The sequence below is a fragment of the Argopecten irradians genome, chromosome 2, assembly GCF_041381155.1.
Source record: "Argopecten irradians isolate NY chromosome 2, Ai_NY, whole genome shotgun sequence".
In the NCBI taxonomy this organism is placed as follows: domain Eukaryota; kingdom Metazoa; phylum Mollusca; class Bivalvia; order Pectinida; family Pectinidae; genus Argopecten; species Argopecten irradians.
In genome coordinates, this window is record NC_091135.1 from 29,844,384 (window position 1) to 29,916,472 (window position 72,089).

At 35.7% G+C, this 72,089-nt stretch overlaps 1 protein-coding gene across 1 annotated transcript; it reads right to left on the minus strand.

Moving 5' to 3' along the window:
- Positions 1–29,806: 29,806 nt before the first annotated feature.
- LOC138316584 (uncharacterized) lies at positions 29,807–31,099 on the minus strand. Its single transcript, XM_069258264.1, has one exon. It carries the CDS (start codon positions 31,097–31,099, stop codon positions 29,807–29,809), a length of 1,293 nt encoding a protein of 430 aa, XP_069114365.1.
- Between the last annotated feature and the right edge of the window lie 40,990 nt (positions 31,100–72,089).

A 72,089-nucleotide genomic window follows, 5' to 3' on the forward strand; every position in this document is an offset into this window, starting at 1 on the left:
AGAGGGCCTCTATACACGACGATAACTGATGGTAGAACCTTAACAAAACCGAAGGAATACAACTCAATTTGGGAAATCCGGTAATGGGATTAGGTTTCACGAAACAGGATTTATATCCGTCAATTAAAGTCAAAGACCAAATTCCCTGTGAGACGTTTAGTATATTTAGAAGAAAGGGACAGAAACGGGCGGCCAGTACATGGTATTATTGGTTTCTCTACACAACATGTCAACCTTGCTCTACGAACCGACTCTTATTTCTATCGAATCCCTCCGGTGTCTGTAGAAATATACCGTTGATAAATTAATTCCTCGTCAGCCTGAATCTCCGATCGATATGGGACTTTTATTTAAAGGATTCGGTAAGTTAATTGAGTGACAAATTGTAAGAAGATTGCCGCATGTCAGTTGGTTTGTATCATGGCGTCCGAGAAAAGTGATTATTTATTCGTGACTTTAGTTGTGGTTTGATTGAAAGTGTGATGGTATAACATTAGGTCATATCTTGCTAGACTTATATGTGGCATTGATTACCATAGAATTCTAATCAGTATAACTTTTATTTCTTTTCTTTTAATTACCTCAAATGTTCGTCTTTAACTAGTTCACGTGTTTCGTTTCGATTGAAAAAAACTTTTATTGGTATCGTCCTTTCAAAATATGTCCCTTTCTAATGTGAAACCGCCCCGTCTGTTTCATTTGTGGCAAATATGGACGTATTTTGTCAGGTTCCGGAATATATCCTCTCATGGTAGTGAAATATATAGACTGGCATATCAACGAGGCCTGCATTTTCGGTCACATATTACTTCTGCAACACAAGGTTAGCTGATCATCAGACTACTAACAAAATAAATTGAGACCTAAAGTTGAAAATTATTTTTTCCGCATAATTCTAAAATGCTAAAATAATTAGTTCAAGTATAGTAAAACCAACATGTCGTGTAGTAAACAAAGATTAACGAGAGAGAATGGAGCATTCAGACCACTGGGTCAAATCCGCGACCTTGGTCAGACTACTGTAATCTTCTGCTTGGTTTGACTGATTATATTTACGTCCTATTAACTGTCAGTATCATTTAAGGACGGCGTCCTGTGTATGTGTATAAGTGAAGTGCGAGGTGCGTGTATTGGAAGATATGCTATATTCGTTGCTTCATGTAAAGTGGATCCCTTGTCCCTTTTATAGTGCTATATACCTGAAGCATGTCGCCGAAGACACCAAGCAGTACACCTCACCGAACAATATTGTACTGACAACGAGCAAATCACTCCCTTAATACTGAGCGCTTAATAGGAGCCGCAACTACAACTTTTATAGACTCTGGTGTGTTTGCCTATTTGACAGAACCCAGAGTCTACCTCACAGGTGCCTCGCAGGCATAATTCTAAAATCCTACCTCAGTGAAAGCGCTCCTAGAAATTAAGCTCATAAAACAAGTCTTAATAATTTAAAATCCTACTTTAAACATTTGAAAACAGCATATTCTTCGTGGACAAATGATACCATTCATTGAGTATGACCTTATTTATGCACGTAACCTAACCAATCTGACCATAGGATGTAATCATCTTAAGTAGCTCATGTCAGGATCCTTATGCAGTACTAGACATCAATTTCAAATCTTTGAAAAATCCTAGTTTTCAGTAAAAATATTAAAGTTTTAATGCTAAAATAGAATAAATGCTTAACTAGGTCACTGTAACCTACTTCTTGAATTTTACAAACCCAATATTTACAGACAAAATCTGCAGAAAATGTTATCTCTATTCTCATTTTTAATTAATTAGGACTTAAAAAATGAAAATGTGAACATTCCTTTTTCGATCTTTCAAATTACCTTGAGGGCAGAAAAAGTCGAATATTATGAATAGCATACAATATGCAGCTGACCCCAATGTATCTCCATGTAAAACATTTTGCTTATCACTGAGTGGCCGTAAAACGGCCCAAAATGATACCCCTCCTTTGCTAAAAAAAACAATTTTGAGCTTAAAAATCCCATTTGTTTTTTTCATTTCCTGCTTTGAAATCACTATATATATTGGAGCATTTGGTGCTGTGATGTATTTGTTGTTCCATTGTGATATTTTGATACCTTATTTGTCTAATTCTGTTGTAAAATGTCAATATTATGACTAATTTCCACTTTTTACTGAAATTCGAGATGGTGGCCTTCTTGATGACGACATAACCGGAAGTTCTTTCAAACTTATGTAATATTAACATTTAGATTTATGATAAGTGGGTCATAAGGGTTCAGAAAAATATTGGTTCGGAGGTTTTGATGGAGGGAAGGGGGTACATTCATGGCCTAATAGGGCTAAACGGAAGAACAGCTTATCGATGTCCAGAAGAAAGCGTTTGCAGTGATAATGTATCCTTTGCACAAAAAACGTTCAGTTCAAGCAATGCAGGTACTTCGAAACTTGCAATATTTAGCACTGTTTCGTGGAAAATCAAATCTGCTTTTTAACTTTCATCAGGCCACTTATTGTTCAGAAAAAAAACCTTCCACCCGGGCTGACATGTATCATTCTTTGCCTTGAATGTAACGCGTTAGTTGCAGCCCCAATGCAGAATTTCGTAAAATGCGACTAGTTTTGGAAATTAATTCGTTCTTTTTCTCAAGTCCCCTGGGTCATATCTCCTGTGCGAGACATACACACATCATATCCCATACAAGTAGTGATTTTGCTCCTGCCTAACGTTCAGCAGAAAATGAGTGAGACAACTGACAACCCATGGTCAGTGTATTCGGTGGCTTCGGTAGTATATGTTAGTAGGATTCCAGTACAAAAGGGGCAATAGTTCCAATATTACAAAAACATATCAAGAAAATACTGCAGTCTCCCGACCTATATAACCATCCACGCAAGCCATGCATTACACAAAGGGGAAGGCATCGTAAAAATATCCTAGCTGTTAAGCAACCAAATCGACCAAGTTTTGCTGATGTCCCAATGCTGCAAGCAATGATTAGGATACCAGCATAAATTTACTGCACCCCTGACATATCAAAATAATTTTGCTTTGAAGTCTTGAGTAATCTGACATAAAGTTTTGTAAGGCCTACAACATGTAACTACAACAAGCTATATTGTGAAGAATCTCACTTCAAATTTATTGCGAAAATTCAGCGGAGGTCGCCTTTTTGTCCCGTCATCCTCTACATACATGAATATCTGTGTATAAAAATGAAACTCAGCGACCTTCCTCTAGTACTTTAGCTATTTCTTGATATCTTTCTTTGAATACATATTTATCCCGCCTCAGACAAGAATCTTGTATTCCTATTGGTTAAAATGACGTCACATGATATCCAATATATAGTCGTATTAGGTTAGTAGAAATCGTATTAGGTTTGGACGATAGAGTTATCGTTCTTTGCCCCTAACGTCATTAGCAACAAGAAAACGTCAAGTAATGCTTCGCGATGACGGCACTCAACGAGATGGAGACAAAATGTTTGAACGATAGCGCTGATGACCACTTTTAAAGCAAACCGAAATCGGCAACACTTATTTAGGATTATTTAAAAGAAATGGACCATGACAACACATTCGAGTCTTCAATGAGGTGATAATTGTTAAGTTTTGAATCGTTTTGGTTTCCATACTCAGTACATGATGCATTTTGCAGTTACTTCTTTGAAAGGGTCTTGGACGGGATTAATTCGTTACACAGTTTGTAAGTGACCTAATACGGAAAAATATTGGGTTTAAAATAAACACGTATCAGGCTCGGCTTCGCCTCGCCCGATACAAGTTTATTTTAGACTCAATATTTTTCCGTATTAGGTCACTAACAAACTGTGTAACTAATAATATTGGTAACACATTGTCGAGACAAGTCATAGAAAATGTTGAATATTATTAATATCATACTAATATACAGCAGTAGGGTTTTTAAAATGTATTCAAGAATTATTGTTGTCCCTATTGTGTTTCTTTCACATAAGATTTATCTCCCCTGACAATTATTTTTTTAATTAAAATTTAAATGCTTAATGATATAAATAATATTTTTATTCATTTATACTAATTTGAACGGATGTGAATGGGAGAGTGATGTAAGTTTGTCTCAAAATAAAATGATGAAATATGGAAAATGGTTTGATAGGCCTTCTGCGAAAGGAAATTGTATTGTTTTTCACATGTTATATTGAATAAAATGTTAAAGAAATTCAGCAAATGACACTCGCTCCAGGTTATATTGCACTACTGTCATTTGCAAAACTATCAATTGGATAATGTGATAAAATACTGATGTACCCCGTCGTGATCTGGTGGATGAGTATTCAATGTATAATCAGTTTTGCAAGTGAAATTGTGAAATTAAAAGATACACAATGAGTTGAATACTGTTTAGCGACGCACTACAAAGTCATAACGCTTCCTGAAAACATGGAATATAGACATAATTGCAAATGTATAATGCAAATTCACAATATATAACAATGTAACCAAGCTGTTTTGTACACTCAAGATATTGATTGAGACATGATGGTTTTCTCTTGGGGCTACCTATATTCGAATGAAGATGACGTTCTACTCGGATCAGCTGTGTGCTTCTTTTCGTGATTTTAAAATTACATTTATGTGCCGTAAGTGGTCGAAAAAATTAACATGCTATTCTTTCTTCACTTATCTATTGAAAGCCGTCAGTTTTGATAACTAAGCTGTGAATATAATTCAAATAAACAGACAAACATGATTGCTGTCTTGTAAACATTATATACAAGACAAAATTTAAACACGGTAAAATTGCTTTTTATGCCTCATGTATGTATAGATGAAACATACCTGCAGAAATCACATAACATAACACAATAACATACTACATTGTAAAAAAAATGTTAAATAAATTGTAGACCACAATTTGGCTTCGTGGTCCGATTGTATGTACACTTTTCAGTGCACTGTATATTTAGATATAACGATTTTTGGCATTTTCAGCACTTATTCGTACTTGTAATATTAAAACCTGAGCATTGAAAATATTGTAATTTTCAAAAGCTCTTCTTGATTCGTACGTATGGACATTACGGCACATATAAACTGAACGCATTACAGACTACCTTACGATCCTGTGTGTTCGATCAGATTAAAATCAGTTGCTTGTTTCTCCGCTACAAATGTAGCCTCGCACGAAGTAATCGGGTTGAAATGTAGCGTAGCTGGAAGTAAGCGGAGAAACAAGCAGCTGATTTTAATTACATTGAATTTTCTTGATCCTCTACGGGCTGTGTAATATATTGTGATCGAAAAAGGGTTTGCAGAGATGTATAAGTTTGCCTTTTTGTATTGTTTGATATTTTATGTACAGGTTGTGAATGTATGACTGAATGTTGTGGTTGGATTTTAAATTGCCTAAAGTGAAGAGAGAAATAACAGCAATAATTCTAAGAAACAAGTTGAGAGTTACAAGAGCTTGGGTGGTATGTTCTAAGAACTTGATAGCTAAAAAGACTGATGCAAATTATGTATGGATAGTCTAATGCGCGATCCCTGTTAACGATATCAAACATACCCAACTCCTTGACATGATAATATTGATAATATTGGTATGGGTTCATTAACGTTATCTATTGCAGATACTGATATTACAGATATTCATATATCTAATGAAAATAGTCGATTAACATGCATATACATGTTTATTTGCATAGCAGGATTTTATATTATTATTTTAAATTGGTATATAAACAAATGTGTATATTAAAGATATATTGCTAGCATATTAACAAAACTCATTCGACTATTTCTTTTGAATTTAAATATGAGCGACAAATAGACCCTACACACAGATATGGAAGAAACGTTAACAATGCCTAACCGCCAACAGGGCATATACGATATCATTTGAACAATAACTGATATTTACTCGTATGTGCATGTGTCTAATTTACACAAAAATAGATATGAAATAATGTTTGTTTGTTTGTTGTTTTTTTTGCTATTCGTGCTTGCGCTATCAGTTCTTTATTCCATATAGGGCATAGTGCTAAGGATTTTTTAGGGGGGGGGGGGGGGCAATTAGTAATTTATAAAATCTTTATCTTGAAATAAAATAAGAAGCTCAAACTTTCCAATTATGGTAATGATGTAAAGTAAGCAACTTTTGTAACTGAAGTAAAATACTTATTCGTCTGCTTGTGGTTTTGATAGAGAAATATAATTCGCCACGGTGTATCATCTTTAACTAAGGCCAAGTCAGAAGTGTCGTGTCGGTAAGAGGATCAAATAGGTGGTCTACTCTATGTTGACAGGTCTACTGTAGAATTTGATTTGCATACAGTGGACGATGGTTGTGTCAATACGCATTACAGCAGACAGTAGACAGTGAAATCCACTTACAATACAATGTCTACAAATGTCAACAAAAACTCTCGTTAACTCTCAATTTTTTCTCTTACATCTGGCGTTTATGACTCCTTTTTGGTAGTCAACTTGGTAGCCATTTATCCCCTCATGCTTTATGCCCAATAACAAGTCTGTAGGCCTTCCAGATTTTGACAAGAACTCATTAAAAAATAAGACAATTTGGCTGATATGACCTTGAATGAAGGACAAAATCAAAATATTAACAGATTTAGCATACCATTATCTAAGCACACTGTAGACCCATAATCAAGTCTTCAGATTTTCCAGAAATTGACAAGAGGCTGTTGAAAGGTTTTAGGTGTTTTGGCACCTGTGACCGTGAATGAAGGTCAAGGTCATTTATATAAACAAACTTGGTAGCCCGTTATCTCAGTATACTGTGGGTCTAATATTAGTCTGTAGGCCTTTCAGAACTTAATATCAGATTACTCAATAACCGACTGTAATAGGGTTTAACCCCTTCCTCCTTTTAAGTTTCTTACTTATAATATGAACTATTATGAACTATTCTTTCCTGACACGTGTTTTACTTTTACACTCGTTCAGTTCAGACACAAACCACGAATAGTATCCCGTAATCAATTTGAAGCTTACTTCATCGTTATGGATGGTAATGGTGGGTATTGAGAAATATATTTGACGTGGAATACCCAATAATCCACCAACAGAAAAAAACAGCAACTAAAAAAAACAAACTAATCAACCCATGCAGTGTTATCTGTAAGTCAATATGAGAAATTAGAACACTACAGAAATGGTACACGGGATTGAAAAAGGTGCAATACAAAATATTCATCAAGTGATTAGGAGCAGCCAAACTATACACATATTGGGATGAGTTTATCATAAGAATACAACGAGACAAATACAGTCGGAATAGCATGCGAACCGCCATTAGGTTTCTGTGAGATAGTCTAAACACCGTGTTGACACTGTTTGAATAAATAGACAAATAACGAGAAAAAAAAATTATCAGATTAATATAATCTTACATGGGTCTGTGAAGTGTACAGGGATATCTCAACCCGAGTGAAAGATTTTGGCCGGTCAACCCGAGGCTTGCCGAGGGTTGACGGCCAAAATCTTTCACGAGGGTTGAGATATCCCTGTCCACTACACAGACCATTGTTTGATTCTTTTTCTCCCATACGTAGTAGAAAAAAATGATGAAATTCCACTTGATTTCCAGCTTTTTCATCGCACCATCGCAGGAACGTCGTTATGCGTCAAAATTGATCACGTCATTTACAATGCGCGCCGCAGTTGCGCCGCATGTATTGATAACGTCACGTTATTGTCTATCGCGTGTGAGCTGTCTTACACCCCCTGTGTAAGATAGAGATATATTTTCCCAAGCAACCACGGGATATCCCTGTGAAGTATGGGAGAAATAGCCGTCTTACTTGTGGCGATCACGACATAAGTTTCCAACTTCTGAATAAGAATACCATAACTGTGTTGTAAGGTTTATATAGGGAGGCATAATTGAAGATTGTTTGTAAGATGATTGGAGGTAATGGAAACTTCCCATATCAGAGTCACTAGTGCAATATAGGAGAAGATGTCAAAGAGTAAATAAAAGATTGATTTTGATACACTTAATGAGATTTTGATGTAGTTTCAGAAGAAGCCTACAAATGTATATATTTGCTACACTCTCTAACCTTCGCTGTGAATGAAACCCTATAAAAATGTTCTTCTTCAAATTGGAAGAAAACAAATAAATGACATTGTGAACAATCTACACAATATGCTTTATTCCATGAACTGCCCCAAGCTCCTGCTTATCACCCGCGGACTATACGATATTTTGGTATGCGGTCTATTTACCTATGCGGACTATCTGCCATGGAACTTAAAAGCCACAAGATACCCAGGTACATATCTGTGGTACCCTCTTATGATACCAAACTTTTTTTTCACATCAGCTCATTTCCTAGCAGTTGAAACCTATAAGCAAACATATTATAGACTAATGGTAACTTTACATGACTTTAAATAAATCTATGCCCCCTTTCCAAATGAAATATCTATAACATATTGACTCACGTTTCATTATTAATACATTTACGTATTATATACTATGCTTTACTTTCAAACTACACGTAATCAGCTATCCTTTACACTTCTTAGTTCAAAGTGGGGTTGCGGTAAAGCAATACATTAGGAAACAGAATGATGCGAACAAATAAGAACCACCATCAGGTCTTAACTTGAGTTATGTTTGTTGGGGACGCGGGTACCATTATTGTACACCACCTGCATAGCACAGCCAATACTTTATAGATTCGGAATCAGCGGTGCGCTGAGTTGCCGGGATGAAACGTAGTTATGCATGTACCAATGTGATATTTAGGGGTAATTATATGACAATTTGATATCGCAGCATCTTTTATTAGTGCGCGACTGGCATATCAGCCTTGGGGTCGTAGACACTGACAGACAGGTATAGAACTGGAATAAAATCAAAGTAAGAATAATTTGTAATCTCTCAATGATTGTATTGCGGTCACCAAAATGAACTCTGGGAGAGACTAATTTGGTAGAAGAATATTGTGATGTCAATTGAAAAAGGAAAACGAATCGAAAACTGAAAAGTAGGCTAAAATTGTATGCGAGAAACCATGAAACCATGATAAATTGGAGTTTATTCCTTGATTTGCTGAGAAAGACGCATTTTGCTTGCTTCAATTCAAGTGCTTACAAAAGTAGTTGTATGGTCTATGACTTACCATAAAAATAATTAAAGTGCTTTATATATTTTTTCGCCTCTTTAAGTTTTAAACTTTCCATATTTACCGACTTTTGCAAAATTATCAGATGATTAAAAGATATTGAATTTTGATTGGGTTTTGCGTTTCCGATATTATGTGAACATGACGTTGATATGTGGCCGCTTTTAAAATGTACGTCATTCCTTCCCTCTATGTTGGTGTTTGTATGGATCAGAAGCATCATATGTTTGTATTAATTTTCAAACGTTTTATGTTTTGCATTTATTTGTTAAAGAAAATTTACAAGAAAAACGTCTTTAAGGTATGAATATCAATATCACATGATGCTTGCATTGATTAACCATAATCACACACAATGGTTTTATAGTGGACAAGATCAAGTTTCTCGGTGTACATTACGATCACATTGTGACAGACTATCAACGTATACATGTATATGTCGTTTTCGATTTCGAATATTATACGCAGGGTACTTATACCCAAGTGGAAACAAATATCATACCAAAACATTTAGTTTTAAGCAGTTTACAGATGCTACACCGAATGGAAATTTGTATCTTTTAAAAATATTACAAAAAGTTTTTACTTTACACAATTACCATCATTGAAAAGTTTGAGCTTCTTATTTTACTTCAATATAAAAGTATTTAACAATTGCATCAAGAAAAAATGATAACAAATCTGAGGGTCTGACAATTAAAGGAAAACAAATTATTTCTTATGTGTTAAATATACATAAATATACAAGATTAAACACAAGTTCTTGTCCAAATGATACCTAATAGTTATGCTCTGTTGGCGGTGGTGCATCATCTTCGCTGTTAATTCAGATGTCTAACTAAATATGGTACTTACATGCAGTTGGTTTCAATAGTAGCTGTATGTTACATTCTAGTTACAGTATCACGTGTTATGATGCTGCAACGATGATATTAATAAAACAATTCTTTTAACGTATCAGAATTTTTAGTATCAATATTCATAGAATTAAATATCTATTATTAGAGAACATCGCAACGTCATTTTTGTTCGAGGGCACAACGGATGTTTCCAATCGAACCGTTGTATAACTACTGTATTTGAAACAGCTTCATCTAAACTATCGAACGACTTACTCATTCACAATTCGTCTCCACATCTAACTCTTTTATTTTTGGATATTTAGATTTCCTTATGAGACAGTCTTCATGAATGTTAGAAAAGATTGTTCCATTTCGATCGGTGAATGGTGACGAAATAGGGATAAATTGCCTGGCGTTATTGATTTTAGGTACAAACTAAGAAATTACTAACAACAATGTATGTACATGCTACTGCGAATCTTGCTTTAGGCAGCTTTTTTCCTGATCAATTACTATTATTTTGCTAGGTGAATATTGCATCAGAGAAGAATCACATCTCTGAATCGGCAAGATTAAAGCTGAAATAATTATATGCATTTTTACCACGCATAAAGAAAAATATGAAAATAAAATTCCATGGAAGCCGGATAAGCTGTCTGCAAATTGAATACACAGAAACGAATTTGAACTTTGGTTAAAAGTTCTTTCGAAAAGGGATATATACACTCAATCATTATACCTTAATCTAATGATCCACTTAACATACAAACAAATCGTCGCGTTTTCCTCCCAAACATGTCATATTCCAGCAGTTCGTAAACCTCTACTTAATTATTGCCAGGAATTGTTTGTACGATGTTACAATGCAAATTAAATGAGCAAAATGTATTTGAAATCTTAGCCATCTAAGTGATTTACATCGGCCAGAACGAAGAACGTACCAATTGTGGTGTTAAAGTCTTGATTCGAAGAAATTAACATTTCTAACTGAAATAATCTTACCCATACCCAATGTTGGTCTGTTCTTTATGCTATTGTGATTTTGATTTAACTGCATTGACTTTAAATACTCTTAAGAGGAAAATTCAGCAGTTGTAACTAAGTTAGAGAGAATAAGAGGTGATATCAATGATACCGTAGCACATGAGTCCTATCTTGGGAATATTGATTGATAGAGTCATTTATTGCATCAGTATGATAGCATCAAAAGGTTTAGCCTCCCTTAACATCATACATAACTCGGAGGCACAGATGAGGTCAGCTTCTTCCCCGATAGTTTTGAATCACACATTTTTATAAAATTTTATATGATTGATCTAAGAATTCATAATTTAAATGCATACATTTAAATCAAAGCATATATTAATACATTACAATACCACTAGAAGGTCGGGACAGTGGTTATAATATCAAAAAGCACTTGACTGGTCTCTTGCAATTAAAGTGTTCCATGCGGGTTCCTATTACCACTAGCTCATCTCCTCCAAGTTTCGATTTCGAATACGACGTTGACGGTTACCAGATATTGACCGTAAGTTGGTACTATTTTTCAGGGTGTGGAGTGATTTGAAGTGTTGGAGTCTTGAACAAACTCTTGAAAGGACAGAATAAAGGATATTGTTTCTTATATCAAGAAAATTATAACAAAATTCTATGTTTAAAACAAAATTGATCCGTAACATTTATATGTTAATTATTAAACATTAGCATAACGCATGACTCCTTTATTACCTCAGCAGGTCAGCAGGCTGTCTTTGATAGAGTGGATAGAACACATAAATGTCGCATGTTAATAGCGGAGATATGAATATAAAGTAATATTGAATTATAATATGATAGACCATGATAGATATGTTAGAACACACAATGTATGCTACACACCAATGCATGTCAAAAATATGACAATATGACAAATATATTTTGATCAATTTTACCAATATTTCAATTATCTTAAAAAGCTGTCTTTTTCTTACCTCTTGAGTTCTGATTATGGTATTATTACACCAAATATGGGGATATAGCACAAACATTAGAGTGCACTCTCGTCTCTTATTTACCCACTGTACACTCTGTTAACGCGTCATATCCCTTTGTGTTGTTAACTATGATATAAGGACCAGATAATACCTGACACTAGGTATTAACACGGGGAGAAAACAATAGGTTCTACCACAGGAAGATAATCTTAAGCTCTAAACTGTCTTCTTGGGAGATCTGTGGTCCTATAATTCTCCAGAATTGCAGACAAATTGAATAACGCACGTTAGCATATATGATTAATTTTCCTACAATCCTAGGATAATTATAGGACCATAAATCCCCAAAGAATGCAGTTAAATCCTTATTTTTCGTTAGTCTGACCACTATAATAACAAATACAGTTTTTTTATAGCAACCCATGAGTGTCTCGTTTTGATGAGCCTCTTCACGTAAGTTAATGCCTATGTAATAGCATTCGTGTAGTTCGAAAATTAAATTTTAGTCAACGTATTGTAGGGAAACAAAGCAAACTGTTGTGATTGCAATTGGTTAGCTGTGATGTGGAGAAGAAATGGTGTTTTGGTTTGTATACCAATCAGGTAACTGTTTCAGTCCTGTAAGGGGCACTATGATTTAGCAGAAGGATGTTGGGTCGGTATTCAGAGATTCAGAAAAAAAACAGTATACATAAATAGTACCTCAAGTAGGGCTGTGACAGAACAACAAGGCATACAAGTTACATTACGTTAACGTTGGTCAGTGAAAGAACAACATGACATAGACATTGAGGGTAACGAGATTACCACTGATGATTAATTGAGGCAGCGGTACATTGAGGGTAACGAGATTACCACTGATGATTAATTGAGGCAGCGGTACATTGAGGGTAACGAGATTACCACTGATGATTAATTGAGGCAGCGGTACATTGAGGGTAACGAGATTACCACTGATGATTAATTGAGGCAGCGGTACATTGAGGGTAACGAGATTACCACTGATGATTAATTGAGGCAGCGGTACATTGAGGGTAACGAGATTACCACTGATGATTAATTGAGGCAGCGGTACATTGAGGGTAACGAGATTACCACTGATGATTAATTGAGGCAGCGGTACATTGAGGGTAACGAGATTACCACTGATGATTAATTGAGGCAGCGGTACATTGAGGGTAACGAGATTACCACTGATGATTAATTGAGGCAGCGGTACATTGAGGGTAACGAGATTACCACTGATGATTAATTGAGGCAGCGGTACATTGAGGGTAACGAGATTACCACTGATGATTAATTGAGGCAGCGGTACATTGAGGGTAACGAGATTACCACTGATGATTAATTGAGGCAGCGGTACATTGAGGGTAACGAGATTACCACTGATGATTAATTGAGGCAGCGGTACATTGAGGGTAACGAGATTACCACTGATGATTAATTGAGGCAGCGGTACATTGAGGGTAACGAGATTACCACTGATGATTAATTTGAGGCAGCGGTACATTGAGGGTAACGAGATTACCACTGATGATTAATTGAGGCAGCGGTACATTGAGGATACTATAAACCTGGACTAATGATTCAAACTATCGGTAGTCTGAAAATTAGTGTTTCCAATTCTGTGTGAAATTACCACGTACATAGGCCAGATAAATGGATTTATTTAACATATTCTCATCATACATCATCTGTATATCATCATTTCTTTCTAGGAGAAAATGTTATCAAATTAGAAAACAGAATGGTCTACAGTCTGGGTTAAATAGACGTCTTCCCACATCCGAGTTTTCGAGATTACCATAACAAAGACAAGACGCAATGTAAAATAGATATCAAATGACCATTTGCTTATTTGGAATCTCCCAATAATGGCTGTTATGTCAGTAATGGGACAGGCTGGTATTAAAACCCTATTCCGTATGACTTGGCTTGCAGACGAATGAGTTTGTAATGGCAAGGACAGGCCATGTTTACTTGACTTTCGTAGAGAAAAATAATCATAGGCTTAACGCGAGGATCAATCTAGGTCGTTAATCTACCATATCGCTGCCTACATGGTTTAACCAAATACTTGTAACCAATAATGTTAGCAAGGTTTCCGATTTTAATCAATCTTCAGTAACACAATGGTCACTCTGTAAGCCGACATCGTTTTGACGAGGATTTCTCCCCTGACCCTGGGTCTGAGGAGGCTATATAAGGAAAGTGTCACCTTGGGGATGATCGAGGATGTCATCAGCTTATCTGTAGGACGTATCCCAAGACTTGCTGTGTGAATTGGAATGGACAGTCTGTCATCAACAATTTGTACAGAAAGATCACGTCGTCATTTCCAACTTACATTACAAGCAGATCACTTTATAAACATATCCTAAAATTTTGTTATAAGAGTCCACGTTCTACTAGAAGCTAGGTTTGATTTCTTTAGACTATGGTATTAGGACAGGTCTATCGATGTTTTGGAAATCTTGCGAGTGACGCAGTTCTGTTTCATTCACTTTGTTCTCTAAATTTGATGCCTTATAAACAACATCTTAGTTTTAGAGAAATGATTTCAAATATTAATGGGGAAAAATATTTTTAAAAAAATCTTATAAAAATCGAATGTTGTTTATCTTAGCAAATAGATGGAATTTAAGGTATATGTATTACCAATTAGTCTGAAAGTTTTTACTTCTCTTGAGTCATAAATCTACAATCCACTGCTAAGGAAGCTACCTTCTTTAGGAGTTTATAGTCCTATAAGCCGCTCCAAGCTTTACAGACACATTGAATAACGAGCGCTAGCGCGTCATGATTAATTTGTCTGCAATCTCTGCAATCCCGGGAAAAATGATAGAAATTGATCCACCAAGACGACATTTTAATGCTTATATTTCCTTTCTTATCCAATCTGTAATGTACACTGTTATCGCTATTACGAAACCAAATTTTCCGCTGCTCACTAGTGGAGCCTCTTTTTCCAACGTCAAAAGTAGCCCGACGTTATTTGCGGTAAAAATAAGTCCTTGGAAATAAATATCAAGTCATCAGTATACTTCCAATATTTTAATCAATATGTTCAATATTTAGGATATTTATCCTTTTTAAATCATAACAGCAAATATTGAATAACACACACAAATTGGGTGTTTTCATCCTGATAACACGTAAGTACGTATACGCTAAAAGTTTTATGGTCTGTGACTTGTTGTAATTTTGGCATAGAAAAATTATTAAGAGTGTACTACACATCCCCCCCCGCCTCTCTAAGTTTTAAACTTTCGATATTAACCGACTTTTGTAAAGCCCGTATTCGCAAAGTTATTAAACAATTAAATTAAAATATTGAGTTTAACATAGCTCGGAAGTATCGATCATATATATCCTAACTGTTCCGATCTATTCAGATCTGTAGATCTATTCAGATCTGCACGGGTATTGCCGATATTGACCACACGATACGGCTCGGGAGGTCCGATCTATACGGGTATCGACGATGTCGGTCACGTGATGAAACTCAGTTTTCCGATATTACCCAAAAGTTTGAAACATGGCGTTGACTGTGGTGGTTCTTTCAAAACGTGTGATATTTCATGCGACATTTACCGTTATGTCAATAGTATTTTGGTGCTTTCATGGATCTGAACCATCATATATAAGCATCCATGTTCACACATTGAATGTTATATGAGAGTTTGTGATGGTGAGAATTACAAGAAATACAACTTTAAGATGCGATGATTTGGTTATATGCTATTTAACTTGAAAATAATATATCTCAATGATTATTCACATTCGCTGATTGGTCAAAAGAAATCACATGTAAGGGTAACAAAACATCGTGTATCCACCGTTATATTTATAAATATGATACAATATAAAAATAACATATATTAATACGTTTACCCTATGCGGAGCCCTCTTATGTTAAGCAAGAGTTGTCGTTCGTGTAGCAGAAGTCCGAGGTATACCGATAACAAACAGAATGGATGACAGGCGACTCTTCCGTCTGTCTTTGAACGGGAAATAAGTAATATTCTTATGATAAAAGACACAAATATATGTAACACAATTACAAGCGATGTGATGTTTAATTGATTAACATGCTACAGGGGGTTGATTTTCGCAGAAAAATACGGTAGGTCTAACTTCTGATCTGACGGTTCAACGTATTTAACAATGCACAGAAAGTAACTGTTCACAATAACAATTAATTGGAAATAATAATCTGTAAAGGTATGCCAAAATATAATTGTTATTGTAAATATGCATGATTGATGTAGTCCATGAAATCCAGCTTTTACATATTTTACATAAATGTATTTCCAAACTGAATATTATATTTTCGTGTATTATTTAGTAATAAGCATAGTGTCCTATACGACATTAGTTATTTTAGATATTGACTAAATATATGTACTTAAGATCTGACCTTGAGACGACAAACTTCCCGATATTTCCACAGCCGACACTCACCAATAAGGTGTTTTATAAATTGGAGAAGCATTGCTATAAAATTTGAAAAAAGATCCATAAGCTCTTTTATTTTTTTAACCAAAACTTACAAAATCTATCATTTCACAACATATTTTTAGTTGGTAAATTTGGCAGTTGTCAATTTGGTTTGTTGATTCTGTAGAATGGAGTATCCTTTTTGGACCATTTTACGGCCATTCAGTGACAAGCAAAACGATTTGCATCCAGATACTTTGGGGTCAGCTGCATATTGCATGCAGTTCAAAACATCCTATTTTTCCTAATTTTAGCATTAATACATTTAATGATTCTGGTTGAAACTTTTTTCATGAATCAAATTTGATATGGAGATTGAATATAAGCTTTAGGTGACAATCAAATGTCTCCCTCTTTTTACCTCATTACTTACGTGCTTGCTGCCCGCGGGTGTTGTCTAGTTTCTAATACCTCCAACTTTTGTCAAAATCCTCGATCCTTACGTCACATTTGCTCTCTACTGGAGGATGCACCATGTATATTGTTAAACCAGTGAATCGTAAGTTAATCAATTTAATGCTCGAATAACAAAGCTATCGATTTAGGAAGGGGCAGCGTTGTTCGCGTTGTAATGAGCTGTGTCAAGTCTGTATTAACGAGGTTCATTATTAAACGTCGAATTGATTATTCTGTAAACAGAAACGTGATTTAGGGGTCAATTATACTAACATAACACCTAAAGTTCATGTCAGGTGAACCGCTGGTTTCAGCACACAGCATAAAGACGATGAGAGGCCTCTTTAGTAACCTGTAACAAGACGCTTTACATCGCTTTAGAAAAACTCATGTCACCAGACTGTCTGCTTAATGTCCTGCTAAATGGTACGTTTAACAATCTCGTATCTTCTAACGATGATTCACGCATGATTTAGATTACCTACCCGCATGCTATATATGTTTCTACTTGAGATATCTTCTGAACTGAATAACCCATGCATCTTCTGTTCTTGATAAGAATTGAGTGGTAAAGATTGATTTTAATCCTTTACGACTGTATGTCTCTAGCCAAGGTATGCTGTAATGAATTTGTAATTCCACCTTATAGCTATCATAGAAGTACAATGTATCTATGTCATAGGTTTGTTCATGAGCACGATAACTGAATAAAAAAACCAAAATGTATTTGATAAACGTAATAGGTTTATTACACAACAGATCCCTGATCGATATATATGTATTAGCGTTTGGGGAAATCAATGATAATTGTTTAAGGATTAACGTTTTAGCGCCCACTCGGATTTTGTGGTATATCTCCATGACACATTGATAAAAAATATATTCAAATTAATCCTTATAGTTCAATTTACTAAACATAATCTCTTCAATATTCAAAATTCATTTTGGTACCTTTTTTGTCTATGAAATCATTATGCCGTCATCTCAGTCAATAAGAAGCGAAAAACGGCGACGCCATTGTTTTCCTTTATGGGCTGATAAAGTAAATTTTTAAGCCAATGAAAATGTTCGCAACAAGTGAAATTGAATTATATTTGCTTTCGCTTGAAAAAAATAGATGTATACATATTGAGTTCTTCAGGATTTTCTTCGTTTTGGTTATTTTTCATATATGTCTTAAAAAAATATCTTTCTTTGGAAAGGTCAATTTAAAAAAAAAAAAAAATCAGACTTTGTTCTGAGGTAAAAAAACATTGTCTATGTTCATAGTGTTATAAGATAGTGAGATATAATAATATAAGGCTTTTAAAGGGACATGAATAAATTGTTCTGTATGCTTAGATATGGTTTCCAGATGTTTATTGAATATTTTTTTACAATGATTGGTTATCTAAAACGACAGGAAAACATGAGGAATACCTACCTCAAAAATAATAAAAAATAGACCGTCATATTCTATTTTTTGAACACAAAACGAAAGCTGGTCGAAAGCGAGGTTATAATGAACAACAATTTTAAGATTATTTTCTAATTTACGATAGTTGAAAAATGAAGTTTAAGCAATATTTGTTAATATTTGGTATAAAACAGTTTGTATTAAGCGTAATAATGATAAGTCAAAAGTCAAAAGAGACTTTTTATTCGACAGGGCACCGCGAAGGGAGGTTCTTGACTTATTGCACATATGTACATCACGCAAGTATAAAGTGGAAAGTTGCTCCCGTCTGTTGCATTTCAGCGATCCATTAATATTTACCTATTTTCCCAATTGCTCACGTAACTGACTCTTGACGTACTCTGTTTTCTATCCGAATTCGTTTTTGTTCGCTTCATCGACGTTTTTGACCCTCCATTTTGTTTACATTAGTTTAATTTGTGCAATGCATTATGGGAGGTCACTTAAGTTCAACACTACTATTTTATCACACTCAGTCTACAAAATTCGACCGGACCGGTTCAAAATACAGAAAGACGGGATTTCCATTATAATTGTTTTATTTGACACATTTGCACAATAACTGATATATATTACTTAGTAAGGTATCTGACACGTCTTGAATATGTATTTTACTCAAATTTACATTGTTTATTTAGGTTCATGTCCCTTTAATTTCCATCAATAACTCCTAACCAATCCCGCGATAATAAAAGTATACTTAACACTTAGGATATTACACAAAATATTTCTTGTTTCCTTGTTTTACAGGTTTCATATATAGCGGATTGACATCTGTCCACTTACTACGAGAATCTGAAACGCACTTACTCATAAGTGCTGATGATACCAATTTTATCTTCTTTCTTTTTTAATTTCATAAGGATTTCTTGTTTCTATGCTTGTTTTAGAATACATTATCTAAATACCCTTTTTATATTTAAGCAATAACTCACCATTCGGCAGGTGGTTTTTACTTCCAACATCCACTGAATCAAGCTGGCAGGGATATTACAAAGCCTGCACAAATCTTCTCCACAACAGTGGTCAACGAGGAAAAAACGGAAAATCTCATACCCCCTGCCAGTTACCAGAATGCGGATATATTCACTATAATTCGCTATTGTTCCGTATATATGTTTGTTTACTGCGTAGAATACGAATAGTTTCCAATCCTTACCGATTTGAATGACATTGATTCTGTCCAAGTATGAATGGATAAATCCTTAAAGATGCTCCTCTGCTGACAATTGGTATTTTTGCAGTATCAAAAACAGGAGCGGACGATTTAGTATTTTTCTTTAGCTACAAAAGTTACTTACTTTACACCATTACCACCATTGGAAAATTGAGCTTCTAATTTTACTTCAAGCAAAAAAATATAAAAAAATAAGTAATTGCATCCCGAAAAAAATCAGTGGTAATATATCCTATATGGAATGAAGTACTGATTGAGCATGCACGAAAGGCAAAATAAATAATTTTATATTATTTTTTGTATTAATTAGACATTATACAAATATTGAGTTTTTGTAGGTTAATACGAGCAATTGTTAAACCCTTGAAAGGTGATATTTCACTCGGTCGGCCTTCGGCCTCGGGGAATATCACCTTTCTCAGGTGTTTAGTTGTATGAAATGAGACAACGATACAAGTTTTGCTACTTGGAACAATTTTGAGGCAAGGACAGTGGACTAATTAAATAAAAAAAATTAAGAAAATCTTCCTCCACTTATCCTCAGGAGGTACTTTTTATACTTCTGCTGTACTTCTTCGTATAGATACATTTAAAATGTGTTTAAACATTTTTCCTAATCCTACCTCACTGCTGTCTACCATGTTGGATTCGGCTATTGCCCGATTACTGGCAATGCTCTAATTTGATTGGTCAAAAATGTGGAAAAGACAGGGACTTCCCTGTGTCTATTTATAGCCAGGTTACCGGATTTGCAATGTCAACCTCTGAACAGTTGTTCATAGGTCTCAGGTTGACATTGCATTTTGTCAAGACTTGTCCGAGCTGTCTAGACCAAAAAGCAAACGGCAAAACTCACAGTCATATAACAATATACAAATATTTACTTTTTGTAGGTCTATACGAGGAATTGTTAAACCTGAGAAAGGTGATATTCCCCGAGGCCGAAGGCCGACCGAGGGAAATATCACCTTTCAAGGGTTTAACAATTGCTCGTATTAACCTACAAAAAGTCAATGATTGTTTTGTTATATGAAACGATAACAATTTATAATGATACAAAATTTGCCACTTGGAATAATTTTGAAGCGAGGACAGCGCAATGACTAATTAAACAAAAATTAAGAAAAAACAATCTTCATCCATGAATCCTCAGTACATGTAGGTACTTTTAGTACATGTACTTCTGCTGTAATTATTCACAATATAACTTTCGAACATATAGCTACATTTAAAATGTGGTAAAATATTTTTCCTAATCCTACCTCGCTGTTGTCTGCAATGTTGGGTTTGGCTGTTGCCTGATGATCGGCAATGCTCTATTTTGATTGGTCAAAAATGTGGAAGAGACAGGGAATTCCCTGTGTCTATTTATAGCCAGGTTACCGGATTTGTAATGTCACCGGATTTGTAATGTCAACCTATGAACAGGTGTTAATTAGTCTTAGGTTGACATTGCATTTTGTCAAGACCTGACCGAGAGGGATTTTCCGATTCAGTGCATGAAAGCGTCGAAGTCATTTAAGCGCTTGAATGCAACATGCATTATAACGTTGATAAATTAAGCGTTTCTAAGATGCCGATTTTGTTGGTTACACATTTTCATCACACACAGCAAATTAAATGATAGCTATAGACAGAGTGGTTTGCCTCTCTGCCGGTAGTCTTGACGAGAAATGAAACATTTTAAACAACGTCGGAGCTACAAATGCAAAGATGTTATTATGATACACGTAAGGGCGGTGCTTTTATTTAGACAGTATTATAAGCTAAATATACGTCGTTTATCGGACATTGAAAACTGCAGTATGATGATGCATTCGCTATCTTCTACTGTACATGCATCTGGAAATCAGGTTTAATAGGAAAACTGTATCTTAATCCACGTATCATTGGGATGATCATTTTGATATTTACTCATTCAATTTCAATTTTAATGTCACTGTCCAATTAGAAGAAAGCCGGAAAGCCTATGATGTGACAGGGAAGATTGTGGACATATAACCCCAACCTGATGTTCCCTACTTCATTGAAGGCAGATGATGGCAGTAATTACTACGTGCTACATAATGAATTAAAGTATAACAATCTATCTATAAAGAGCTCTTAGTTAGTATGATATGAAAACATGGCGCGATTATACACATGATATTAAAATAATTTTCAATGATGAAAGGTTTTTCTATCCTTTCTTGTATATAGTGTACTTGTAACTTGCCATGACTTTTTTTCTTCTGCAATTGGTAAATCCAATGTCCTACTGTTTTGGTTTCGCACTCCTCAATCAGCTCCAGATAAATGATGACGACCCTGCCTGTGTGGTGGTAGGAGACTGGTCGATTCACTGAACTACCTAATGTGGTAATGTTATATTGTGTCCAGGACAGACGACATTTACTGCAATATATAATTTCAGCAACGAAGCACCTGGCAAGCGATACTTATGTCCGAATCCGTGTCGTACCGGTTATATTTGTCAATTACTCTGGCTCAATCGATGTAGATAACAAACACACTCGTCCTCTTCCCAGATATTGGTCTCTTGGCAAAACCAGCACCGTTTTACACAGTCTGTGTTTATAAACATTGTCTTCCAATACATGTAGATTTTAACTATGTAACATGCCCTATCTTTTGCAATCTACGGCGAAATGACTTAAATGTTTTAAAAAAAAATATCTTGACAAAGATTGCCAAGTATATCTGTTTTCAACAATTTCAAAACACATCAAAGATAGAACTATTAATAAGGGACACATTATTTTTTTGTTTATCGCAAAAGAAAAAAACCAACAACAATAAAAAATCACACACACGCACACACACACATGCACAAAAACAATATAAAAAACATACAAATCTACGCGAAGCAAAAACATTTATTTAAAGCTCACATTCAGTAATTACACACGTATGTAGCATACCGAGGGTTATCCTTAAATTACCTAGAGCTATAATAGACGTTCAGCAAGATTAATTCCTAATACTGTTACTAACGGGCTTTCTGGGTTTACCAGCCGGTTGTGACAGTCAATTGACATTTGTTAACAGGCAAAAGTAGGAGTTGTATGGCTACCGATCTGCTGTGGTGAGGTTTCAGTCTCGTTGAAGACTCTTTCAACATTAATCAAAGAGATTTTGTGATTTTTAAGTTAGTTATTGTCTCTATTTGTACATTCTGTAGCATGTTTTCATATAGATACTATGTCAAAAATAGACATCTATTTTAGATACAAGTTTTAAAAAATTCCCAACTTAGCGGCATTTTTAAAGGGCATTTCGTAGACTTTTTAGAGAGATGTTTCACATTTTCTTACTTCGGTATTTTCATTTCAGTCACTTGTGCGACATGAGCTACATCAAGATTATTTTTGCTGTAAATCTTTTACAGGTTCACTGTGATGAAATATCAAGCATTAAAGACATAATAACATATTGCTATTTAAGTTTTACATTTAACTAAAGTTCAAATCATTTGATTTAAGGAAGAAACGCTGAAAAGATTGCACTGGAAAATTTTACAATAACAGTCATCAGAACTTTTTTCTGTGAAGCGTTGAGATGTTAAAAAACTAAGTAATCTTTGAAATTAAGGGGTTGGAGTAACGCATACAGCTTTTCTGAGTAAAAGGAATGCGTTGACAGTGTGGTATTATTATTTTCTTGAAGAAAACATTGGTGTGGTCAATTTGCGAATATTGATACTTATAAGACAACCTATTTGCAAAGTATTACTTTAGTTTGTCGTGCAAACAATTAACTTCCAGATCACTATTTGCTAACTTTGATTCATAATTGCTCAAAATCAGGCACACTACCATATATTTTCAATCCTTTTCCATTTTTGGTTCGAACTTCTAATTCCAAAAATCTACATTTAGAGGAAAGTAGATCATCAGAAAAATTGACTTTTCAGCAGAGCAGGTCCTTAAGACATTGTTTTTGATTCACAATCTAGGTAATAAGTTTTCAAGGATTAATGCTTTTTTAATAGTGATAGTAAATTGTGTAAACGAATCTAATAGTAACAGTATGTGATCTTACTGATATCATTTCGATTGACTATTTTCTTACCCTACCTTTGTTGATATCACCTGTGATATCACTCATTGGTCTGTAACACAAACAACTGACTACCTAAGGACCTCTATTGATGAACAAAGATACTCTTAAATTATAGGACAATAAACATCATCAGGTCTATTAATTGATTCCTCTCCATGATATTCAATGCAATACAATTGTTTTTTCTCATCTTCAAATCCAAAGTTTCTGTTGTATGTGTGTGGATGTATATGCATGTTTTTTTCTCATCTTCAAATCCAAAGTTTCTGTTGTATGTGTGTGGATGTATATGCATGTGTTAAATATAGGATGTGCTTTAACATTATGTATCTATGTGTTGGAGAGTCTATTGAGTGTATTTGTATATTGAATTGAATGAAAATCCTGAATAAAAAGATAATTACAAAATGACCTAGCAATTGTATATAATGCTATTTTCCTAATACCCTTTTTAGTTTTTCTTTTTTTTTTCAGTGTATCCATGATTATTAATAGATATCACCTATGGTGACCTTTTCAATATGTATTCCGTATTCTGAATTATTTTTAAGTTGGAGGAACATAAAACATTTAACTATCACATATATCAAACTTCCTCAGTAGTTCAATATTCTTCAGGTTTGTTTCATGAAGTAAATATGTTGTTACGCATCATCTGTGGAAATTTTAATAAATGAACCTGTCATTTTTTTCTAAATTGGCATTCGATTTGTAACTTTCCTATACATGAAAAAACAGCTTTCGTCTGAGACAAATCGGCCTCACAAATATAAATAAAACGAAATATCCTATAATACATGTATATGTTAAATAGATTGTCTATACCATTGACTTTTCAAGAAAAAAATGCTACACCTCTCGTCAAAATTAATTTTGGTGATAAGTTTTGACAGTAATTAAATGAAAAAGATGCGTGTACATTACCTCAGACATTCTAGAAGAAATAAAAATAGATCAAAATGGTGAAGTTCAATTGTTATAGAAAAATAACATAATACTTTTATTTGTTTAATTGCGAAGAAAATCAAAGCACGATTTTTCAAGATAAAGCATTTTAACACCAGAAAAACCTTTACTTGCAGTTGATAGGAATCAGAATAGAGCATCTGCCTTCATGATGTTTATTTTTTACAATTACTGCATGTTTTTCTGATATAATTAACTTACATAATATATAATAATAATAATAATAAAAATACTGTTAGAGGTATCTTCATAATTCCAGCTGTTCGGAAATCAGAATGAATTTTTTAGTGTTCCAGCAAAATTTATGTATTTTATTTATCTCACTTTTTGAGAAAATCAACTTTTTATGTATCTGTTCCCCGATGCAAAAATTCACTTGGAAGGTCTTTATCACTACGGTGTTGATTCCTGTTGAAAACAAGCGTTCTGACGCCCTTCGAATTCACGAATTCAAACTCAACAAAAGTAGCAGAACAATATCAATAAACCAGACATTTTCAGCACTAATATCGAGATAATCAGGCATAGAACTCAATACCAGGTAATAAGAATTTCCTGTAACAGTTGCGATAGGAAATATTGCGATGTGAGTAAATAAATGTTTAATTTCTTTATTTTGATTACCATTTCTAAATTTGACGATTTGATCCCCAACATTCCAATGACGTAACTTTTTAGTCCTCTATGAGCACGGGTGATTCGACCTTGCACGCTGGCATTTTGAAGGAATAAGCATTCATTTGTGGTATTATGGTGGCAATTTGCACTCATATACAGCATAACATAGTTCAAAATAAGTAAGATCTTGAAACATTTCATTATTTAAACGTCACTTTGACAAAAAGAAAAAGAAACAGTAGCATATACATGTAGGCTACAATGTAAATCTTACAGCATTTGTGGATACAATACTTCGTTTAGTAGATGAAATTCATGAAATATTGCACAAAAACATCATTAACATTCTTTAGAAACATATAACTAAAGATTTGAATTTGAAATGTTTGACATTGTGTGTAAATAAATCTATTTTGGTCTTTCGCCATCGAAAACCGATGAAACCGCGGTACTGGGTTGCGAGCAGCTATCGTGATTTTTTCGTGTTTTTTTTTCTTATTCATTAAAAAAAGCGATCTTTGAAGCCTTAAACATTCACACAAACTATCTTTAGGCCAAAACGTTTCGGCAATAGCATTCATTTTTTTTATATTTGAGTTGAATGCATCAAACCGGATCTGTTCCCGACATCGACTGTATAGGCCAACTTAGTTGAATTTTACGATGCATACGCAGTAGGCTCGATCGAAAGATATAATCTAAAAAAATAATATTGTACGATTTCACACTGCATATAACTTTGATATTCCATGGTAACATTATAAAATAAAAACTGTCGTTTTCTCCGTATCAATGTAACACGAGCCTGTGCTTCGTCTCGGCAAATTCTAACTCATTCCTCTCAGGGGCGTCTTCACCGACGTTCGAGCATTTCGGCAAAAAAAACAAACAAAGATTATCGTATACCAGGTATATTAAAGAACAACAAAAAACTTTGTGATTTGTGATCAACGTGTTATTACCATTTTTTTCACTTATCTTCACGTTGAAACAACAGCTACACGCACATTACATTTACAAAAGTGGTAGTCTCACATTCCCCAAAATTTTCCTGTCGTTCAATATTTTTCATATTTGATTTATGAAGTAAATATGTTGTTATGCATCTTCTGTCAAAGTTTCGAAGAAATTGAACCATCCATTTTTTCTAAATAAATATTCAAATTTGCCATTTTTGAGTAGATTCTGCACATGATAAAACAGCATTAGTCTGTACTAAATCTGCCCTGTAAATGAAAATAATTAACAAAATGTTCTACGATATATATATTGTTTAATTGATGTGATATATATCAATCCTTTTTTGAAGAAAATGCTTTACTTCTCGTCATAATTAATTTCTAGTGATCATTTTTGGAGGAAATTAGGTAAAAAAGACGCAAGTAAATTACCTAAAATATTCTCACCAAAATGAAAATAAATCAAAATTGTGAAGTTCAATTTTTATAGAAAAATAACAGACTAAAAAGTGACAAAGTTGCTTTTAATCAGTCAATTTTCAAGAAAATTGAATTACAATTTGTCAAGATAGAGCATTTTTAGCACCAAAAAACCTTCATTTTTCATTGAAAAAGACGGGATTCACAATAGAGTTATCTCCCCTAATATGTATACTTTTTATACAATCACTGCAGAATTTTCTGTTACAATATAGCCTAGATGTCAATACTTTTAGTTTTAAAATCATTAACAATGTTTAATTAATATATATTTACCAGAAAATAGCAATTTAAGATTGATAGGATTATTTGTGTTGTTATTTTTCAAACTAATAAAATAATTTATTCATAAATTCGAACTTCAGAAAAGGGGGTATTAATCAAATCGCGGTCATTCAAATGCTTGAAGAGCTTGGGGCACTGTCATAACTCAAGCGTCTGTATGAAAAAATCATGATCTATCTCCCTTAGGTGGCAGTGTACAGTAGATTTGAAAAATTCAGCAAAATTAAGTGCAGGCTTTAATTATGTACACATAGCCTTTTAACCTTAAATAACATCTATATAAAAGTATATATATTTTTAATCTACACAACATTTGCAATAGTTATGCAGAGTTCATTTTTGGACAGGTCCGCTTTTTGTGGTTTTGTGAGCCTGTAAAAACCATGGTAACCAAATTTGTTTTTTTGAAAAAATGCAAAAAATTGGGATTTTCAACCCAAAATTACACCCCCTCTAGGAGAATTTTTTTTCTTGAACACAGTTTAAAACCAAGCATCACTGCCGTGATAGCGGAACTGAGCCTATTTCGATATAGGTATATCATTAAACTTTTGAGCAATCTTACCTCGTACCCCAGCTATCAATTTCTGCTGCTACAGTATTGAGTTTTTCCATCTTAGACGCACATTCGGATACCCTCTAAACCATTAATCTCGAACCAGTTTTGGGGAATTTCTTTTTGCAAATGTGAAGCCTGCATATAATTCTCTAGATTGAATTCGCCAATTTTAGGACATATACATTTTTCAATTTTTTATGCATATAATAAAACAGGGGCTTTCTGCTTAATAAAAATCTCACCCATGGCCATTCGGTCTTACTGTACACTGCTACCTTACCACGAGACTACATTCTTAAAGATAGGTGATTAAAATAACAATGTTATCTGCTATTATAAAAAAATTACTGCATATAAAAAAGCAGAAATCTGGCTTAGTGTTCAAGTGCAGATCTTCTGATCTTTCGATTCTTACCACCGGCGGCATTTTTTTTTTTAATATATCATGCAATCATGCAAACATGCGTTACAGCGTATTAAATCTATTCACAAAATCTGGTGAGGGCTACATGTACATGTAGCTATTACTACAAAATAAATAATTATATATATGAGGATTTACATCGGATACACGGTCAGTATCCTTGAATAGCCCTGTTAGTTTTATTTTGGTGTCGACATGGAAAGACGAGATGACTCCTGTCTCCTGGACATTAAAACAAATCATTTATTTCATTTAGGCAAATAATCATTTGAAAATTCTATATACCGGCTACAAAGAGACGTCCTAGGCCTATCTTAATGATTCTTAATTCTTAATGATTCTTAATGATGTTTTCCAGCACAGGCTCCTTATAGATCCTCTTTGCTGGACTCGTAATATTTTTAGTTACATATTATGATTATAGTCACTTCCTAGCTGATATTCTCTTTATAGTTATTGTATTTGATTTCCTGTTCGTTCCAGTGATTGTCCAATCTGTTTTTGAAGGTGTCCAATGTCTTAGATGTAACGACATGGTCTGGTAGGTTGTTCCATATTGAAGCAATCCTAACGGAGAATGAGTTCTTCCTGATCAATGTTTTAGTATGCTGGGGGAATATTTTCAGCGAGTTTGTCCTAGTGCTAGACCTCTCTGATGTGTCGGACCACATCCTTATGAACTGGGTTGCTCCTTTGTCGTATTTCCCTGTAACTGCCTTGTAGGTTTCTATCATGTCACCTCGTACACGTCTGTAACTCAGGGTTGGGAGTTTTAACTTCTTAAGCCTCTCAGGATAAGATAGGTTATCCATTCCCGGTAGTTGTTTAGTCGCCTTTCTTTGTACTCCTTCCAACTGTTCAATGTGTTTCATTTTATATGGTCTCCAGACAACACTTGCATATTCCAGATGGGTTCTTACCAAAGATTTGTAAAGTGGAATAAATAGTTTAGAATCTAGGAACTTAAATGTTCTTCTGATCATACCGAAAATTGAAGTTGCTTTTTGTACTTTTTCGCTAATGTGTTTGTCAAATGTAAGCTCTTTATCAAATATGACCCCAAGGTCCTTTTCTTCTTCCACTTCTTCTAATGTTGTATTATTAAGCACATATCCAGTGTTCCCTCCAGTGTGTTTCCCGACATGTAGTGACTTGCACTTGTCCTCGTTGAATTTGAGTAGCCAAATCTCACTCCAATGTGTGAGTTGCAGCAAATCTTCTTGTATTGACTTTTTGCTTTCTTGTGAGTTAATTATCTGGAATAGTTTTGTGTCGTCCGCAAATAAGTAAACAGTTGACTTAATCATCTCAGGCAGATCATTTATATAGATGACAAACAGCAGCGGCCCCAACACCGAACCCTGAGGTATTCCCGATGTCACTCTGCCCCACTTGGATGTTTCGCCGTTGATAATAACACGTTGTTGTCTGTTTACTAGGAAGTCTTCCAACCATGTGAGGGTTTCTTTATTGATTCCATACGCTTCCAGTTTTTTCATCAGACGGTGATGGGGGACGGTGTCAAATGCCTTTCGGAAATCTAGGTATATACATTCTATATCCAGGGCTCTGTCTAGGGCTTCTGTCCATTCTTCTAGGACATTAAGGAGTTGTAATGCTGTTGATCGTCCTGACATAAATCCATACTGTTTGTTTGTGAAAAGTGAATTGGCTGACATGTGTTTGGTAATATGTGTTCGAATGATCTTTTCCATGGTTTTACATAGTATTGAAGTGAGGCTTATAGGTCTGTAATTTCCTGCAATTGAGACACTTCCTTTCTTGTGTATAGCACTGATGTTTGCCGTACGCCATGCTTTTGGGAGCTTTCCTTTTTTTAATGATTGCCTGAACAATCTTGTAATTGGGATCTTTACAGTGTCAGCTGTTTCCTTGATTAGCCGAGGGTGTATACCATCAGGACCCGGAGATTTTTCGGGATTTAAACCTTTCAGCAACTTTTCAACTTCAACTTCATTTATTTCTAACTGTTGAGTGGTGTTTGAATGTTTCTTGGTTCAATACATGGTATTTCCTCTTCTGGTTCTAATGTAAACACACTACTGAAGTACTCCTGTAAAATATTAGCCTTTTCCGTGTTGTTGTTTGTTTTTTCTGATTTTGGATCCGCAGGATCTTTGCATAGATCTCCAATCCCAGCCTTGGTCTTACTTTTTGAGTTGACATACTGCCAGATTGCTTTAGGATTAGATTTAGTGTTTTTTGAAATGTTCATTTCAAAGTTTTTCCTAGCTTTACGTGTTGCCTTAACAACTTGGTTTCTCACTCTATTGTACTCTTTCCTTACATTCTCATCTTTCGTTCGGATAAATTTTCTGTTTAGGGAAGTTTTTATTTTTATTTTCTGTATGATTGTTTTATTTAGTGGGAATTTGGGTTTCCTGGGGTTACCTAGATGTACTTTCTTTACAGGTATATATCTGTCTTCGAGCTCCTTTATTTTTGACACAAATCTATTCCAGTTATGTTCAATATCTTCAGATTCTGGTAGTTCATCTTCCCAATTAATTTCCTCAATTTCTTGGTTGATTTTCAGAAAATCTGCTTTTTCATAAGCTTTCCGATGTTTTATATACCCATATGTCTTAGTGTAGCATTGAAAGTCAAAGACAATAAAGCTGTGGTCACTTTTCCCCAGGGGACTTTGGATTTCGAGGTCTCTAATCATGTGCTCTTCATTTGTGATTACCAAATCTAGTACGTTCGGATTGTCTGCTCCTCTCCATCTAGTAGGCTTGTTGATGTGCTGCCAAAGGTTGTTTTCTTGGAGGCATTCTATAAACTTGTATTCTCTAGAATTTGTGTTATCCCCTTTTGTATTCCAGTTGATCCAGTCTATAGCCGGGTAATTGAAATCTCCCATCAGTAGGTAATGTGAAAACTTCATACTACTTACCTCTGTAATGAGTTTGCACAGATTTTCGTTATTTATGTCTATACCACTGTCAGTAGGTGACCTGTATATGAGTCCAATGAGCAGCTCATCCTTACCATTTACTTGTACTTTCACAAATATGTGTTCCTGAAATTTGGTGTTTGTATACACTTCTGTTACCGAAAGTGAATTGTGGACATATAGTATCATACCTCTTCCCGTGTCATTGTCAAGATTTTTAGTAAACATATTGTATTTTGAACCGCTGCCAATATTAAACTCGGACTGATTCATTTTGTTTCTGTTGTTTTTTGACTTGACTTCTGTAATTCCAATAATGTGTGGTTCTATATCCCTAGTTCGGACTTCAAACTCCTCCATTTTATTTTTAAACTGGTCTGCATTTGTATAGCAGCATTTAAGTTTTTCAACAAACATAGTAACTCTATCTACACTATTTACATTGTTTTGGTTCTGCCCGAAAATCTTGTTTAGACACTTTTTGGGACTTTGGTTATTCTCCTTGCCCAGGGTGGTCCTCTTACTCTGTACACACATTCCCCCGATTGGTTCTGTTGATTTTTTGCTTTGGCTTCATCCCACAACTTTTTCTCTTGATCCCTTTCTGCTTTTGTCAGATCATTACTGATTCTCACATTTTCATACTTCCCAGTTTTCTTTGCTTCTCCTATGTTTTTGAAAAGTTCTTTCTTGATCTCACCGTTCTCTAGGGTTACTAACATGGGTCTAGGTTTCTTTTTCCCTTCATCAGTATTCTGCTGTTGCTTATAATTATCATACCTTCCTAGTCTAGTTACTTTCACAATTTTTCCATCTTCTTGGTTGATCTTGCATGCAAGGAGAAGTTGTTTGATAAACTTCAGGTCATGGTCCTGGCGATCATCTCTATTCTCTGAATTACATTCCTCTATTTGAAATATAATCAGGTTATTTTCGCGTTTTTTTCTTTCATTAATTTCTGTGATAATGTTACCAGTGGCGACTGCTTTTGGGTTATCCTGGGGTGTTTTTCCTTGCCCGTCATATGTTGCTGTAGCCGAACTGTTCTGTGCTCCAAGTTCCTCTTTGATTAGTTCTCTTACTCTTGTTTCGCTGCACTTTTTAGGGATCTCATTTTCTAACTGTGTGATTCTGTTTTCATACTCTTGCATGATTTCCTGACATCTTTTTTCGATTTTCATGTCCGTTATTATGTTCCTTTCCACGATTTTCCTGCATGGTGTGCAAAACCACATAGAGTCAGACTTTTCTAGCATGCTGTACTCCTCCACACTCTTATTTAAACATTTTATACAATGGTGTTCTTTGCATCGTTGGCACTCCAGGACTTTGTCGTTTGGGTCAGTGAAATTCACTTTACATGTTGTGCATGTCCATGCATCATTTTCCTCATCACTGTTGTACGGCGACGCAAAGTTGATTTCTGATGGTGATTGAGTCCTAGAGTTGCTTCTTGAAGCTGATTTGGAGCTCGGGGGGCGCCCGGGCCGTTTGTTTACATTTTGGGTCCCGTCGTCCTGCTTTCGCCGGTTGGGCCCAGTCATCTCGAAGGTGGAAATCTGGTAAAATCTCCTTTACAATCGATGGAAACTCACGTATAAGTGTGAAAAGTGTACTTACATACGTATTTGTTACTATTTAGCAACAACAATCTGGATTTATACTTGTTACGTCCTTTTTTCCTTTGAAGTTGGCGAGAGCTTCTAAAAGTTCATGTTTACCGGTCAACCGGAAGTGACGTATCGCTACCCACAATGCACTCGATCGTGGTCTTATACATATGTATATGTATTATGTAACTTTTTATCAATAATTTGATCCAGATATATCTGTCTTCGACAGTTATGTTTAAAATTATGAATATGTGTAATGAACGTGTGTACAAGATAAAAAAAAAACCCATCTCAACTGCTATTCCGGGACCGTGAAATGTAATACCTCAGCCCAAGCACAGGGGCACGCAAATTATTCATCATGTAAAATAATTGCTATGTATGTCATGTCCACATGACTGAAAATTGCGAAAAATGAATTATATATTATGTAAATATCGGTTAGCTTGTAATTATATAACATATATAATCCAAAGGTCAATACCCATACTTTAAAAATAATAACAAAGTTTAATCAATATTTATAACAATATAAGGTTGGTGTTGTTATGAATGTTGTTATATTTAAAATCAATATAATATTTTACTCATTAATGTAACTTTGAACTTCAGAAAAGTGCTATTAAACCAATTCAAGCGTCTGAATGAGAAAATCATGAGTTATCTTCCATACCATATTTACTACATTCAAAGTGACTGCAATATATGTATATATAAACTTTTTGTTCTTAAATGATATATAGCTCTTGTCTGAAAAAGAGTGACAACCGGACGTGGTCAACTTGTGTATCGATGGACACACCATGGATTTCAATAATTGTCCTGAGAAAACGTCTGGTCAGTCATTTGTGTGGTAAATCATTCTAGGTTCAAAAGGGCCTGACAACAAGACATCACGTCAGCGGAGAAGGATCAATGGCTGTGTTTTGAATGGAGTATGATTAATTGATGGTGACGGTGATTGGTCCCATGTCCTTAATCACGACTAACAATGGAAAGAGAAGATGGAACCATTCTTCCGGGCAGCAACTCCCTATATACATGTAGTTATCAACACATTGTCACCATTACTCAGACCGGTTGCTAAGAGTCACGTACATATGGATATCAGAGTCTATCTCAGTTTGGCTGTTAACTTTTTTTCCCTTTTAGCGTTTTGATTTAAATACATCTAAATTTAAGCAGGTAATGTAAGCTATAAATGGATAAATCTCAAAATGCAGTCGTTCCGCTCTTGTATTCTAAGTAAGCAAGGGCTTAAAACGTAAACGAAAGGAAGACAATAATGGCCAGTTTGGCTTGATAATTTACTGACAAGCCATTAACCTTTCTTTTTTTCTTTTCTTTTTTTTTTTTACAAAAAAAAGCGGCTTGTCTTAACGCTATATCTCTGTTGAAATTACTGAACTAATGCTGGTGTATGGCAATCGACGAAAGATTTAGATTTGTGCATTATGTATTCTTAGACATAATGCCTCAGTCATTTCAAATATTAATGAAAAAATGAACTAAGATTTTATGTATTCTTACATTATATCTGGCCTCAATGCTTTATTGTTCCAAGTTAAGACCATTTACAATTTCGGAAACACAATGTACAGGATAAAGTGTTCATGTCATATGAGGTATAAGAGAGGATACATGTATGTGGTGGTATGGAAACTGTATTTTGGTAGTGTCGAGTAAAGCCTACTGCCGAAGACAGTGAACCGCAGTACTCCTTCCGGTTAATGATAGTCTCCGCTGTGTGTTAGATGGTATACTCAGCATGGAGCGCATATATGACGGTGGCTACAACTGAGTTAACCTTAAAATAAAGTAGATAAGGTTGAGTGAAAAAGTATATAGGGTTGGGTGTTAGGGTTAGAATCTCCTCCTGTGTGTGAACACTAAATGTTATGTAAAATTTTGATTTTTTTAATAAAATTTGAGTTGACAAAAACACACATCATATATAAAGAATAAAGAATATTCGGTAAAACAAAATACTATGCTATGATAAAACTATTAATGTAATGTAGCGTGAGATATCTAGTACTAACACATTCTCTGGAAATATTCACAACGCTGTACAAATGCAATTTCTGTCCCACTCTCGGCAATATATGGAGAATATTAGCCAAATAGACAGAAAATGACAGAACCAAAATGTATTCGATTACAGCAAAACTAATGTAATATCTGATATAAACTATACTACATAGACACATAAATATTTCGTGTCAGACTGGAGTGGGAGACGTGATTACCCATGGAAAATGATTTACTAGCACGGATGTAGTTCTCCACAATCATAATACTGTAACAACAGGTGGTGGGGCTATATTGATCAGGTGTAACTCTCGATACCACCATTCCAAATCAGCCCGGAGCATGCAAATAGCGACAAATCCTAGATAATCAAACAGCTACGCAGTTCGGTATAATTTGAAGTTGAAAAATATTCAACGACTATTCTACTATTAGTCTATATGACGATAAAGCATTTGCTGCTACCTAAACATACCACAGGGATCTGCGAATTAGCTACAGAATATATAAGCATGGACCCACCAGAGTGCCCTAAGACCATTTTAGACGTTTTAGAGCTCTCAATCAAAAAACTATAAAAATCATCCTCTACATGGTAATATATATGAGAAGGATGGCATGCTCTTAGGCTCCAAAATTCTAACCCGTCTACTTAATAGGTTATAAAAACACATTTCTAGCTTCATCTTCATAAAAAAACAACGGTTACTACCGTTGGAAAGAGCGATAATTTTCCTTTCAAAATCATCCTACACATCTCTACAATGTCCCGTCATTAAGACGATATAAGCATTATTAACAAACATTACTCTAGATTCTTGGAAATTATTTTATTAAAATGCATAGTGTCTCCTGCTCCTAGAATATGCATGAGCGAAGCCTCATCTGCAATCTCAGTGGCCTGCTATAAAAAGTAGCTCTTTTACATGTACAGTGTGTATGTGTTTGAATACTAACGTTGGATGTAAAATGCGTCGATGCGTCTCTGGTGGGTAGTTGACGCCAGAGGTAAACTACTATACACAACCGTAGGAATTATAAATAATTACTTGGTGACAATTACAGATAGATGTAATTTTGTCCGTCATATCAAATGTGTTGAATAACTAGCGATGTCTGAACCATCTCAGCAGTACAAAAATCACTTCTGATAACAAAGCAATTTTAAGTGATTCCTGCATTTGAACATATAACTGTATAAACGATAGCGTAAATAGTTTTATCTCATCGCATACATACGTGTACTTATTTATCATTATTTTCTTGTTTTTGTACTTTCTGTTTGAGTGATCCTCACCGCACTTGGTTTGCCATAGACACTATTTTGGCGCATGCGTATACGTAGGAATATTACCAACTTTATTTGGGCACATATAGATATTTTTTATATCTTAATCATTGAATATCTTTGGGCTAGGTTTAGTGTGGCCCAATCAATGAAACGTTCCTAACTTTTAGCATGTAAGAAAAAATGAAATATATGTAGTCCAAATTTGTTCTGTTAAAGCGAAGAACTCGTCAGCGGCATAGTAAATTCTAGGGAAAATGTAGACTTTGCTTAATTTAACAAATAAAATTAGGACAATATGGCTCGTATGTATGAAATGGTCATCCATTTTCCCTCCCGCCATCTCCCTTTTAACTGTAATGCAGATGTCATTTGTAAAGCTCATAAAATGTTAACTTATCCTGATGATAAAATAGGATTAGCTAATGGAAATGAGATATGGTTATTATAATTGGTCTGCTTACTTAGACGCTGTCTAAAGGAAAATGAAAATTATCATATATGAATTACATGCTTAGAAGATTTTCATTAATATATACAGTTTAGGGGCTATTATAACTGTATATCAGCGGTTACAAGAGACATGAAATGTGAAGTCCATAACAATTACAATCCCTTGATTTATTACGCTCGCTTGGAAGGTTTGATCCATTATATCGCATAAGTTCTTAAAGAAATGTCTTGGTGATTTATATAAAGATCATTGTATAATCCATTACAATGTTATTGAGATGGTCTGGAGGTGTGAGGTGTACTCCTACACCACATATGATCTTCAACATTAAAGGTACATGTACATATCTTAACCTAAACGAATTACATTTTTATTTTAATTTCAATGTGTAAGTGTTAAAGGAGTTTGATCATTTTGTTGAATTTTAAGAGTTATTAGTAAACTGTTGATACAAAACTCATTACCCCTTCCATAACAACTTTAAATAGATAAATTAAATGTTAATGTTTAGAGCGCGGGTTGTGTTAAGTTTTCCCGGCGTCCACTGAGGCTAATTATCGCGCGGTAGTTGACTATCACTACCGCAGGAATCTGAGAATTAGTTACAGTGTATATCAATTTAGACCCACCAGAGTGTCCATAAACCATTTTTTGTCGCTTTAGGGGTCTTTATCGAAAATCGATAAAGTCGTATTCTGCGTAGTACTGTAAAGGATGGAAAGCTCCCCGAGACAAATATACCCCACCTAGCTTCAGCCGCTAAAAATCATACTTCTAGTTAGCCATCACAACAATGGTCACTACCATTGGCAAGAGCGATAATTCTCCTTTCAAAATCATCCTATATAATTATACAAAGTGCCGTCACAAAGACTATAGCAGCCCCATTAGTGCAACAAAACTGTCGTCAATCTTGTTTGGAAATCCATGGTGCCACTGTGGAATACGCCAAACGACGAAGTATCTCAAATGGAGTATAGCATCTGTCATTTTCAGTGAGCCAGTGAGATTGTAGCGAAAAGCTCGCTTATACATAACGCACGTTCGAGCAAACCATAAAAATACCCCAAAGATCAGTTTAAATAACTGTGTGTAATATTTTTCGGTATGCATTTCCCTTTCCAGTGATTAAAGATGCTCCACCGCTGACAGATGGTATTTTTGCTCAATCAAAAACAGGAGCAGATAATTAAGTATTTTTCAGTTACAAAAGTCACTCACTTTACACCATTACCACCATTGAACAGTTTGACCTTCTAATTCTACTTCAAGATAAAAATATAATTATTGTGTTAATGAGACATATGTATACCCGATTAAACACCAATTACATGTATTGTAAATGATGTGTATCATTTATACTCTGTCGGCGATGGAGCATCTCTAATGCATTTCTTCCTAACAAAAGTACACTGTTTTATTGTGATGCCTACGTAAGGTAACACGCTTTCTCAATTCCATTCCGGTTTTGTACAATTTGATGTTGAAATAACAATTTTTGAATGTATAACTTCGATATAGTTTAACAATTCTAGTTTCTTGAACTTTTGTGTCAAATTTTCAGATGTACATATATTTTCTAGCAACCATGTGCGTCCATCTTTATTCCGGGGCTCCACACAGGAGAGCAGAGGCAAGGGACATAACTCTAACATAAGACCTAGTCAAAGGTATGACACTACTGTAACTACAATGACAACATCACAATCAATTTCAATTATTGCATAAATATCGTAAAGTTGAATGAGGATACTAGCATTCACTCTGTGATGGTTATATCACATTGTTTCTTAAACATATTAATTTAATTGTTTTAAAGTTAATCATATGTATTCAATAATCAATATTCCATTCAATAAGTTTAAATGTATTTCAAAGTTTTCGTTTCCATTCAATGCAACAATGTGAATATAAAGCACTATTTGTAAGAGCAAACAATTCAATAGGCACTGTCAATAAGTGCAATCAATGTCAATAAGCACTTTAAATAGTGCAGAATATTATCGAGGACCCGCCACTATGCCTGGTATGAGGATCCCAGCATACTATGCACCTACCAGGTTTCATCAATGTTTCAGATAGCAATTAGATTACATAATTATAAACATGCATATGGTCCCTCACAGCATCAGGTCCAGATATTCAGCATCAGTCAAAGTACTCGCACAATTCAACTTAAATGGAAATTAAAAACCAAGAGCAGCAGAACAGTAACTATAATCTATAAAATAAGCAGGACTTATGGGAGGGTTGAATAAAAAATCCTTTTTGTATCTGTAAGCCGCAACAAAGAAGGAAGTATTCACTGCGCATGCTTACTACCGGGAATTCTGTCATACTACATTTTGTCAATACCGTCGTAATGGAAGGAATGCTAAAAACCGGCTGCAACACCAAACTTCACAAACCCCCAAACTAATATGACCCTGTGTTAATAAATTGATTGTTTTAGTGTTTTGGTAAATTGCCTACAGCATGTAACAAACACATCTATGAACAATTTTCCCCGACATGATCCGCTGGCACCATGTATAATGTAATGGATCGATTACGGTAGAACGGTATCGAACGGCGCATAGCAACTAAATGAATACAAATGTTTTGACGGAGCTTAAATTTGACATATATAATATACATTTAGATAGATGACTTGTATGTTACAAACCGGTACCTTTGGTCCCTACATAAATTGACTTTAAAGATATCTAAATTTTGATAGGTTCTAATTACTTTAGCAATCCTTTCCAATAATGTTTTACGTGAATTAATGCATATTTATTCATGGGAATATGTGTTGTCTTTACTTTACAGACTAGGTTCTCCTTCAATATGCTAACTAGATTCTAGCTAAATTATGTACGATATACAAAAACGTTATGTAGAAAACATGATAGTAAAACGTGTGGTGTCGATGTGAATGTCTGGCACCATAATACGATTATCAGACCTAAATGCGTTAGATATTCATGACGCCTACTCGAATGAGAGACTTACAGCAACCTCACCACGAATCAGTTTACATATGGGATACATTTGTAGGCCATAACAACCACATCTTTATTCTAACGATAATTTTCATCGGTTTTAGAAATTGTGGGTTCACGTTATAGCTTAAGAAATGGTTTCGCTGTTCGTAACCTGGTATATCTTCAGTTTGTATCGCCAGCAAGAACTCATACTTCAGACACCTGAATTGCTTGCAATGAGAGCTGAGAGAGAAATTACTCATGGCTATGTATATATGAAAATACCATCGAATGGCAACGAATCCTTTGATTTCCTCAGGAAAAATTTATACATTTCGAATAACAACATTAAATCCAAGGCTTATTTAGCTCTGTGACGCTTCTACTTAGGTTCGTTACTTGTAGTGAATGATCTTGGATAGTGATAATTCTTGGATGCAAATATATACAGATAAGACTATTATTTGGTAGCATAAAACATTATATAGATTCCGAGCGATTAACAATTGATATAATTTCTCTATACAGTGGTCTTCCTGACCATCAACACACGGTCTTAAGGATTGAGTATATAACAAATAAATAATATATTGCAACCAAACAATCTATGTTTCCGACTATCTTGTAGTCGTCAAACACTCCGTGGTCACTGACCGTATCACTGACTACATTGTAGTTGCTAACCACCCTGTGGTATCCTCGACAACAGTGTTGTGGCTGACTACCTTGTAGTTGCTTACCACCCCGTGGTTACTGGCCTAGTCGCCGACTCTCTCTAGCCGGTGATCCTCGACAACAGTGTTGTCGCTGACTACCTTGTAGTTGCTAACCACCCTGTGGTTACTGACCTAGTCGCCGACTCTCAGCGGGATGTTCACTTTAACCATCCTGTGGTTACTGACCTAGTCGCCGACTCTCTCTAGCCGGTGATTCCTCGACAACAGTGTTGTCGTTGACTACCTTGTAGTTGCTAACCACTATGACAGTCGATTCCTACGTGATCTGACAACAGTATTGTCACTGACTACCTTGTAGTTGCTAACCACCATGTGGTTACTGGCCTAGTCGGCGACTTGCTAACCGATGACTCTCGACAACAGTGTTGTCATTGACTACCTTGTAGTTGCTAACCACCATGTGGTTACTGGCCTAGTCGGCGACTTGCTAACCGATGACTCTTGACAACAGTGTTGTCATTGACTACCTTGTAGTTGCTAACCACCATGTGGTTACTGGCCTAGTCGGCGACTTGCTAAACCGTGATCTCTGACAACAGTGTTGTCATTGACTACCTTGTAGTTGCTAACCACCATGTGGTTACTGGCCTAGTCGGCGACTTCTAACCGATGACTCTGACAACAGTGTTGTCATTGACTACCTTGTAGTTGCTAACCACCATGTGGTTACTGGCCTAGTCGGCGACTTGCTAACCGATGACTCTCGACAACAGTGTTGTCATTGACTACCTTGTAGTTGCTAACCACCATGTGGTTACTGGCCTAGTCGGCGACTTGCTAACCGATGACTCTTGACAACAGTGTTGTCATTGACTACCTTGTAGTTGCTAACCACCATGTGGTTACTGGCCTAGTCGGCGACTTCTCTAACCGATGACTCTCGACAACAGTGTTGTCATTGACTACCTTGTAGTTGCTAACCACCATGTGGTTACTGGCCTAGTCGGCGACTTGCTAACCGATGACTCTTGACAACAGTGTTGTCATTGACTACCTTGTAGTTGCTAACCACCATGTGGTTACTGGCCTAGTCGGCGACTTGCTAACCGATGACTCTCGACAACAGTGTTGGATCTTGACATAATCTGGTTATGATTACTATATAATAAAGTCACACGGGCGCAAAAAAATGTCATATTCAATGAATCGCATCTTCTTTTTTTCATGTTTAAAGCAGGGTATAAGCTATTTAAGTTTGTTTATGAGAGAATCTTATATAAGCAACATCTACTCTGCAAGTGGGACGTAACAATCAGCATGCTGCCCCTTGACGACTGAATTTGGGATCTTAATATCGTGGCTACCTAGATCAAAATTTTCGTTTTTAATGATTTCGTAACTTGAGATCGAAGTTAAGCAGTTCATGTGGATACTAACTGACATTCCCTGGTTAAGATTATTACATCCTATGGTAACATAGGCTGGGTGACGGGGGGAAAATTGGTTAACTAAGTATCTTCTGATTTTTCCATGTTTAAAACAGATTCTAAAGTTATCTAAGTTTAGTTCATCAACATCACCACCATCACAATCTTCAGCATCATCAGATGTTTGATCCACATCACACATGAGTCCGTCAACTTATGTTTCCAGTCGACAAGAAGCCTGTCTCCCATGTATAGATAAGATCCACGAACTTTACGATTATACTTATCAGAACCTTCCGCTTTTTCTGATGAGGATTCCGTAGCAAGTTGGTCGCTGGGACAGCTTCTCTCTCAAATTTGTAGGTGCCATCCGTAAGAGATTACGATGAGTGTACTAATTCCAAAGGCGATTACAATAGATAGGCGTGGTTTCTATCCAAACATCAATTACAATGGTGACAATCCTGTACTCTATTGTTGTTTTTACGCATGCATGGACCTACGGTGCTATATACCGCATCCAATCCAACTTCTTCTGGAGTGGCTTCAGCATGACTGTAAGGGTACGGTTGAACCTCTCTGTCATGCCATTTCCAGTCGGATAAGGAGTAGGCATCGACTTACACATTCCAGTAAGTTTACAGAGCTCCGGGATTATCTTGATTTAAAAATTGGTACCTTGATGCAGTCGTTTAGGAATACCGTTGTTCACGAAAAATTGTTGAATAGCGGTTCAACTGTAGTCTCGGCAGTCTGATTCCGAGTCGCAATGACATGCGGGTACGTAGTGAAGAGATGTTGATCAGTAAAACACGTTGTTGTCCACGATCTGATGCTTCCAAAAACAGATCCTCGATGCAAAATAGAATGTCTAGATGTCTTTCACAAATAGTGCTCTCACATTAGTTGGTTTCTAAGCTCAGATACACTGACCGCGGTCAGTCCCGTATCGTGACCAATATCTGGTCTATACACTTAATCATCACATTGTGCTCTACACCAGTCGCGAGGGGTCATATATTCTAGCTGACTCACGCTGATATCATCTAAACATCCATGAATGTATATGACACCCAAAAGGTATCTACTTTAGGTCTTGGTGATGCAGTCTGGCAAACAATATGGGTGGGTTGCTTCCTTTGGGACAAGACACGATGTGGTATATGCAGCTTCCTGATCCTCCGTAACATCCGGAAGTCTGGAAAACACGTCTGCATCAATGTTGAATTTTCTGAATGTAAAAGTCAATTTGTAGACATTATTGACTGGTATTGTTTTATAGATGATATTCCTAGCTTGACTTACGGATGGCACCTACAAGAGGAAGGTACGATACAGGGTATGGAAATGTGATAGGGCATGCCTGAGGAAATATACCTCAATCAGTAATGAGTGAGTGGTGCTGGCAGTCAGACGTGAAGAGTGTAAGTTTACCAAAGCATTCACTATACAATGGGCATAGAACAACCCTTATGATGACAAACAAGAGCGATTAAAAGGGATGGTATGTTAACTTTCTTCAGAAGGAAAGGCTGTGATGGCTGGACAGGAGCCAGAACCAGCAGCCTTAGAAACAATGGAAACCAAAGTACTGGAGCCAGCATCACATCAGCGTCACAGAGTTAACTTTTGAAGATTTACTTATCTCGTATTAGTTTACAACCTTTCACCAAGAAACGTTTACTAACCAGCCATTCATTTTCTATAGGTGAAGTTATCACCGGATTTTGGATTTTGGATTCGAATAATGAATCCGGTGCCAGTACCTTTATTTCTTCCATTTTTCTCTTCGTTCCGAAACCACCAACGCAGATAGGAAAGGTACAGTGTTTGTAGTATCTCACACCAGTAACACGAGAAGGAAGTCAGATCATTCACAATATTGAAATTGTTTTCTTTTGTTGGCATTATCAAAAGTTACAAACATTTGTGTACATTCAAATAATATCTAGGCTATTATCATTTCAGTTTGAATCATTACGTTCCTCAAAACTGTTTGAGTTTTAGATTACAGGTCAGAATTTCTATAAAGTGTATTCGAAGTCAACAGTTATCGCTAATAATTCTCGTCGATTGTGTCTTATGATTGTGGCATCTATTTGTTATTCAGTTATGCTGTTCTGTCCATAATACTAGCACGACGAGCTGACTTCCGTTACTAATGGATCACATTCATAGAAATGTAACGTTACTGCAGCACGGAATGCTCTCTATTGAAATGATGAAGCATGTTCAATATTTGATCAATAGCTTCATCTGCATACATAAAAACCACAACTTCATGGTGGCATGGAAACTGGGTAAATCGCATCGCAAATGGGAAATGGCCATAAGATGATACTAGAATAGATTAAAGTCGACAGCATAACGAAAGCTTCATTCCTAATTCCTTGTTCATCCCCGGAAAACTTTCAATCATTTTAATGATGTGCAATCCTCGAGATATCTGTACTTGTTATCTATCACTTAAGGACATCATTTCGTACCGCATGATACAAGATTTCTGATGTTGTTTACGTTTTATTTACCTTTATATCTGCTATGTTTCTGTACTAAACGTGCTCACCAAACAAATGACTAATGCTGACAACATAACATAATCATTTACAATTTATCTGAACATAGTTTCTTTAGGGTATTAGACCCTGTTTTAACTAGTGATATTTCACATGCTCAACACTCCTTACGTGTACTTGAAAATTACTTAGTTGATAAAAGGTGCGTATACATGGGGACTAACATTTGGTATAACTGTTGACTCTCGTAAATTGTTGTGTGGCTTGCCAAAATAAACGCAAAAATATACAATCTGCTCCATATATTTCTGTCACCAAATAACCATGCTGCTATAGTGTCGATAGCAGATTAAAAAATCGTTTGGTTTACTGGTTGCGACTTTACAAAAGCATGCAAATCGGTTCCTTTCTGAGCTTGTGTGGCTTTGAAGTTAAGGGTCGCTGTTTCTTAGTCTTCTGTATGCCTGTGATTTGTCAGTTTTTCTCTTGAATTGCTTCCGTTTTCTTGACATTTCCCAGGGATGGATATAACGACAGTCTTGGGGGATTTATGGTTTTATAATTCTCCCAGGATGGCAGACACATTGAATAACGCGCTACTGCGCGTAATTATTAATATGTGTGTAATCCTTGGAGAATGATAAGATCACAAATTCCCTAAAAAGGCAAATTAAATGCTGATATTTCGTTTTTCTGTTATTTTTAGCCAACCTGCTAGATATCTCGCTGCCCCCGTCAGTGGAGCCTCTTCTTGTGACGTCATAAGAACACCTGACGTCATTCGCGGTAAATAAAGCATATCCTTAGAAATAAACATAAAATCAGCATTACACTTTTAACAATCTTGATTAATATGTTCCATCTTTAGGATAATGTGTAGGAGGCGTGGCCTCAGTCGGTCCTGATGAACCCAGGTTCTAGAATGGGGACTCCATGTATAACGAGGAAGGAACAACAAGTCATAGTGAACATTTAACGTTATATTTATTAAGATAACGAGTGAAGACAGATGGTGCGATATATTACAATTATAACATTAACAGACCCGGCGAAGGGTTGTCGTCGGAACACACAACACACACAATGACATTCAATACAGAGTACAGCTGAAGCTTCTATGAGACATCACGAACACAATGGAAGGAGAAGACAACACATCACTTACCCACCTAGGCAGTACTCGTCAAGACGAGGACAACAGAAGGAGAGAAAGTGAGTTAGGCGCAGCAGGCACACGTGTGTTTCACACTTTTACTTACGCGACAAACCAATCACAGACGACGAGAGGACAGAGTGCCGTCAGCCAATCGGCTTCTTGCTTACAACACACACACCTGACAGGTAAAATGGAAACTGACGACACAGAATATACACACACCAACAACGAAGTCCCGGACGACAGCAAATAACTACACTACTCATCGGGTAGAAACATATTGTATCACTCATTCAACATTCGCTCAACTTATAAACACTGGCCAAATTCTCACGCAGACCATACTATAACACATTGTACCCACAATTCAATTTAAAAAAAATCATAATTACAAATATTGTTGTGAATAACATACCGTTATAAGAATTGTGTTTTACATTCAGATAGCACGCAAGTACGCACAAAAAATGCGCATTGCGCCATAACGTCGTTCAGAACGACGTCACATTACATGCTAAACATATTACTACACCAACGGGAGTTATAGGAGAATTATGATCTCATAAATTCCGTTTTTGGTTCCGTTAAGCTTTTATAGTGTCAGTCCCGAGCAAATGGAGATACGAGGTAATTTGCAAGAAAAAAAAGCCTCACTATCTCGGAACAGCAACTATCCAGTAAAGGGCACCTTGACACTGGGTAACGCATTAGATATGGAGGATAAGCGGTGTTCATCAGACAGCTATTAGACTGCTGTCTGACACCTCTGGGTATATTATGTTACCACGCACCCTCAAATCTAAGTGAGGCTCTAGTTGAAAATCGAATTCGTTTAGTAGTAATAAGCCGGTGGCTTAATGTCATCAAAACGTTTTTGGTTGTTGTTGTCATGGTATTTTCAATCTTATTAAGCTAAACTGAAGTAGTTTGTTATGAGAACACATTCTTATGTTGTTGTTTATAGTTTTATGTCTTAGCTCTAAAATCGGCTCGGATACATCCGATATCTTTGTCATGCAGTCTCAATGTAGAACTGTATTTCAGCTTATATATTTCGATTAAAAACACCGAATTTTCGCTTGCAGTACAATTCTACCTGCCTGAACCACATCACACTAGATTTTATCAATCTGACAATGAACTAGTAGAATTACAACCCATGATCAGTTTTAATACAAAGCAGTACCGCCTCAAACACAGCCGAGAGAAAACAGCCAAAGTGGTGCTCACAAGTGTAGACACTAATTCCAAAAGGGTGAGTCGTTGTCATATCATACATCATGAAGACATTTGATAACTTTCCTGCCTTTTTAGCTCGCCTCTCGAAGAGTTGATTTCTACAATGATTTTGAATTATTATTATTACTATGGGTGGGGACAATCATTTAAAGGAGCCAAATGCTGGATATTGAGAATTTCAAGAGGTCCAATTGGCCAAAATAGTCAGGTAAGGTTTTGGTGCAAGTGTTGTAATACTGTTATCTGTCACAACTAACACTGATTTCCACCATGATTAATTATTATAATTGTTGCTATTGGTGTGGACAATCATTTAACAGCGTCAAATGCTGGATATTGAGAATTTCAAGAGGACCAATGGTCTCAAATGTTAAGTTATGTAACCACATTGCTATATTTTATAATACTGATAAATTACAAGGAACCTGAATTAAATCAACCAAATCCCAGAGGCTAGCTTTGCTGTTCTCAAACAGCTCTTTTTTAATGAAGCAGCAGGTTCAACATTTCATAAATCGCATCTTCGCAGAAAACAAGCAGTGACAAGATTTGAAATAATTTTGAATTTCTTAATTTCTTAATTCTTTTACGAAACCAAGAAAACTAACCAAATTGTAACAATATACAGTAATGTTGTATGCACGAGTGTCTATATTAAATGAATATAACTCTTACGTAGTCTTTTACCAATTCCTATTTCCAAAGACATTAAAAAAGAAACTATATTTCCTTTCTTAACGCGTTTAAAACAATGGCCAAGCAATCTCCTGGTCGAATTCGCCCACTCTGAGAAATCTCTGGGCTAAATCATACTAAAGCCTACATCTAAACGAAAGACCGCAACATTGATCAATAATGGATTATTAGAGAGCAGGGTGATACATCGCGTACACGTGGTGATGCACAACTTCCAGTCGTATCCGAAATGCTCCAGAGGAATAAACAATTAAGTCTAAAGGTCAGGTAGCATGAATTGTTTGTATGTAAGAGATGAACCAACCGGTGTATTAGTGGTAGGTGTTTATGCATGGCATTTGTTAACAAGTCCATATTTCATTGAACTATGGACTATGGGGATGCTAAAACGAGTGTGGCATTTCTCCGATCAAATAAGTTTAGAAAGGACGGATGATGCTACGATAATGACTAGCATGGTATAACAGGGTCTCTAGAAAGGGAGGTAGCCTCTGTCCAGCCAATAGTATTGTTGAAGTTGTTTTTATGTGTTTCACAAAATGACTTGAATGGGCTACACTATGATATTATGATAACAAACTAAACAATTTAACTGCCTATCAATATTACATGAACTCGTTTGTTTCCATTTCAATCTATGTATTTCTTGTTTTCATAGTAGTTATTGTAGTTGAGTTATAATATACATCATGATACAAAATATTCATCTGTTTTCCTCATGGATACCATTCCGCATCACGTGGTTATTACTGTCATGTCGGCCTAACCGTTGACAAAATGGTCAGCCGATATAACAAGTCGGCGAAGTTTATCTGACAATGTTCTACAGTTCTACAGGCAATATGGCTGCGTCCGATAAGAAAAATGTGCGTGGAAGATCTTATGCTAACGGAGTACTGACGGATGGTAAACTTCGTCGTGAAATACTTGATCTTCATTATAAAAGATGATTTTTTCGTGAGATCAATTAAAACAAAACTGGTGTGACGAGAGGAGGGTGTTACAAGATTATAAAGAATGTGACTGCATGGCGGACATTTGATCCTGTCACCTGTTCATCGGAACTCAAGCAAACGAAGTCTTACAGTTTATAGAATATGAGAAAGTTAAGCAACCTTCAATTAACAGTCATGGAATAATGACCAGGAATGTTCGTACGGAGCAAATGGTTCCATCGGCCAGTAGAGACACATAAATTACCGATGAGGTGAAAAGTTATCCAGTCTTTCTGGGCTGAAACACGGACAGCAGCTCATTAAAAACCGCTTGACCGCATTTATTGCTAGAGGTATGGACTTCATTCCACAACAATTGCACTTCTTTGAAGAAGCGTGTGTGGTAAAAACTGCAGGTCATACCCTGTGGTTCTATGAATACGGTAAGAATCCCGATGAGTTCAGGATAGATCTATCACACGTGGGATATAAGCAACGCCCACCAACCTATCAACTCGCGCTTAGCATTATGTTGTAACCTAGTAAGCAATAGGTATTGCGCAAGTTGCGCAGCGAGTACATCACTGTCACCGTCAACGGTTTTTGATTTTAAAATGGCATGTTCGGTATCAGGTTGGTACTATTAACGACTTACGCTATTCAAATTACCAATTCAATCAGCGGAATCTTACTTACGTGAAGTATAGAACGGATGTTCCGTAGGCACTTTTACTATCAAACGTAATTTATTTCTCTGTCATACACATTAATTTTATCCAAAAATTACCATATCTGGGATCACAAGGATATTACTTCGTAATAATGTATTGGTTATCCGCCCTATTTCCGGTATCTAATGATTGCCACCGTGAGACGAATGTTATTGTTTTCAAATTCAAATTTAATCTATGCTTCATATTTTTTTACTTTCAACAATTCAATTTATCAATACTTGCGTATTTCAAAGCCATGAAATTACAGAATCAATAACCATATCAACAAACATTGTTTACACACTCACGATCTTGAAGGTGGTTCAGCCAGTCATTCGAATCTCTTAGATATTCTCCTGATATCTCCTCATACCATGCTACTTCGTTCTTGCAAAGTCTTTGAAGAATGTACTTGACCTTCAACAGGAAGGTTGCTAATCCGGAAATTCTAAATTAGGTACCAGACCTATCTGGATCCGGAATTAGTAAAATAGGCCGATACATTTTGTATTGTTATACCCCTATAAAATAGTTTCTATATAAACTCTATTAACAAAAATGCCAATAAATTCCGCCGAGCAGTCCAAAGAACTGTTAAAATCTACTGTTAAAATGTGCTGTTGGACCGGAGTGACGTCACAATGGGGTAAAACAAAACAGTTATCGACTGGGTTTTCGGTCAACAAAGGATTTGTTGGACCCTCAAACAAACTGTTGCCCTCGACCTTCGGCCTCGAGCAACAGTTTGTCTTCGGGTCAAACCAACCATCTGCTGCCCTCAACCCCAGTCAACAACTGTATACTGTAACTGCAGTGTAGTGTACCTTCTGTACTGTCGTGTATTGTACCTACTGTATTGTGACTGTAGTGTTATGTGTAAGGTACCTTCTGTACTGTCGTGTATAGTACCTACTGTATTGTGACTGTAGTGTTATGTGTAAGGTACCTTCTGTACTGTCGGGTATAGTACCTACTGTATTGTGACTGTAGTGTTATGTGTAAGGTACATTCTGTACTGTCGTGTATTGTACCTACTGTATTGTGACTGTAGTGTTATGTGTAAGGTACATTCTGTACTGTCGTGTATAGTACCTACTGTATTGTGACTGTAGTGTTATGTGTAAGGTACCTTCTGTACTGTCGGGTATAGTACCTACTGTATTGTGACTGTAGTGTTATGTGAAAGGTATCTTCTGTACTGTCGTGTATTGTACCTACTGTATTGTGACTGTAGTGTTATGTGTAAGGTACCTTCTGTACTGTCGTGTATTGTACCTACTGTATTGTGACTGTAGTGTTATGTGTAAGGTACCTTCTGTACTGTCGTGTATTGTACCTACTGTATTTGTGTGTATGTGTAAGGTACATTCTGTACTGTCGTGTATTGTACCTACTGTATTGTGACTGTAGTGTTATGTGTAAGGTACATTCTGTACTGTCGTGTATTGTACCTACTGTATTGTGACTGTAGTGTTATGTGTAAGGTACATTCTGTACTGTCGTGTATTGTACCTACTGTATTGTGACTGTAGTGTTATGTGTAAGGTACCTTCTGTACTGTCGTGTATTGTACCTACTGTATTGTGACTGTAGTGTTATGTGTAAGGTACATTCTGTACTGTCGTGTATTGTACCTACTGTATTGTGACTGTAGTGTTATGTGTAAGGTACCTTCTGTACTGTCGTGTATTGTACCTACTGTATTGTGACTGTAGTGTTATGTGTAAGGTACATTCTGTACTGTCGTGTATTGTACCTACTGTATTGTGACTGTAGTGTTATGTGTAAGGTACATTCTGTACTGTCGTGTATTGTACCTACTGTATTGTGACTGTAGTGTTATGTGTAAGGTACATTCTGTACTGTCGTGTATAGTACCTACTGTATTGTGACTGTAGTGTTATGTGTAAGGTACCTTCTGTACTGTCGTGTATTGTACCTACTGTACTGTGACTGTAGTGTTATGTGTAAGGTACCTTCTGTACTGTCGTGTATTGTACCTACTGTACTGTGACTGTAGTGTTATGTGTAAGGTACCTTCTGTACTGTCGTGTATTGTACCTACTGTACTGTGACTGTAGTGTTATGTGTAAGGTACCTTCTGTACTGTCGTGTATTGTACCTACTGTATTGTGACTGTAGTGTTATGTGTAAGGTACCTTCTGTACTGTCGTGTATTGTACCTACTGTATTGTGACTGTAGTGTTATGTGTAAGGTACCTTCTGTACTGTCGTGTATTGTACCTACTGTATTGTGACTGTAGTGTTATGTGTAAGGTACCTTCTGTACTGTCGTGTATTGTACCTACTGTATTGTGACTGTAGTGTTATGTGTAAGGTACCTTCTGTACTGTCGTGTATTGTACTACTACTGTACTGTGACTGTAGTGTTATGTGTAAGGTACCTTCTGTACTGTCGGGTATAGTACCTACTGTATTGTGACTGTAGTGTTATGTGTAAGGTACCTTCTGTACTGTCGTGTATTGTACCTACTGTATTGTGACTGTAGTGTTATGTGAAAGGTACCTTCTGTACTGTCGTGTATTGTACCTACTGTATTGTGACTGTAGTGTTATGTGTAAGGTACCTTCTGTACTGTCGTGTATTGTACCTACTGTATTGTGACTGTAGTGTTATGTGTAAGGTACCTTCTGTACTGTCGTGTATTGTACTACTGTATTGTGACTGTAGTGTTATGTGTAAGGTACCTTCTGTACTGTCGTGTATTGTACCTACTGTATTGTGATGTGTGTAGTGTTATGTGTAAGGTACCTTCTGTACTGTCGTGTATAGTACCTACTGTATTGTGACTAGTGTTATGTGTAAGGTACATTCTGTACTGTCGTGTATTGTACCTACTGTATTGTGACTGTAGTGTTATGTGTAAGGTACCTTCTGTACTGTCGTGTATTGTACCTACTGTATTGTGACTGTAGTGTTATGTGTAAGGTACATTCTGTACTGTCGTGTATTGTACCTACTGTATTGTGACTGTATAGTGTTATGTGTAAGGTACATTCTGTACTGTCGTGTATTGTACCTACTGTATTGTGACTGTAGTGTTATGTGTAAGGTACATTCTGTACTGTCGTGTATTGTACCTACTGTATTGTGACTGTAGTGTTATGTGTAAGGTACCTTCTGTACTGTCGTGTATTGTACCTACTGTACTGTGACTGTAGTGTTATGTGTAAGGTACCTTCTGTACTGTCGTGTATTGTACCTACTGTACTGTGACTGTAGTGTTATGTGTAAGGTACCTTCTGTACTGTCGTGTATTGTACCTACTGTATTGTGACTGTAGTGTTATGTGTAAGGTACCTTCTGTACTGTCGTGTATTGTACCTACTGTATTGTGACTGTAGTGTTATGTGTAAGGTACCTTCTGTACTGTCGTGTATATTGTACCTACTGTATTGTGACTGTAGTGTTATGTGTAAGGTACCTTCTGTACTGTCGTGTATTGTACCTACTGTATGTGACTGTAGTGTTATGTGTGTACTTCTGTACTGTCGTGTTTGTACCTGTATTGTGACTGTAGTGTTATGTGTAAGGTACTTCTGTACTGTCGTGTATTGTACCTACTGTATTGTGACTGTAGTGTTATGTGTAAGGTACCTTCTGTACTGTCGTGTATTGTACCTACTGTATTGTGACTGTAGTGTTATGTGTAAGGTACATTCTGTACTGTCGTGTATTGTACCTACTGTATTGTGACTGTAGTGTTATGTGTAAGGTACATTCTGTACTGTCGTGTATTGTACCTACTGTATTGTGACTGTAGTGTTATGTGTAAGGTACCTTCTGTACTGTCGTGTATTGTACCTACTGTATTGTGACTGTAGTGTTATGTGTAAGGTACCTTCTGTACTGTCGTGTATTGTACCTACTGTATTGTGACTGTAGTGTTATGTGTAAGGTACCTTCTGTACTGTCGTGTATTGTACCTACTGTATTGTGACTGTAGTGTTATGTGTAAGGTACCTTCTGTACTGTCGTGTATTGTACCTACTGTATTGTGACTGTAGTGTTATGTGTAAGGTACCTTCTGTACTGTCGTGTATTGTACCTACTGTATTGTGACTGTAGTGTTATGTGTAAGGTACCTTCTGTACTGTCGTGTATTGTACCTACTGTATTGTGACTGTAGTGTTATGTGTAAGGTACCTTCTGTACTGTCGTGTATTGTACCTACTGTATTGTGACTGTAGTGTTATGTGTAAGGTACCTTCTGTACTGTCGTGTATTGTACCTACTGTATTGTGACTGTAGTGTTATGTGTAAGGTACCTTCTGTACTGTCGTGTATTGTACCTACTGTATTGTGACTGTAGTGTTATGTGTAAGGTACCTTCTGTACTGTCGTGTATTGTACCTACTGTATTGTGACTGTAGTGTTATGTGTAAGGTACATTCTGTACTGTCGTGTATTGTACCTACTGTATTGTGACTGTAGTGTTATGTGTAAGGTACCTTCTGTACTGTCGTGTATTGTACCTACTGTATTGTGACTGTAGTGTTATGTGTAAGGTACCTTCTGTACTGTCGGGTATAGTACCTACTGTACTGTGACTGTAGTGTTATGTGTAAGGTACCTTCTGTACTGTCGTGTATTGTACCTACTGTATTGTGACTGTAGTGTTATGTGTAAGGTACTTCTGTACTGTCGTGTTTTGTACCTACTGTATTGTGACTGTAGTGTTATGTGTAAGGTACATTCTGTACTGTCGTGTATTGTACCTACTGTATTGTGACTGTAGTGTTATGTGTAAGGTACCTTCTGTACTGTCGTGTATAGTACCTACTGTATTGTGACTGTAGTGTTATGTGTAAGGTACCTTCTGTACTGTCGTGTATTGTACCTACTGTATTGTGACTGTAGTGTTATGTGTAAGGTACCTTCTGTACTGTCGTGTATTGTACCTACTGTATTGTGACTGTAGTGTTATGTGTAAGGTACCTTCTGTACTGTCGTGTATTGTACCCACTGTACAGTCGGATGAAGGCCGATGCAATTCAATAAATTGCGCTTTTAATAAAAAAAGCATTATAACGTGCAATTTACTGGCAATGCTGCAGAGAATGACGGCAAAACAATTAAAGTTAACGACCTCAATCCACATCTCTTACGACAGTGGTATATACTGCCTAGTCATTAAAACAACACGTGGGATTCTTCCTGGTTCAATTACCGGCACTTTTCCTTCGTCCTTATCAACCCCCTCGTAATGATTGAATGCATGATTACAACATGAAACGTGATTACTAAACTTTTCACATATAATGGGACTAAACAAACAATGTTAATTTCTGCAGAGTGACACAATTAATACAGATAAGAGAGCTCCGATCAGCTTATTTCTATACCAGTTCTCACTAATATTTCCTATTGTTCAAATCCGTGACAATACCACAAATTTGCATTTTCTTCCTATCCACTGATTTATTTGGGCCCAGTTAAGGCAGAATTAAAACCGAACATTTATTTATAATTTATTAATGTTCAGATTTACTTACACATTAGTCACCCAGATAACTTTTGACTTAGTATAACGCTAGTGGCAGCGGCGAAAAGTTGGCAACACGAATAGTGAGTATCATTATGAACTTTGCGCTTCATATACAATATTTATTTGTTTTCTTAGCTTGGATATCACAGGTTGTAATCGGAGCATGAGTGCTTGCATTTTAAAAACATATAATTGAGCAGGTGTGTTATTATTTTTTTTACAAAAGGATGTCAACTCTCCATGTGCAAAAACACAACAATCTCAGTTTAACCGCCCAAAACGCACATTTATCTCAAATAGCATTTGACATACACGTACTATGGAAGACCGTTTCCTGGAAACGGAATATATATCTGTCACTTCCCGTATCACTCAGGACATCCCATTTCATCCACAGGGAGTAGTCTGTGAAAAACATCGCTAAAAAATCCCGTTGATTTCACAGACTAATGTTACTTTGTGTCCAACAACCTATAGCTATTTGCATACGGGGTTGACAGGTTATATCAATTGGATGCGGTCGTGTGCACTTTCGGGGGTCGTCTCCACATAATTTGTGCTGAAATCAAAAGCTGATTGATGGGAATTGACAACTGATTTGTAGTTTTCAAAATTTGTATTTTAGCATAATAATTTACGTACGGATTTGAGGGAGTCATGTGGTTATATAATTGGATGCGGTCGTGTACACATTCGAGGACATGTTCGCATACCTTTGTGCTGAAACTTCAATGTAAACGTTTCAGTAAGGATGACATCAATATTGGGCAATGCTTAACTTATGTGTTGCACTGCCAGTTAAATTAAGATGTACAACAATATTGTTGGTCGATTGATGTACTTGATATTGCAATATGCAGAAACACTGTGTCGGAACCACGTAAGGATCATTTCATGCAAGTATCAGCTAAATCATACTGGTATGACTTTAGAAGATGTTTGAAATGTATTTTCAAGATGTCGGCTGTGGCGGTCATCAAGGATTTCGGATCGACCCGAAAAATAACAACATTTGATCGGGTTCATGTAAGGATCATTTCATGCAAGTATCAGCTAAATCATACTGGTAGAATTTAAAAAGAAGTTCAAAATGTATTTTCAAGATTTCGGCTGTGGCAGTCATCATGGATTTCGGATCTTAAGAAATTTTCCTTCGCAGGGCCCCGTCGAATGGAAATTTTCGTTTGACTTTCGGTTTATATCATATTAACTTATTATTTCATAACAAATGTTAACAAAATACTTAATATGGTTTAACAGTACCTTTTATGTCAATGATGTTACTGATAACACTGTGAAAATGTGAAATGAAAAAAAAAATAATGTAAACCCAACTTTTACTTAAACGGAACTCGGAAATAGGAGTTGATCGAAAACTAAATTAAAGTGGATTCATCACTAGTAACCCATGAAAAAAGACAACAGGCAACATTTCTCATATGTCTTATGCATATAGAATGATTTTATCTAAAAAGATAGAGAATTTCCTTAAACGGAACTGGTTCCGAGTTCCGTTTTACTTAAACTGAAATAGATGTTTTTTGAAAACGTATTTAAACTAACTCTATCACAAATTATCCATGAAAAAACACATTAGAGAACATTTGTAATATGTTCAAATTACATGAACTGATTTTTTAAAAATTTAATTTAAAAAAAAATAAATCCTTAAACGGAACTCGGAACTGGTTCCGAGTTCCGTTTTACTTAAACAGAACTCGGAACCAACTTCAGCCTCCCTTATTTCGAAAGATGTTTGTGTGTTACTGTATAATGAATTGCCTGCAGTGATGTAAGAGCAGCTGAAGAACATGCATTTATTTCGCACGATTTCTATTAGTGTATAATTTAATGTGTTGTAAAATATCTACCCCCATGGAATACATGGTGATTACCCATCGTAACAGGTTTCAACACTAAAACACACTAGTTACACCTGAACAGGCGATACTATATAGGATCTTCAAGATAATCAAACTGAAGTTTTGGAACTCAGATTTTAAAAAATGACAAGACGAATTCGTGGTTTCTTCTATGTAATTTTAATGCTTATTAAATTACATTTATTGCATTATAGTAGTTAGGGGTCATAAGTTCTTGCAAGTTTTGTTGATTACACATGTATTATACATCACCCGAAATTGATTTAATCATTTATGTCACTATTGTTTTAATTTGAAAAGATATTTTGGTTACAAACTGTGAATTGGCGTAGCGCCTATGACCGTCATGGTGTCACGTAGTGACTTCACATCTGGGGACCTCTTCAGATTATGAAGGAGGCTGTTGCTTGATGGAACCTATCAAAATTATTGTGCGATTTCTTGACTTTCATATTTAACCCTCAGGTGTGTTCCTGTGGCTGTAAAGCATGAAGTTGCTGCACCTGCTTAGCTATCCGAGAAGGACATTTTGTCAATAAAATGTGAAGAGTGTTCAAATGGGTGTTCTAGGGAATATGGTTCAGTAAGATAGAAAGTACAGCTAAAACAAGGAGGAACAGTAGGTATATACATGTACCATACTCAAAACATTACAGATATATGGTGTGTGTTTGGTCTGTCCTATTCACAACCAGTGTTACATGAACGTAGGACTTAAGATTACGAAGACAACCTGAGTATCCAAAGAAAAACGCCATTAATCAGTACCTGACGAAAGCAGAATCAGAGAGGTTGATTATTACCAATAGACTGCTACACATGCAGCATGTTTGATAAATATAAAACAGGACATATTTTGAGTGGTCGTACGCAAGCAAACACGAAAACTTTTATCATTCTCAAGACATTTTTCTTGGCTGTTATTGACTTTTATAAATTCCATATATCTGCATAACTTCGTAGTATGGTTCAATATGGACAGGTTTTCCTATGAAAAAGTTTTCATTTGATTTTGCAAGCACAAACCTAAACAATTTAAATTTATTTTTGAAATCATACTTTCTTTTTTTCACATATCAATCAAAACATTTTTCTTTCAGAAGTTGTGACTACACCTGGAAATCTATAAACTCTTATTACATATTCTTCACTATGTTTTCCCCCCCCCCCCCCCCCCCCCCCCCCCCCCACACACACACACACAACCACAGCATCATCACCCACACACACCTTCTCGCACATATCTCTAAAATATGTTTCCAATTGTAATTCAGAATATTTTACCTAACTTGTGTATATATTATTGTTTTTGATAGTTGTTCATGTTAAATCCATTTTCGGTGTGTTGTTTACGGTTTTCAATACGTCAGTTGTTTCAAAAGACCAAAAAACAGGAAGTGATTTATTCATCCAAAGTTGAATTGACACGCCAGGCTTCCTCGTAAGGAATATTGCAGATTGAGCTGAATAAACTTTTGACAAGTATGTTTTTGATGTGCATGATGTAACATGTACAGAGCCAGTCAGCATCCTATAATCCATAGTTCTATGTGTTTTTCAGTCCTCGTGATGCTAGTTAATAAAAGCCTCAAGCTGTAATAGATCATTCGCACTTGAAAGGTATCGCATATTGATTATCTCAGGTTCCATTTTAATCTCGCTTTGTGTACTTTCAGGACCAGGTTCAGTGTCTCTTGAAAATGAAAATTTCTCTGCACTGATTTAGATTAAAACTAAGGGGTTCCTCAGTTCTTATAAGGAACAAAACACCTCGTCTTACTGATAATATGACACACAATCTTTTGTCTTAGAGTTATACAGTCGGATAAACTCGGATTTATTGTCTTGTTGATCTTTTATGCACTTGCAAATAGCGCAAGGGGTTAATCTCAAAAATCTTACATATATACTTTACATAAAACAAGTGTGCAATGCATAACCATTGGGATTATAGTTGTACATTTACTTTTATTCTCTTGTGTGTGTACATTCGTATTTTGGTTAACATTTAGTTCATAATCCCGAGAATCGGCCTACGTAATCTTACATTATCTTATAGTTTATTTCATCCACCACTATACAGAATAATAAACATACAAAAATAAAAAATATAATTCGAGCGAAAAGCGAATCCCTAGTGTATATTTAATAATTTATTTAATATTATATATATATATATCAGTAAGACTAAAAATTTAGTATCTCTTGATACACTGGATCTATTATTTAACAGAACACTGATAACGTCATAAGAATCCACGGGCTGGTAGGCTTAATTAGCTTGTGTGTCAAATGTCGAGCTATGAAACTAGTTTACTAGTTGACAATCACGATGAGACTTATTGGGAGGTCAAAGTGGCATCCAAGTAAAGGGTGGGATACAACCCGTAAGTCAAAAGTACAATGTACTTCTACAAAACAGGAAATGTTTCTGTCTATTTGCCATATATATCTACACACTAATTTATCTTGCACAGAATGGAAGCTCTCCGTAATTGAACATGGCTGATGATAGATTGTAAAATGCAACTTAAACTGCTTTCATAGAAGTTTAGCTTGTGTATACAGACAATAATTACCATTTATCATGGTGACAGATGGTGTTTATTGCTGAATTATTCACTAAAACGATATTGACGTGACATTTTAAACTGTCAGCCCGTAACAGCGACCAATTTTGTTATACATGTCACTAATCACACCACTGTGGGCGACTAGGGTATATTTCCGCTGTAATTAACGTATCGTGCTGAAGTAAATAAGGATACTAACAAACGTACGGTTCGGACAAATTCGCTTATTCTATTTCAATAACATTAATGTCTAACTGCATTTGACACGATCGCCAAATATATTTTTTTGTACTTTAAAGTTTAATTTCTCCACTTAATACATGTACCATATACAGTTTTGTTATACACTTTAATTACAAATAGTTTTAAGTGCTTTAGTCACATACTGTCCACCATGCTTAATTATAATTAAATTATATTTTGATACAAAGTGCTTATAGTCAAAATTAAAATCTTTATTAAACATTTTTTTTGATATAATTTAAATATAATTTACCAAAAATCGATTAAAGATCATCCCTAACTATAATGTTTTTTAAAACTATTTTTATTCAATTTTTATCATAATAAACAATACAAGACAATACAAAACATTAACTTCCATATCTTTACATGCATGCATACCTACAAATGTACATGTATATATCATACAGAAGATAGATCATAATTAATTCAATATAGGTCTAAATTTGAGCATTTTACTTTCTATTACAGTTTAAGTAGAGATGTAATAATGTAGGAGTTTGTTTTAAAATAAAGGAATTGCGAAATGTATTACCGCATTGAACTTTTTTATACCTAGTCAACACGCACACACCCACACACTATCAAACTTACATACATATATAAACAGTATAGTTATATACATAATATCTACCCATAAACATACGTACACACGCACATATCATTGTCGTCGATGATTGTTAAAATTTCTAATTTCAAACACAGTGACCTTAAGCCATTTCTCATCGAGATTGTCTTCCGGATCCTCAGAATTCCTCTGTCCTGTTTACACGTTGCACCAATATTTGCAGCTGTTCAGACATAAAGATGGTCCTCTTTTCCAATTTCTCGATTCATCAACAGTAACCTACTCATATTTTTGTAAGGTTTTCCAATCTGTGCTAAAATTTATAAAACTAGATCCTTCCGTATATAGAGGTCATAGCTTTAGGATCGGTGCTGCTACCTCTGCTGCAGCCAGAGGAGTTCCAGAACACATTATACAGAAAATGGGACGCTGGAAATCTGACGCCGTGAAACACTATGTACGCATAGGTACACATCCAAATCCGACACAATAGGTCTTTTTCGTAAGTATACATGCAGTTGTATCATGTCACGAGCTCTCTGTCCACTCTTCATACATGATCAGTATAGAACATTTCGAGGTGGAACTTTGTTACTTTGTGAGGCCAGCAGTGACTGCTCACAGGCAATTTATTTTGAAGAATTGTAATTCATGTTATTTTTTTGTAATTCTTACTGTGAGGTCAGCATTGACTGCTCACTTAATTTTTACTTGATTGCCTTCATTAACATGCTGTAACATTTACTATTTTTATCATTTCCCATTGTTCATTTCTCACTGTGAGGCCAGTATTGACTGCTCACTTGAGTATTTGGATTTCATTCTGTTATTGTGATTTTACTGTGTTTTTTGTATTGATTTCATTTCTCACTGTGAGGCCAGTATTGACTGCTCACTTGAGTATTGGAGTTCATTCTGTTATTGTGATTTTACTGTGTTTTTTGTATTGATTTCATTTCTCACTGTGAGGCCAGTATTGACTGCTCACTTGAGTATTGGAGTTCATTCTGTTATTGTGATTTTACTATATTTTTTGTATTGATTTCATTTCTCACTGTGAGGACAGAAATGACTGCTCACTTGAGTATTGGAGTTCATTCTGTTATCGTAATTTTACTGTATTTTTGTATTGATTTCATTTCTCACTGTGAGGCCAGTATTGACTGCTCACTTGAGTATTGGAGTTCATTATTCTGATGTTGAATTTTACTGTATTTGTTGTATTACTTTCATTTCTCACTGTGAGGCCAGATATGACTGCTCACTTGAGTGCGTATTGGAGTTCATTCTGATATGGCAATATTTTTTATATTTGTTGGTTTCAATTCTCACTGTGAAACCGGTATTGACTGGTCACTTTAGTATCTGATTTTTTCAAGTTATTAATATCCTTTGACTGTATTATTTGTCATTTTCTGTGGCAAGTACTAGTGTTTATTATAATAGTATTTTATATTAGGGCATTTTAATGCATATATATATACTATATATATTGTAATTATTGCAAAACACTTATACAATGTGAGACCAGTATTGCCTGCTCTCCTTTTTGTTGTTATTTGATCATGGCCTCACCAGGTCTATAGATATGCTAAGGATGACCAATTTTTAAAATGTTGTACACATTAACTTAATCCCTTACATGTCCAGAGCCTTTGGATGGGGTGATGATGACCACTTATCTACATCTTTGGGCCTTCACCCTAATATGTATCATATGGTCATCATCGGTGCCATATTTTGTACCCCATCTTTGTTGCTACAATAATTCATTTTGTCAAACAAATGTAATGTTTGTCATTATCTAATATTGAAGTATGTTTTTTTCAATTAAACTCGTATGAGTTTAATGTCATTAATAAATGACCTTTTAACAACATACCAATTTTGTTTATCATTGCTAGTCAACGTATATAGCAAAAAAACAAGCTTCAGTCTCTGAACATATACAAGCTTTCACAAATATAATTTATTTCACCAAAATAAATACATTTGTGTTAGTTGTTTTGATAATTAATTATTTTTCTCAAAATATCCGTATCCATTTATACAGCGTTGTTGGACTGAGACCACAATTACATACTTCCGGTTTCAGTACCCACGAATGAAGTCCCTTCAGAAATGTATGTATTTCATGAAAACATGCAGCATGCCCCTGTGAACTTGGTATTTGCCAACAGATTTAATGTAGATGTGTAGTGTATATGTCAAATTAACTGTTATAGTGTAAAATACTGAATTTTCTTATGTTTTTATTGCTCCAGGATCCTGTGTAAAAAGTCCTGTTTTGACCCCAACCCATGACCCGGATGTATATAATTGGCACATGGTGACACTTGATGACAGATATCTTGAGAAAATGCCGGTCATGCTAGGTTGAAACTTTCAGAATTTGTTCCTCGGATATTGACCTTGACCAGGTTAGATGGAAACTTGTCAACGAAATTTTGGGAATTTATTATGAATTTTAACGTTACAATGAAACATATAGCAGAGTTAATTGTGGTCTCGGTCCTGTTGGCTCTTGTAAAAAGATAGGAGTTATAGCCCTTGGTAATTTCTTTGTTTACCAGTAAGTAGCTAAATATAGCCCACACACGTACCATGGGGCATGCTTTTCGGGTCCCTTTCTGGAGCATCACGTGTTATCAGTGTGCGGGGTCAGCCTGACCTTTGACCATCACGCGTGATCAGCGCGTGGGGTCAGTATGTCTGTTTGGTGCTATAACCCTGACTGACCAATCGTACTAGGCCACGGTATATTTGGACCAATCTACGATGCGCGTCACCCAGTAGGGATTCTGGCTTCGCGTCACTACTGTCCACAATCAGATATTCGACTAGAGCGTCTCCACGTTCTTCTGTGTGTTAACTTAAGTATAAACCCTGGTTTTTCGGACTCATGGTGTCTTTTTTAAACCCTCCCTTTCTTACCCTCCCCTTATCTTTTTTACTTGAGCCATATTGTATACATTATTTTTACGCTTAAGGCTATATAGCCTTACAGCGTATTGAGATTACCTTCCAAACCGGAAATGCGCTTTCGACTACGACACCACCTAGCGTGAAAAAGTACTACAACTCAGATCTAAAAAAATCCGCTTTCGAAAGCAAATATGCTGTCATAGTGTAATTATGATTGCATGAAACATGAAAAAAAATCTATGGTATTTCCTTAAATGTTATTGTTTCAAAAATATGTGTCCAAAACTATAATATCGTTTTCTATTAATGGGAAATAGTGAGAATAATTTGCATGAATGATAGCCTCGATGACCTAAATTCTCGCCAGTCATTTGCATATAGGATGAACTTCTGGTTTAGGTAACACTAAATAAAGGAATTGACATGATTTCAGTATGTATAAGTAGGGCTGGTACGGGTACTTACTTTTGTCCCCGGGTACCCGAATTTAAGTGTCCGATCCGTACCCGGGTACTCGACATGTATTGATATGTGAACGTATCAACTTCGTGAGTTAGTGGTGCATTTTACCGATGTTGTATGGGGCGATCTTCAGATGGAGCAACATTCAATGTAATCATAATAATATGTGAGAGATTTATTCTTCAATACTACAAACGGTATTGGTATATCAATTTAATATCAATCGGTTACATCATACAATCGTAATGTAACAAACTGACAGAGCCCAGTATGTCCGTGACAGATGTTGTTTTCCCGCACTATGCGCAACAGGAAGTACAAAAGAGTGACGTAGTCTTCGTTCGGATAGCCTCTGGTGTTATCTAATACAGCTTACCGATAGTGAAAGTAAGCCTGTGCGCCTTTCATGATCAGTTCTCCGATCATGGGAAATAAATATTGCAACAATGTTGCTTGTGAACATGTCATAAGCAGATGAAGTGTCATACTTTGTGAGTAAAACAGAACAAAAGAGTGCTATTTTGTACTTCTTTTAACTGAATTTTACGTTTACACAGACATCTGTCAGAATGTTTCCTATTTTGACGGATAACCGGCCGGGTGCACATGTTTCCTACAAGTATTTTGACGGGTACCCGGGTACGCATTTTCGGACCCGGGTACTTCACCAACCCGACCCGTGTGACAGTAATCTAGGCCTACAACATTCCATTCGTATTTTGAGACAGAAACAGCGAAAATCGTAAGTGTTCATTTCGTTTTGCTTCTACAGTAAATAAATTACACATGAAGCACAGGGCCTCGTTACTATTGATGATATATAAGATAGGTCACGTCTATTTACATACATTACACTATATGTAAATAGACGTGACCTATCTGATATATATCATCAATAGTAACGAGGCCCTGTGCATGAAGTGAACGTACGTGTCTGTGTGTATTTCTGCTAACATACACTTGTATGTGATATCGATGTTTTACTTTATTACAACATGAACAAGAATATTACTTTAAAATTTTGGATCAGTTTCCTTTTCAAATTCGAAGTTGACTAAAATTAACTGCTAGCATTATTTTCTAATTGTATGACATACAATAATACATTTAAGTCAGTAGGTATAACAGATTAAATTTGCTAAATTGTCTATATAGATACCGTGGTAATGGAGTGTCACATCCCAAAACATCTGTACATATTTTTGTATAGTGTGTAACATACATGACAATGAATTAGCATATTGATGCAATCAATATAGACATACAATCATGCATACACAATATATTTGTACATGTAGATATATATATATGTACATAATATGCATGTGTGTATATATGGAGTTTAAGAGACAAGTGTAATAAGGCTAGATTTTATTAAGACAATTATTATATCTGATTTAAAAACTGGAAACATGAACTTAAAATATTGATAAAAATTAATATTATGATGGTAATATATTAACTCAAATTACTTGTATACAAGACTCCACAACTGACTTGAACTTCACAAAATTCTTGTTTCAGTTAATGTTAGAGGACTCTATAACTTTTTATTGAATTTATTGCATATTTTATTAAATTTTATAATAACAGGACCTAATATTGGCTAGACTAGTCATCCACAGCAGACTCAAAATTTTGAAGACTTGAGATTATCAAGAAGCAGAGAAATAATACCGGTCTTATATTAACTAGCTGCAATGGCAGATATCTCTAGACAACTTTGTCGTCAGATCTAGGGTTACAATTCTGTCCCATTTACCGTAGTGTTGCAAAACATCTATTGATGAACATGACCTTATTAGAGGACTGCAGGTGTCAAGTGAATTTGCAATTGAACTGATTTATGTTATGTCAAAGCATATCAAAATGCATGACCTACATAATACAATAATGTACATATATTTGAGTTTATCTTGCAGGTGCTTTAGCATGACAAGCACTCGATGACAGCCATGCATTCCCAGTAATATGCAGTAACCGGTAGTGTGTGTGGAAAATCTACAACTAGGATCTACAACTGTTTATGATCTTGCCACAGATCTTACGCGGCAGCAATATGACATTATATTAATAAGTCAAATTTGATAAATAAACATCATTGTATGCTTATGATTGATACCAATGCTAACACATTTTTGCAAATTGATTTTGAGAATTATTTTAATATGCTGTTCAGAATTCTTAGTGTCCACTTTATGCTACATGTATGTATAAAGGCAATACCACAGATTATATATCAGCAGTAAAAACACTTGTCCGGCGGGCGAGTGGCACACTAAAACTTACTTGCCCAGATCAATTTTCACTCGTCCCTGACAACTGGACAAGTGCTTTTCCGGACCCCTGCATACTTAATCAGTGGCTTTAATTAAAAGTGTTCTGTAATATTGCAGCAAAGTATCAAGAACTGTTCATTACATATTTAATATGCCTGCATACATTCAGATGGACATGTATCACTAAAGAGTACTACATGTACCGATAAAATAAAAATATTGTTTTGTTATGTTATGCTATGTTATTTTATGCAAGTATTTTTGAATAAATGTAATTAAACACAGGTCACTTTGGATTTTGATGCAGCAACCAATTCTTTATAGGACAATAAATCTTTAGTTTTTAGTTAGACCATCTGACCTGAAGGGTAAGGATGACCTATAGTAGAGATTTAACCATTCACATGGATGCATCAATGTATTGCATCCCTTGGTATTGCATCAATGCATCGTGTACAATTTATTTGTATCTCGATACCTAAAAATAAAAATTGAACATTGGATTATCTCCCTTGGTCAGCGTCAGCCGAAAGTTTGTTAGTAACAAAATTGTGGAATCACATGAAAAGCAAAACACTAAACTTGTGTCAGCGCCTGTCACCTATAAGGCCACTTGCTGGTCTTATTTAAAGTTTCTGTCTATAAAACTCGCGTCAATTGTAGTGAGTGTAAGCAAAAAATAAAATTTTCCGGAAATACAACACACAAAATTAGTGTACCAACCTAACAACACATTAACAACAACACCACGACATTTGAAGTGTCTATCAAAATATCGCGATGCGTATCATATCGTGAACCCTGTAACATGATATGTATTGTAGCGTCAGATACCTCGCGATACACAGCACTAACCTATAAGCATCATGCACCTTCCGTTGTTGTGCATAAACTTTTCACTTAAACGACTTCTTCTCAATATCAGAAAGGCCCAGGGTACTGATATTTGGTCTGCAGCATGCTAGAAAGAAGGGCTACCAAGTTTGTTCAAATAATTTACCTTGATTTACATTCAAGGTCACAGGGATCAAAAAGGCTAAAAAGCTTTAAAGATATGCTGGAATAAATGACCTTGGCTGCCATCCAATGTCACAGGGGTCAAAAAGGCTATAACTTTATACAACTTTTTGTGAATAACTAAGAGGCCTAGAGAACTGACATTGGGCTTGTGACATGCTGGAATGAAGGGCTACCAGGTTATTCAAATGAATGACCTTGGCCACCATTTAAGGTCACAGGAGTCAAATAGGCTTAAATCTTTTAACAACATCTTACGAATAGCTAAGAGGCCCGGAGAACTGGTATTGGGCCTTTGACATGCTGGAATGAAGGGCTACAACGTTCAATGACATTGACTGCCATTTTAGGTCACAGGGGTCAAATAGGCTTAAATATTTAAAACGACTTGTGAGTAACTAAGAGGCCTAGAGACCTGACATTGGGTCTGTGACATGCTGGGATGAAGGACCTGCAATCAAGGTCAAAATCATCAAATTAAAAAGTTCTTTTAAGAGCCTTAATTATTTGCCATTACTATTTTTTTTAAATGTTATATTGTGCCAATAGTCAGATGATCATTACGACTCATGATCCTTTTGTTGTTACTTGCATTTAATTTCTTCTCTTGATAATTCTTTTAGTATCTGCCTTTCCTTCTGTAGTTGATCTATACCACTGAGTTCATCCAGAAAGTTTTACATGTAAATTGTAGATATTGCATTTAGTTCCTTATCAATGCTATCTGTAAACAACATTTGAAATATATGCCATGAAACTTGTGAAAAGCAATATCATTATCTGTTATTATACTCCATATAGGAATATACATGTGTCAGATTTTACTTCGCTCTTTAATTGAGTCTTAAGGAAAGTTAGTTTGTTTCCCTTGTTATTTTCTAGCAAATAGCTTGTAGCTGTATGTCTCCATGACCTTGTCCTCAAGATCAATAATCAAATAATGTAAATTACACTTTTACTTCTCTCTGGGGAGATTATTTAGATAGGAACACATTTTTTAAGTTGTATGTTCCATTGATTTTCATTTTTGCTACCATTTTGCTACCATCCCAGGATGGTAGCTATTAGAATCGGTCGCTTTGCCTGCCATGTTGTTGGGATTTCACGTGGTTATAAATGGTCTGTTCACTTTGATTGGCTGGCCAAAATGATTTACGTGTGTTGATTGGTTACTTGTTGTTGGAAGATTTCATGTGTGTAAGGGGTACCAGTGGGGAAATGATTGCAAACAAATTATCATTAGATAAACCCAGAGAAGTCTGAATGTTTTTTTCTGGTTGTCGGACATTATTCTCAGAAATCACACAAGGCGTCGCAACACGTACTAAATAGAAATATTGTCGGGAGCGCGTGGAGCATTTATATATAGCCTAACTAGTACTGTTAGCAAGATGATCATGACCTACTTGTAAAAACTGTCTGTTCATGGGAGATGCTGAAACAAAATTAGGCTTTACTTAGGGGATATTTGTGGAACTGTATGCGCTAAAGTAAAGTACAGTTTTAAACGAAATGCTATGCTTGTTTCTATGCGTATACTATGTATTTCACCAACTTCAAGTAAATGTATATCAGTACAGTGTATATTTTACGGAAAACTTGTTAGCATAAGGAAAAGGCCCACTACACCTGCTGAACAACTTTATTAAAATAAATAAAGCATTAAGTTTCATAACACAGGTTATATTATGTTCCTGGCGTCGTCATAATTACAACGCGTTAGTAGACCATTTCTGCGCCACATGGCAAAAATTCAATTTATTATGTTTTAATTTTTTTAAAAAGACTTTCATTTTTTTTTTGTGTTTCTGAAAGGTAGCCTAGTGGCCTTTTCATGAATATCATGAAGTTGATAATCTTTTACATTGAATGTGAAAAGCATTTGAATTATCATTCTTCAAAAATGAATTGTCATTAGAACGATGGCAACTAACTGTGAACAGAACAATTCGTCAAGCTTTCCTATCTTTGCTTCCTTATAAATAATGTGTAAGGTAGCCTTCTTAGCTTTTTGGGAAGCTAAAACTTGTTTTATGTCTACTCGTCCGAATACCTGCAAATTAACTTTTATCACTTGCCTTAAGCTCTCAGTACTTTCAGTACTTTGATTATGCCTTGTACTTGCCATATTTTGTACCCCATCTTTGTTGCTACAATAATTCATTTTGTCAAACAAATGTAATGTTTGTCATTATCTAATATTGAAGTATGTTTTTTCAATTAAACTCGTATGAGTTTAATGTCATTAATAAATGACCTTTTAACAACATACCAATTTTGTTTATCATTGCTAGTCAACGTATATAGCAAAAAAACAAGCTTCAGTCTCTGAACATATACAAGCTTTCACAAATAATATTACATGGGGACGGGGGGATGGGAGAGAGCAAGCGTCAGACTGAATTATTGCTATTAAATAATACAGTATTGATAAATAACTAGTTACTACTTTTGTAATCATATCATAGTTTAAGATCATATGCAATATATACATTGTATATAAGTAACATAAAAAAAATTATAAATGAAGCCATTTTTCCAATTTACTTTGCAAATCAATGCTATTTCTATACACTTATTGTTTTTTATTAAGAATTTGTGTGATTTTAGTCCAAACGTATATGGTTTTTAGCCCACCATCATCAGATGGTGGGCTATTCAAATCGCCTTTCGTCCGTGGTCCGTGGTCCGTCCGTCCGTCCTTCCGTCCGTCCGTCCGTCCGTCCGTCCGTCCTTCCGTCCGTCCGTCCGTCCGTCCGTCCGTCCGTCCGTCCGTCCGTTAACAATTCTTGTTACCGCTATTTCTCAGAAAGTACTGAAGGGATCTTTCTCAAATTTCATATGTAGGTTCCCCTAGGACCCTAGTTGTGCATATTGCATTTTGCGACCGATCGGTCAACAAGATGGCCGACAGGCGGCCATCTTGGATTTTGATAGTTAAAGTTTGTTACCGCTATTTCTCAAAAAGTGCTGAAGGGATCTTTCTCAAATTTCATATGTAGGTTCCCCTAGGACCCTAGTTGTGCATATTGCATTTCGGGACCAATCGGTCAACAAGATGGCCGACAGGCGGCCATCTTGGATTTTGTTAGTTAAAGGTTGTTACCGCTATTTCTCAAAAAGTGCTGAAGGGATCTTTCTCAAATTTCATATACAGGTTCCCCCAGGACCCTAGTTGTGCATATTGCATTTTGGGACCGATCAGTCAACAAGATGGCCGACAGGCGGCCATCTTGGATTTTGATAGTTAAAAGTTTGTTACCGCTATTTCTCAAAAAGAACTGAAGGGATCTTTCTCAAAATTTCATATGTAGGTTTCGATCTCCTAGGACCCTAGTTGTGCATATTGCATTTTGGGACCGATCGTGTGTTCTTGGACGAGTGAACAAGATGGCCGACAGGCGGCCATCTTGGATTTTGATAGTTAAAGTTTGTTACCGGGCTATTTCTCAAAAAGTACTGAAGGGATCTTTCTCAAATTTCATATGTAGGTTCCCCTAGAACCCTAGTTGTGCATATTGCATTTAAGGACTGCTCCATAATGCTTTTTGGGACTGATCGGTAAAAAAGATGGCCAACCGGCCGCCATCTTAGATTTCATTGTTGAAGTTTGTTACCACTTTTTCTTAGAAAGTACTATAGCGATCTGTCTCAAATTTTATATGTAGTGTGTTTGAAAAAGTTTGAAAAGCAGGGAAACGATCCTCTTTCCATTGTCAGACATAAATCATTCTTTGGTGGGCGCCAAGATCCCTCTGGGATCTCTTGTTTAAGCTTGTTAAGCTGATTTCATTTTCAAAAATTTCATTTTAAATATGTATTGTTTAATTAAAAGTAAAATAAGATTGTCTATAATTGAGTCAGCATCACAGATTCAATATTTATGGCTGTAAGCGCATGTTTAAATTCTCTCATTAAATGATAACCTTTATCACATTCCCAAAACAGATGTTCAATTGTTTCCAGGTGAGTTTTACAAAAAGTGCAGGACGGGTTTGTTTTATTCCCATTTTATGTAAAAAAAGTATTGTTGTTAAAATTCAATGATTTATTCTATATTGTAGCCATCTTAATTTTGTGCTATGTGTGGTTCTAAAAGGACTTGTGTATATTTCTTTCCATTAATTTTCGTCTATGTTAAAAGTTTTTGTTGTGATGTAGGTTTGATTTCATTTTGACATAACACTCTCTATATATATCTTGAATTTAGAGGAATATTCGCTAAACACACAGGCATTTCAGAAAGGATAGGATGTTGTTTGCTGTTCACATATTGTTTTACTGCTCTAATTATACTACAGTATGTCAAGAAATTGGATCTTATACCATATATATCTTGAAATTCAACAAAATCATAAAACGAACCATCTTCTTTGATAAGATCGTATATGAACAATACACCTTTATTATACCATTCATTATAGAAGACTGGTTTGTTATTAATTCTGATAAGTTGATTATACCATATTGGATTTTTGCATATGTGATCATCATATATCTTAGATGAATCTATTGTTTGTTTCCATGCTTCGAGGACATCTTTCCAAAATAAATTAGTACATCCATCTAAGGTTTTCTGAAGTTTACATGTTCCACAATTAGCTAGTGAATACTTAACAATATATTTGTCCAAAATGCTCATCGAACTAACCTCATCCTTATATATTCTTCTTACCCATGTTGCTTTAAGAGCTGTTATAAAAGATTTTAAATTAACCATTTTCAAGCCACGCTCTTTGTACGATTTAACAATGATGTCACGTTTAATTTTATCTGTTTTTCCACTCCATAAAAATTCATATAATATGCTGTTGGTGATCTTGATATCAAAATCATGTGGTGTTGGAAGTGTTATAAAGAGGTGATTAAATTGGGAAATAAGTAATGTTTTTATTGCAGTTATCTTACCAATTGTAAAAAAGATTTCATCTTTAGTTTAAAGGTAGGTTTCATCCAACCAATAAATTTTTTTTTTGTGAAATGCGATAAGCGGAAGAAAAGATGAAAAATACATATTAAAATATCTCAATTTAATTTCTTTATGTGTTTGAGATTGAACAAATGTGTCTTGAATACAAAATTGAAGGAAATACTTGATTTATTACGGTGTCCGTCAGACAAAATAATATGCAAATGAAGCTGCGATGGATTGTGTTGTCGAAGTTTGGTGCATGCGTATTGTCACGCACTAAAAGTAAACAAAATGGCTGAACGAAAGTGTGTGCGATGAAAAAATATATTTGAATCGGCAACAAAGTGGAGGAAATTATAATGGATTAGGTAGCACCCTAGGATATCTATAGGGAATTAAATTCAGAGATGGCATGTAGCAATAGAAGAAACAGAAGCCACATCTCAAGCGGAACTTGCCTGGATCTGTTGGGACTCGTGAAACGGCATTGCACGTGGTGAGTTAAATGATATCTATAAACAGTCCCTCGCACTTCGATTTGTTGTTGTTGTTTTTTAACTAAACATGCCGTGGCAAGACTGTCACTTCTATCTGACATTTTGTTGCACGCTTCCGTTTGTTGCTGCGGCCTCGTTTTGGAAAAAATACGTCATGTTCTATGTAAAGCTTGACTTCGCTCTATTTTTAGAGGAGTATTTTTCCTGGTCAAGCTAGGCAACTGACCACCCATATTGTTCGCTGTATGCATTGAAAATGATCTGAAGATTATATCTATGTATAGGATAAATTTCAATTTCGTAGTCTTTATATTTCATTGGGCGAAACCTACCTTTAACAAGCTTTTTGTCGAAGTTTAGCTGAACAATTCTATGTAAGTCAACATCGTATTCAGTGCCTAACAGATTAAATTTTGTTATACCCCATGAAAGATTATATTCTGTGGTGTATTTATCATTGCTGTATATTTTACTGCCAATCCAAACTACCTGGGTCTTGGTGAAATTCATTTTCAGACCTGAAATTCTGGCATAAAAGTTAAGTTGTTGTAAAGTAGAGGTCAAAGATTTTTCTGAACCATCAAGAATAACTGATGTATCATCCGCAAACTGAGAAAGAAGAACTTCTTTGTCGTTAATAATTCGTTAATACTACTTTGAAGAAAAAATCTGAGAATGGCTCGAAAACCTGACGTTATCATGACGTCACAATAGAGACATCGACGTTGCGTATTGATTTAGAAAAAAATAATCCATTGGAAAATCAATGG

Coding starts and splice junctions, on each gene's coding strand:
- LOC138316584 (XM_069258264.1), bottom strand. CDS start 31,099: ATGGAGGAGTTTGAAGTCCGAACTAGGGATATAGAACCACACATTATT.